At 37.3% G+C, this 72,089-nt stretch overlaps 3 protein-coding genes across 6 annotated transcripts; 2 read left to right on the forward strand and 1 right to left on the reverse strand.

The window, feature by feature from the left end:
- Window positions 1-3,201: 3,201 nt before the first annotated feature.
- Window positions 3,202-6,249, forward strand: LOC104453382 (NADH dehydrogenase [ubiquinone] 1 beta subcomplex subunit 9). The gene is made up of 6 exons (XM_010067919.3): window positions 3,202-3,439; window positions 3,574-3,615; window positions 4,098-4,179; window positions 4,555-4,610; window positions 5,422-5,495; window positions 5,980-6,249. Exons 1-5 carry the CDS (start codon window positions 3,299-3,301, stop codon window positions 5,461-5,463), a joined length of 363 nt encoding a protein of 120 aa, XP_010066221.1. The 5' UTR covers window positions 3,202-3,298; the 3' UTR covers window positions 5,464-5,495; window positions 5,980-6,249.
- A 2,720-nt stretch (window positions 6,250-8,969) lies between these two features.
- Window positions 8,970-13,883, forward strand: LOC104453384 (ubiquitin recognition factor in ER-associated degradation protein 1). The gene is made up of 10 exons (XM_010067924.3): window positions 8,970-9,036; window positions 9,702-9,755; window positions 10,471-10,548; window positions 10,939-10,963; window positions 11,058-11,090; window positions 11,177-11,298; window positions 11,410-11,540; window positions 12,545-12,765; window positions 13,218-13,468; window positions 13,581-13,883. The coding sequence occupies exons 2-10, from the start codon at window positions 9,753-9,755 to the stop codon at window positions 13,671-13,673; spliced, it is 957 nt and encodes a 318-aa protein (XP_010066226.1). The 5' UTR covers window positions 8,970-9,036; window positions 9,702-9,752; the 3' UTR covers window positions 13,674-13,883.
- Window positions 13,884-14,360: 477 nt separating this feature from the next.
- LOC104453383 (epimerase family protein SDR39U1 homolog, chloroplastic) lies at window positions 14,361-21,333 on the reverse strand. 4 transcript variants are annotated; one of them, XM_010067920.3, is made up of 13 exons: window positions 21,025-21,329; window positions 20,887-20,940; window positions 20,087-20,162; window positions 19,356-19,415; window positions 18,958-19,076; window positions 18,308-18,352; window positions 18,050-18,128; window positions 17,150-17,211; window positions 15,793-15,895; window positions 15,390-15,450; window positions 15,069-15,139; window positions 14,761-14,900; window positions 14,361-14,687 (listed from the first exon to the last, which is right to left on the reverse strand). In XM_010067920.3, the coding sequence occupies exons 1-13, from the start codon at window positions 21,097-21,099 to the stop codon at window positions 14,586-14,588; spliced, it is 1,047 nt and encodes a 348-aa protein (XP_010066222.1). In that variant the 5' UTR covers window positions 21,100-21,329; the 3' UTR covers window positions 14,361-14,585. The 4 variants fall into 4 exon arrangements, with proteins under 4 accessions (XP_010066222.1, XP_039172648.1, XP_010066224.1 ...); XM_039316714.1 differs by lacking the exon at window positions 20,887-20,940 and having other exon boundaries at window positions 21,218-21,324; XM_010067922.3 differs by lacking the exons at window positions 20,887-20,940; window positions 21,025-21,329 and adding an exon at window positions 20,245-20,880.
- Window positions 21,334-72,089: the final 50,756 nt, after the last annotated feature.

Genomic DNA, 72,089 nt, shown 5'->3' on the forward strand with positions numbered 1-72,089 from the left:
TTTGGTGAGGCTGGAGATGCTTTAGGACTTTTTTTTTTTTTGGTAGAAAAACAGAAGTAATGCTTTAGGACTTTAGATTCCATAGAAAGGACGTAAGTTTGTTGTAATGCTTTATGAGTTATTTGAGATGTTTCATGATTAAGCCTCTCGTATGGGCCTTGAGACTCGCCGTTTAAATAAGATATTGCGCTTAAGAAGAATTTTCTCCTAGCACGTATATATTTCACCATTTTTATTTTCTTGTTTTAAAGAAGCAATTGAGGGACTTTTGCATTGCACTAGAACAAAATTGAGATCCGCATGTATGGTGCTGATTTTGATGAATCATTCTGCGCATAAAGGAGTTCTCGTTCTTTCATGTTGTAACATGTCTAATGCTATAAGGTTGCTGGAGATTTACCTTTCTCTGTTTTGGTATGAATTTCCTGTGCCTGGTGAGAGGGATTTGCTTTTTCAGGTTCTTTTTGGGCACGCATGCACACGTGAGAGAGAGAGAGAGAGAGAGAGAGAGAGAGAGAGAGGAGAGGACTTCGGCTTCCCGTTATCTTATCGATTTGATTAGGATACTCAGTTTACACTGTGGTTTCGTGGCATGGGACATGCATTTTCTGGTGGATTAATTTGCTGTTAATTACTCTCTTGTACTACTGTAGGTATTGATCTTAAGTGAGAAGCTTCATTCGTCAATGCACGTTTGATCGCTAAGAGCCATACCTTCCAGGATGCCATCAATACTCTCTTGTACTACTATGGGCGCTATTTAACTTCGCTGTCCCGAACTACTGGGTGTCCGACGAGAGAGGATCGCGTATCATAAGGTGAGCTTGTGTTGTCTAATATATTTATATGGGAGAGTGCTTCATTACCAAATTGATACCGTCAAGTGGCTTCTTTTGGTTGTTTAATTTCTTTTCGAAGGTTCAGCAGAGGATCTCATCAAGCAAGATCTTCAAATGTTGCCGAGGGTGTAGCTTTTGTTCTTCAATTTCTTCCTTCTAATCCCGATTTAACAGTTTATGAAGGAAATGAGTCCACTCATGAAGCATACCAGATAAAATGTGCAGCAAGAAGCCGACACCGAGGTGATTGAGCTCTTTTGTGTAAAAACAGTTTGTTTATGAGTGTAAAAACAAGTTTGTTTATTACTTCTAAAATGCTGTTTGTGTTTATGTTATATTATCTTCGATGAATGACAAGTTTGTGTATTATTGCTGCATTCATTTTCATTTTTTTAACTAAAAATTTTTAGAAAAAGAACCTCCGTTGGAACCCGGAACCGACCCTAACCCGTGACAGGGGTAGGTTCCGGGTTCTGCCTTCGACGGGTAGGTTCCCTAAGTTTCAAAAAATGAGGAACCCGTGAGGGTAGGTTCCAGTTCCAAGCGGAACTGTAAGGAACCGGGAACCGCTCACCCCTAGTGTCCAAGGTGGTAACACCTGAAATGAATCAACATTTGATGAGTAGGGTAACAGAGGAGGAGATTTACCAGGCTACCTTTCAGTTGGGGGCTTCGAAGGCTCCTGGACCTTATGGCCTTAATGGCCTCTTCTATCAGCAACACTGGAATATCATAAAAAAAAAAATTGTAATATCAAGAGAAAATACTAAAAGATCTTATAAGAATATACTTAATAGAAAGAGTTACTAGAAAATGTGAAAATTCTCAATGAATTACTAATTTTTCAACATCAAAACTAATTCTATTTTGTTGTTGTTGTCGTCGAACAAATTTCGTAGTGTCGAATGAGGTGACCACAAATGCTATTTTAGAAGCAAATGGAGCGAAGATTGCAATTAATGCAACGAGAATGAACAATCCCTTTTAAATTTCTCCGTAATTACTTTTTTTTTTTGCAAGTTGGTCCTGCTACCAAGCTTGAGAGGCCCAAAATTATTCAAAATTTAAAAATACGTAAAAGACTAAAAATCTCTAAAATTTAGGAAATAAAACAAACCGCAGTAAAGCGATAAACAAGCTCAAACTAGCAAAGTAGACAAGAAATGCCACGCAAAAAAAGGGACATTTGAGGCCAAATCATAAGTGATGCGCTTGAAGGTTCGCTTTCTTATTAGTTACATATTTCAGTTTTACAAACTTTGACAATTCATAAATACTATCTATAAAATTAATTTTAAGGTCCATTTGTTTCATGACAAATTAATGATTAGATAAATATTTTTCTAAAATAGTTACTTGTATTGCCTATAAAAATAAATTACCAAAAAATATTTTTATGATTTACAAAAATGTGTAAACATAAATTTTTGTGGATAATTATGATTTTTTATGCCGACTAATTATTTCAAGTAATACTGTAGTGTTTAAGAAAAATATTTTTAAAATCAGTCATTTTTGCCATAAAACGGAGACTTGGAAAAGTCAGATTTGTCCCGAACCGGCTTGGACCAATCTAACTCAATTTTGATTTGGGCCAATATTCTCACTTTGAAAAGCCAAGCCCGGTCCTTTCAGGCCTACCTAGAAAATACCTTCAAGCCCGGTCTATATACACCCCTAGACGTAAGTCCCATAACTTCATTAATACGTTTTTTTTAATCGAACATTAATACGTTGAACAATGGTCTTTTTTCTTGTTCAAGAATTATACAGAAAAAACAACCTTTGAAGAACAAAGCTAGCTCTAATGTCATTTTATAAGAGCCGATCTAGTTCTCATCAATGTGCAGTTTTCTATGTCTCGTTAGGCTTCTTCAAACATCTAAAGGATTGGACCCAATTGCATAATATAAAGAAAAAGAAACAAAAAACCTCTCGGGCTTGGCCGAGGAAAAGATCTCAAGAATTTTTCTCAAAGGCAATCCAAGATTCCAAACATCATATAAGCGAGTACTCGAATTTCTGGCAAAAAAAGAAAAGAAACAACAAAACCGCAATTAAAAATGACAAGGGAAGATGGCGAAAAATGTTAATTATGTGAGGAATTAATGTTTTCTTCCCCTCATAAAGTTTAAAAAATGGATTTTTACTCTAAATTTATTAGCAAATTATTTTCTTTAATTGTTTCGCGCATCACATGGACTATAAAGTATAAAGCTTGTTTAGGGAAAAGGAAAAAAATCTATTATTTCATAAAAGTAGATTGAATGTAAATGAAAAAAAAAATAGCCGGTTAAGTTTTTTTTTGTTGGGTCGAAATAGCCAGCTAAGTTAGCTCTAAAATCGCAAGGAAAAAAACCAGCTGATGCGTAATTTCACAAGTCAAATCGTCACATTGAACTCCTCATCACCGGAGAGCGAGGGAGAGAGAGAGAGAGAGAGCATCTCGAAGGAGAAGAATGAGCGCGGCGTCGGCGGTGACGACGGCGGGGTACCTGGCCCGGAGGGCGGCGCAGAAGGAGAGGGTCCGTATTCTCTACCGCCGCGCCCTCAAGGACACTCTCAACTGGGCCGTGCACCGCCACCTCTTTTACCAAGACGTACTCCCTCTCTCTCTATCTCTCTCTCTTAGGGTTTCGCATTTCTCAATCGCTCGATCTCAACATTGGGCTGCTGATCGTCATGCTCGGATTGTTCTTTTCTTTTATTTGTTTTCTTTTTTCTGTGTTTTCAGGCGTCAGATTTGCGCGAGAGGTTCGAAGCCAACAAGCGCGTGGTACGGTCCGCTTCGATGTGCTCAGTCTGGTGCTATCTAGAGAACTTTGATTTTGTGATTGGATGATTATGATTGTGATCCCAGTTTACTGATCGAGGAGATTACGTTCGATTCAAGTAGAAAACTGGAATTTGTAATGATAAGGCGTAGGGGGCAAAGGGAGGCACTTTACCTGTTTACCATTTAGGCTGATTGTCCCGCTCATCTTGTTCTGTATTGCATCGTCAGGGATAATAGTTTTGTCCGTCCACAAATGCCGAGTGTGTATAATTTGTGGAGCTCAAGATGTTAATTTTACTTGCTTTCCATTTGCTAATTAGTAGCCTGGGCAGTTAATTTATGGCTTTGATTTCGGTGTAAGGGGTTTTCCCTGGGCCAGTCGTCGTTTCGCTTTCAAGCTAATATTGCGATTGGATAATGTGCTTTATGGATGTAATGACAGAAAAGTGAAAATGCTTGCTTGCAATTATTTGAACACGCAGGAGGATCTCGATACGATTGACAGATTGATTGCTGATGCGGAAGCTAGCTACAATAAGTGGCGGCACCCTGATCCTTATATCGGTAAGTACTGGTTAGATGTGCGGCTAGATTCTATACCAGACTGTTACTTTTGAACGAGCTGAAGCCCTGTTGTTTAGCTGCTCGGAAGGTGTCATTGCTGGACACATGGAATGTTGTAATCTATGAGATGAAGATTGCTTGTATTATTTGGAATAGATTAGATCAGTGTGTAGACATTCTGTCATTTATATTCTCTGATCAAATTTTCTGCCTAGCATACCGTTGGGCTCTTAAACTTGGCTGTGTTTCATCAGTGGAATGATGTGAAATCTTTATACTTTCTCCGTTCTTCTGTTGTTCTTTTGCCTTTCAAGAAATGAGTATTCCCCTGATTCCTACACGTGGCTTGCAACTCACTTTTGCATCTTTTTGCAGTGCCTTGGGCTCCTGGTGGTAGCAAGTTTACTCGAAACCCAACACCACCTTCGGGGGTAAGCTTTCTTGATAATCACAGTGATTGATGCGTGGCTCTCCGTATATATATGAATCCACTAATGATTTTATCTTCACAAGAGAATGTTCATTTCATCTTTAGTTGGCATTCTGCTCAATGATGTTGGCCATGCTTACTAATCTCAGTGAAAATCTATTTGTTCGCTCTATATGGGCTATGAATCATAGGTTGACAGTATGAGCAGTGAGGGCATACAAGGGTTGATCTCAATTTGTGTACAAGTCTGTCTGCAATTTTCTGGATGTATTTGCACTCTCATTGATACTCTTTCCTTTTATTGACATATCATTGTCGTGATTTGAGCTGTGGAAGAACTTTGTCAATAAATCTTGATGGGTATGCAAATAGTATATAGAATTTATTTTTCTGATCTATATGCTCTTTAGTGCATTCGATGGTGATTTTAAAGCACAGATTGGTCAGTTAATCTTATTTTAGTGCACATATTGTGCTCAATTGCTGGACTCTTTATCTTCCCTGTGGCACCATCTTGTCTCTGCCAGCTCGAATTCTACAATGCATGCTTTCTGTTGCTTGTCAGTTCTGAAGAAGTTCCTATAGTCTGATTTTCCTTCTTGGTTATGCTTTTCGACCCTTCTTTTGCTTCTTCCTCTTTTTTACTGAGTGACTTTATTGGCAATTTTGCTTTGTGCTCACTGCATGTTTGGTGCTTTGCAGATCATAAGTAATGATGTGAGCACTGTATTTTGTCAACATTGTAGTGGACTGTCATACAAAAATCTTATGCTTCCTGATCAACTATTTTCTTATCCATCCTCTTTTTGCAGATTGAGATAATTTATGATTATGGTCGTGAAGATAATGATTGAAAATGCTCAGTGCTCCCTGTTGATTAATAAAGGTTAGTACGCGTCTTTTTTTTAGTATTATGTTCTTTTAATTGTCATTAAGCAGTTCATAAATTTTACTTAGAAGTTTGATTTAGTAGGGTATAACTTGTTGGCTGTTATTCCCCTTTGAGTGGTGATTGTGTCTCAATTTTGTTTTCACTAGCCATTCACTAGAGTGCTTGCTTTTTCTGAATCCTTCCATTTCTTGGCTAGTCATTCTTTTTGTTGGTACGAGTTGCCACAGATCTATGTTCTAAGTTTGTCCATATAAGGAAAACTCTCTCTCTCTCTCTCTCTCTCCCCCTGTGCGTGCGCCCACCACTGCTGGCATCAAACCCCCTGCCCTCTGTACAGATCAAAACATGGAATATGCACACTCGCATGCACCCTCTGTTCTCATGCACCTAAGATACTCTGTGTGTTGACCTAGATTGAGATAGAAACGTTGTGATTGATTGAATCCCTGAGAAGGTCCTGTAACTTTTTGTTTTGCAGGCTGAGAGAGTCCATGAAAATGGGGTTGAGAGATGGTTCTGGCAGCCAATATCTTGTTTATTTTATAACAATGAAGCTCAATGTTGGCTTTGATGTTCAGTTACTCCCTATTGCTGTTGTCTATTTGGGTGCTTTCCCTAACTTTGATGTTGATGAGAGATTTGAGTTGCTGATTAACCTGCCTCATTAACCGCTCTGTTCTAGTTTCTTTCGCATATTATGCCCATTGTGCATGTTGACATTTGGATATAATGTCACCTTTTCTATCAATTTGGCATCAACATGACAGTAGTGTAGATAAGCTTGCCATGGCACGCTGTGATTTCTGGTTCAGCACTCGGAGTAATTGCCCAAGTTCAAGCATGAGTCAAGTATTCAATTTCCATCTGCTTGTTTTAGAACTTCCCCCGGGATTGAAGATAGTCTTTTGAGTATTCATAATCATTTGAAGTATGTTAAACCCCGTAGTTTGCCTTTCGAAGTTTAGCAACACCATCAGTTTTATGTGTCCAATGTCGAAAGGGATGTCCTGTGCTCAATGCCCACCAAGTGTGGAGCAAGAATCGTTCTTTCGGAGGTGTTAGTAGCCGTAAGATCATCAAATCATATATTTCAACCCTAGACCATCATTCGACCAAAAAAAGAAAAACCCTAGACCATCATGGATTGAAAGCTTTTCGAGCTTTTGCTTCTTGAGACAAATTGCGACAGTGTACATAAGAAGATTTGTTGCTCAGGACTACAGAATTGGCCTTAGTCTTCAAGTATGTCCTTAGTTGTCCATTTTTTTTTTTTTTATTCTTTTGCCTTGTTCTCTAGGTTTTGCATGAGAAGCCAATGAAAAGGACTCATGCAGAAACATAGGTTCCCATCCATCTTGCCTGTTTTAGATCGAGAAGGTATTTGACCTCAAGAAGAAATGTAATTGATTTTACATTCACATTTGTATTTTTTAGATGCTTCACAATTCACATGTTCAACGATACTGGACTGAAAATACAAATGCTAAAAAAAATTGGCAAAAGAATGGAAAATGGAAATCATTTTTGAAGCAACCATAATGTTCTTGAAAATTAAAAAGTATATTCATCACATTATTTGTATGAAATCGATTCGGTTAATGCTTAAGCGCGTTTGTTAATTAGAACATCATGTCCGGTTTAAAAAATTAGTGAGATACAAAAAAAATAAAAAAAAGAGGAACAAAGGGCCTTTAGGTTATGGATGGGCTAAATTTAGAGTCAAGTGATGAACAATGCGAACGTGGCAGATCATCCTATACTTGAGCTGTGCATTGGTCCTAGTCCAATCCCGGCTCCAAATTAGACCGGACCAAACTGGTTGATCTTAGGTGTTTTTAGCTGAAATCGGGGTTCCGAGTTTCATATTTGTGGAGCCATAAAAAGCCAATACGTTTTTCAGTTTTATGGGGATTGATCGGACTGATGGAGTTGACCCATAGTTTGTTATTTTTACCTTTTTATTCAGTAAGGGCAAAAATTACAGATTATTTGTAGGAGTAATTTGTTCTTTTACTAGTAATTTTCATGTGATTAATAATTTAATCCTACATTAAAGTAACTTTCAATATATTTTAAACTTTTGAGAAAGAAAATAAAATAAATTTTAGAAAAAAAAATTGCCGGTTCTCAAGAGGATAGGATCGATTTCTGGTTCCATATCTTGGGAATATACCATATCTAGGGAATATACCATATCTAGCCTATTCCAATATAGGAATCGACGCACCATGGAACCATTCACTTCTATCCTATACTATGCAAGTGACAAGCTTTGGGGCCACGAGATAATCCATTGTACAGGCAAAATTTTAATGTACAAAGATACTATTTTCGTGTATACCGGAATATTTCGTCATCCAGTTCAAGTGTCATTCATTTCAATTAAAATTTTCATGTACAAAGATAATTCATTGTACTGTCAAAATTAAGATTGTAGTTACCTTTTTTTTTTTCTTGGTATGATACTATTTTTCTTTTTCAAACAAGGATAATTAAAATTTATTCAAGTGTCATCTTCTATCATATTGGGTATAATTAATGAGTGTCTTGAATATTGGTTAAAGTAATGTCTGTTTGTTTTAAATTGAAAAAGTATTTGACACCAGGAAGAAAATATATTGAACTTTAAAAGGATATTCAATATAATTGATTTTACATATTTAGATTTGTGTTCTATAGATGGTACGTATGTGCGACGTTAAATTATACTCAAAATGCAAATGCTAAGAAAAGAATTGGCAGAAGATAGGGAAATGCAAATTATTTAGACACGCCCTTAATGGTCTTGAAAATACATACATACTTATCATATGTTTGTAATTTTTTGATTCAGTTAATGCTTTGTTAACTCGAACATCAATACATATCTTGTTAGCTGCAAGTTTGATGGGAAATTGCACCTACATTGAAGCTAATCCGTATTTGCTAAGTACGTTTTTTTATCGGATCAGAATGAAGATACATTTTTATTTTAATCTGGTATATAAGAACTCCGAAAACTTATTAAGAACCAAGAAAATAACGGTTTTCGATTTTGTCAGTTCGCGAACCAATATATATATTTTTGGTCAGTGCACCGATATATCATTAGCTTCTTTTTTTCTCGAGGATCCATACCCTGAGGAATTATATTTCCTTTTTCTTTGATAAAATCATGAAGGAAATATTTTGGTTAATTAATACTTGGTAGTTCTATTCTGAATGCATAAGGGCGCCGTTATCTTCTTAGGATCGTTGACTCTCGGCCCAATTACGACTAGGCTCGGCCCTAAAGCTCAAGCCCAAGTCCAACACCGACAGCGACGTGGCGTCCGCAATACGCAGAAGGCACCGTCGGGTCCTCCACTGCCCCGTTTCAACTTTCCCCATCCGGTTCTCTACCCGACCCGAACAGCGGGTCCGTTTTCTCTCTCTCTCTCTTCCCTGCTGCTTTCCCAATCCTATTTATTCTCTCTCTTCTCCACTTGAACAAGCAACAGATCCTCCGTCGGAGCTCCAGTCCCTCCCTCCGTCCCTCCGACCGTCCGTCCGTCCGGTACGCGCGATCTATTGGTTTTCTGAAAATCGGCGCGCTGAATATGATTTGTTGCCTTGAACGACCGCAATTGTCTGAATTTTCGATTTCCTCGCTGTTCCTCGTTTGTCGTGCTGATTGGATTGATGATAGGATGAGATGACTTCCGTGGCTCGAGTAATCCCGCTTGCTTTGCTTGATTTCTTTGTCCCCCTTTTCTTTTTGTGGATTGGATTCTCTCCTTTACTGGTTTGGAGTGGAAGATGAAGGCGGTCGCCGAGTTTCGTGGGGTTGAGGTGTGTGGCGCGAGATTGCGGAATGCGGACGCTGATTATTGTTGTGCTTGGGAGATTGAATCGAGGGATTGAAATTTTAGTATGAGTGGATTTGGAGAATTACGTCTTTGGGTCCTTGGGTAGGTCAATTTTGTGATTTGTTGGGCTTTAACTAGTTTTGAGGTACAGATGCTGTCTCTCTCCACATGGCTGCTCACATAGAAGAAAGAAATTTTCTGGGATAGGAATTCTAGTAAAATCTTCAATGTCGTTAGTAAATAATGATGCCTCAGAATACGTGGTTGATTTGCAGTTTCCTGATTTTTTTTTTTTTCCGGCACAATTCAGCTTCCCGATGTGCTTCCCAGTTTTTTGGCTATTATTTGAGCTTTGTAGTGTTTTATCTTGTAGGTGTGCTTGAAGGTTCACTACTTTGTGCAACAGTCTTAAAAGCTACACAAGATGGTGAGTTTCATTGGCTCTTATATTCGTGGTTGGTGAGTTGGCTGGGGTAGCAATTTAATTTGCTTTAGATATGTGTATTGTCCCTGTTGTAAACGTGCAAAATTATTGAATTCATTCTTTTGGGGTAATCCGGGAATAAAGTACTCATGAGCTATGAAAACAAAAGGTATATAAAGTGGAAAAAGGAACTGATTCATTGTCCTAAAGGCTGATGACAGAGATAATAGTCTTTGCTATGTAGGATCATGTTGAATCTGTAAATTCTCTGATACTAATCTCTTTGTACTAATCTCTTTGTACTTAAACAAAAAGAATTTAATTCTTAAATTTAGTTGAAGTTGTCGAACTCCAACAGTGAATTAACTAATGCTAAATGCACTCTATGGTGAACACCAAAAGATCTCTCTCTCTCTCTCTCTCTCTCTCTATCTATCAGCTTTTGCTGGAATCTTATTGTTGTTGCAGATGATTACACGTACTTGAATGTAGCTTATAACTTTTGTATTGATAACCATTTAATCTTCACCACTAAGCTAATTATGGAAGCAAAATATTGATGCATAGCAATCTGATAGCTTGCTCCTTCAACATTCTGTGTTCAGATGGTGGGATTGTATGTTATGGTTTCTGGTTTTTGATGAGTAAATGGTTCTGTTTATGCACTTTGCTGAGATCTGGATATGACATTACGATTTTCTTCTGATTGTATAACTAGTATTTCGGTGGATATGGATATCACGGGACATCATTTGAGCAGACATATCGCTGTTACCCTGCATCCTTCATTGAAAAGGTCAGGACTACCTTCTATTTGTTGCAAACAATACGGTGATAAAATTTTCGTTATATTCAATATATAGAATATAATGTATGTAAATGATTTCAAAGGATTAGATTATGTGATTTTTATTGATAGATAAATAGGGAAGAGAGAAGTAGGAAACTGAACTTAGCGTGATCATTGTCTGGATGAGCTGATTCCATTGTCGTAACCTGGAACTTACCATGTCGGAGTCAGTTCTTGATTTCTTGGTATCAGAGTGACAATCTATCCTGCTGATTTAAATTTTCACTCCCAAGTAGATACTGGAACTTTTTATCTTTCTTGCTGACCTTTTTTTCCCCCTCCTTTTAAAGTTATATGTTTGTGAGAGTTAATTTTTGATTTTTCTTTGATGTGCAGCCACAAATTGAAAGTGGTGACAAAAGTGAGTTTTTACATTCACCTCCTGTGAGACGAAAGTTGTTTCTCTTTTCTTGCTCATCCTTCTGACGACACCTTTCCTTCTTCTGCTTTCACAGTTATAATGCCTCCATCTGCCCTTGATCGCCTAGGTGTGCCGACTTACTAATTGTTTGTATTCTTCTCTTGGTTTTGGCCGTATCATATCATGGGAAGCTCATTTAACACATTGTTACAGCGTCCCTGCATATTGATTATCCAATGTTGTTTGAGCTGAGAAATAATGCTGCTGAACGGGTCTCTCATTGTGGTGTACTTGAGTTTATTGCTGAAGAAGGGATGATATACATGCCATACTGGGTAGAATTCTCTCTCTCTCTCTCTCTCTTTTTAATTCACTGGTGTAATTTGCTTACAATCTTCCATTATCTTCTTAATCTTTCTTTTTTCTGGTTCATGTATTTGATCTAGATGATGGAGAACCTGCTCTTGCAAGAAGGAGATTTTGTCCAAGTGAAAAATGTAACTCTTCCAAAGGGAACATATGTTAAACTGCAACCCCACACAAAGGACTTTTTGGATATTTCCAACCCAAAAGCAATGTTAGTTAACATGTCTTACTTCCAGTTTATTCTTACATGATTGCCACTGCTCCCTTTTTGGTAATAGACTGGATATGGATTTTTTTTTTTTTTTTTTTTCAGTCTCTTCTTTCTATTGTATGAATGTTCTTGCTGACTGAACTTTTTACTGGAGGATGCCTGGTGTATCAGGCTAACTGCCATTGACTTGGTATGCTCGCTGCTGCTGTGTTTGAAAAATGAAGGGAGAGTTGGAAACAGAGTATTTGAAGTTGTTTATTGGATATTCACTAGAAAAAAAGATGAAAAAACTTCTATGCATTATGGTTTAGTGGAACTGAAGAGAACCCAAAAATCTCAAAAGGTTGTAAAGTTCTGTGATTGAAGGATATGAAATGATTATCAGGTATTTTGACCAAAAACATGATTACTTAAAGTTTCTGTCTGAGTTACACCATCTTTTTGTGGAGTTCAAAATTTTTAGGAGAAGCTACAATGATCAAGCTTTCTTTTTTTTTCCTTCTCTCCCGTTTGAGGAACGTTATGGCTTACTTTGGCAATCTTCGTTCAGACTGCTTTCTTATCCTTGAGCATTCTCTATTGTGCAATTGACATAGTCCAACTGCCTTCCAGCGAGGCACTCTATTGGAAGTTTCCTCATTATTTTTTTAATGCAATATATGATATATCTTATGATGCAGGAAGTGCACATTTAATCTTTTGATGATTAAGTTGATACTTGGTCTGTTCTACATGAAGTTGTGTTTCTACTTATCCACATGGGGTGAGATAAGTAGTTTAGACAGTTTGGATCATGTATACATGCTCACTGAGAAGAATACTTATGTAAGATTTGGTTAGTTGCTAGAAGAATGGTCTTGATGGTGCACTTACCATTTTCTTAATTCCTTGTGACTCAAGAGAATGTACTATCTCAGTCCTTAGATATATATTTCATTTAACATGTGATATTGTTATGTTTTGGAAATCTTTTAGTGGTTACATTCTTGTTTTGCAATGTGTAGCCTGGAGACTACTCTGAGGAATTATTCCTGCTTAACCACTGGGGATAGTATTATGGTGGCATATAACAACAAAAAGTACTATATTGATATCGTAGAGACAAAGCCTTCTCATGCCATAAGTATAATTGAGACAGACTGTGAGGTTGATTTTGCTCCTCCGTTGGATTACAAAGAACCTGAAAGGCCCGTAGCACCTGCTCCAAGCAAGGGACTGGCACAGGGTATGTCTTTTCTTGTACACTCTATCTTCATTCTTCCTTTTAGTGTCGGGACATGGGTCAGCCTTTCTGGTATCTTTCTTGTGGTAGTTGGTATTGGATCAACTATTTTTAATCTTTGAGATTAATGTAATGGCATAGACACTAGTGAGAGGGTTAAAATGTCTTAGAGATATCTCCTTAGGTGAAATAGCTATCTTTTCCCTTTGCAAAAAGGAATTTGCCACATGCTGTTGTATAAAATACCCATTGCCAATCCCTTAGTTGGCTTCTAATACGGAAGAGTATAAAATCCTTGGATCATCTGTCTTCATAGTTTTCTAGAGCAAGTCTTCGACAAGTTTGCATAGTTGTTCCCTCACCAGTTTCTATTTAGATCAAATAGAAGGAAATGCCAGCATTTTATTCAACTAACATCTACCATAACTAAGATCATTTTCCCTCCATGCTTTCAGCTGAAGAGGGTCCTGCTGTGGATGAACCAAAGTTTAACCCGTTCAGTGGAGTAGGTAGACGCTTGGATGGAAAGCCATCGAAGGATCCACTCATGCCTGCTTCCACAAATGTTCCCATAGGCAAGCGATCTGCTGTTGCTAATGGTAAAGGAATCCCATCTGCAGCATCTACTTCACAATCGGCAGGCCAAACTCAAGGAAAGCTTGTTTTTGGATCAAATGCAAACCGTACTCCAAAAGAGAAGCAAAAGGTATTGCTTCTCACCATTTATACATATGCTCTTGTTCTGAGGGAGAGGGGGAAAGAGAGAGACCATGATGATGATGTCTACTCACGTTAGTCTTTTGTTCTCAAATCTGCAGGAAGCTCCAAAAGATGCTAAACAGGAGCAACCTCCAAAGGAAGAGCCAAAGTTCCAGGCTTTCACAGGGAAGAAGTATTCACTGCGGGGTTGAGTTATTCTCAATGACTTGTTCTGCTGAAAACATTCATGTATGATATTGAGAATACAGCACACCTTTGCATATTTACTATGTTATTGTGGAAGGGTTACTCCTTGCAAGATTAGGTGTTGTGGATAATTTAATTGACATGTAATTATGACCCGATTGGATCTCTCTCTCTCTCTTCCTCTGTTAAATCTATTTACTGCCACTTCTCAAGTATATCTAGCTCTGCCGCGTATCTCTGCCAGCTTACATCCACGGTTTAAGTGGCATGTCCTCTCACCCATGTCTGTGTTCTGTTTCCCCTGTTTCGGCCAATAATGCTCAGACTTGTGTTAGCATCAAGGGCATGCAGTAAAACACTTTGGTTGCTTAGCATTGGCAGGCCAAAAATTTTACACGATCGAGATTCCTTCAAGATGCAGCCACTCTATGACACTGGTTCTACTTGATATACTCGGAAAGTTGGGGAAAATAAGTCCTATAAATTATTCTCGTTAGTGGACAATTCGTGGTCTAGGGAAATATGCTCTTGCCATCTAGGCAGCCTAAGCAGGTGAATGTGGCCAACTGTCACCGCTCTAGGGAGATAGCATTCTGGTTTTGCTCATGAATCCGTTAAACGCGATCCTATCTCCTGATTCCGGGCCTTGTCCTTTTGTTCCGCGTTCTACGTGGGGAGAGAGAGTACATCAATTTGATCTGAAATTGGGGACTGAAGGAACGTGTTGATTGCGGAGTCCCAAAATGCCATCGCTAACAGATGTAAAGCTACTTAATATCCAGGTCACATCCAGTGCCTCAATGTCATCCTAGGATAAGCGAACTTGGTCTATTCCTAAACCATTACTGAGACCAGTGTAGTTCAAAGAATAAAGAATAATGCGAATGTTGCTCCATTCCTCATCATGCTTTCCTCCATCATAGAAGGATGGCTTTTAGTGCATCTTTCACATAGGGGTACTTGAACGGGAACCCCAGTTCCCTGGCTTTAGCAGGGACCACCTTTTGTCCATCCAAAACCTGCGACGAAAATCGGCCTCAATAAACTGCGAAGAGAGAAAAATGCAATGTAATGCAGGGGAGAAGTCCTCACCACACATGCACCTTCTCCTAGCACTGCTTTGAGGGCAAAATCTGGTACAGGCAACCAAGAGGGCCGGCCTAATACCTCCCCCAGCTGTTGACACAATTCTGCCAAGCGTACCGGATTCGGCGCAGTTCCATTGATAACTCCTGTTAAAATTTTGCTATTTTAGCAAAAATAGAGAAAAAAGTGTTCCCCTTTTAAGTTTTAAATGAGATCAAGGGTCATCCCTACGAACTGTCTGCTAACTGAACTAACAATACTAAAACATCGGTAGTTACAGTAATTAGTTGGCAGTTCAAACTTCAAAGCTTCACCTTTGTAAGAAGGATTGATTAGAGCTTCATATATCAGGTTTACTAAGTCATCCACGTGAATCCATGAAAACCTACACAAGGATTAAACAATCAAGTAAGCCACATTTCAATTACATTAAACCACAAAGATACAACAAAACAGTAATTAGTTAAAGGAACAACAAAGCTAAGGTATACATGGTAAAACCATTGGAATTAATCAGATGATACTATTTCTCCATGCTTCTTGCTTTACAGAGTGGAACAGGAGCAATGATCCTAGACGAAAACTATGTCTATAAGCAGGAAGTAATATAGGGTAAAATATTCAGAAATCAGTACCATTGTTGACCAGAGCCCAATGGTCCACCAGCGAACATCATGAAGAGAGGGACCATTTTAGCTGCAGGGGTATCACAAACAGCAGCAAGCAACTGAACAATTGTTCCACAAAAAACAAACGGACCTCACGGAAGTCCTTAAATGCATAAAGTGTATACATTTTGGAACTTAAATGCCCAAAAACAAATTTTAGAACTAGAGTGCTGAACTAACACAAGTTTTAGTCTTTTGCTGTTATTGTCCCTATCTCATTGAATAAGCCCAATTGATGGGTGGTTTTAAAATATAGTCAATTAAAGACCAAGGAACAAATCTCCTCACCATTTAAGAATGAAACTATCAAAAGGAAAATCATGAGGCAGATAGCTGGCAAGTGAGAAAACAGATAGATATCACATTATACCTAAAGCACCGCCATCTTTACCAAGAACAACACCTATACGGATAAGGGCAACCCTGACATCCTTGTTCACTGTGAGGGCTGTTGCCTCCCATTCTCTACAGACCTGCACAAAAATGTTTCAGCTGATAAAGCACTTGCTAGACTTGATTGTAGTATAGCAGCAAGAGACTAACATGAACTTCTCTTGGCATATCTTCTCCAAAAGACAAATATTAATTGAAAATTTAACATCTTCACTAACAAAAGAAGAACAGCAACAATCTACATTTAAGAGAGTTAGAAGCTGGGAAAGAAAGCATAATGGTCACGGAAGACTTCTAACCCTTTCATCAGATTTTTTCTTTATTTTGACTTTCTTAGATTACTCTTTCTCAAAAGTGCGAAAGTCAAAAAGAAATAAATAACTAAATTCATGCCATGTGTTATCACAAGAATGGACATGTGTCAAACCTCTTTAAGCCTATAGTTGAACTTGAAGCAGCAAATAGTCTGTGTAAGTATTTACTGCCTGCAAAGGCCAATGTGACAAGGTCTGAATATGTCATGACTTGCCAAGTGCGGCCTTTTTGTACTTCCCAAGAACAGCACATAGCAATATGGCAGTTCAGGATACAGGACATGCCGAACACATAATGGGGCATTCCAATGCACGAGGCATTAAACACATATTATTGACATAGAAAATATCAGGATTGATGGTTTGAGAGACTGCCCTGACAAGAACGCCTCAATTGTTTCATTTCACTAGTACTACAATCAAACAGGAGTGTCCCTTTCATATTAACACTGACTCTTACCAGAGGAAGGTTGCAAATCTATGGAAGTAAATATTAGTTTCATCTACAAAAGCTCATCGGGGTAAAAGCTATATCTTAATTCCCTGAATTCCTGATAAATCAAACGGGAACGATGGTAACAAGGCAGGGACATCATCTTTCTAGAAGTTATCACTGAATTCCTGATAAATCAAAATTTTAAACTAAATAAATGGACAGAAGCAGGGTAGGGATGACGAAGATGTTTGAAAAAGGGAAGGTATAATGCAAAGATGCTACCATCTGAGTCCCAGATGTAAGCACTGCGAAAAACTTTCAAGGCCTCACATCATTAATTTTTCTTGTTTCTTTTGAGTAGTCAGAGAATATGCTTGCTGTAGCATAGGACTATGGCTAATTAGAAGCTATTTGTATTTTGCAATTAAAAATTGTAAGTCTGAAGCAAGAACTTAAGGCAATAATGTCACAATTTACCTGATGAAGAGTAGAATTATGAAGTTTGTACATGTTCCCCACTAAAAATTCTTAATTTCATTCGACTCAAAATGAGAATAGGAACATAATATGATTGAATGATTAACCTCAGCCAAGTAATCATTTCCGGATGGACTACGCTCATCAAACACTCGTGTTTCACTGCTGCCTGAAGATTTGGAAGGAAAAAAACAAACAGATGATCAGGTTCATGTGAAGGTCAAGAGCATCCATTTGTAACCAGAGAAGTGCAATTTAAACAACAGAGTAAAGGCAAATAAGAAGTAGTGAGTAGATTATTGGAAATTTCATGTGTACGTCTCTACCACAATAGCTAAAGTTATAGGATTCTTTCAGTGGTTAAAGGATTCACTCATTTTCATTCAATAGCAGAAAACTCGAACAATAGAAACATATGACTCGAACATTTTCAATGCATTGAACTTTGCTACTTTATTAGATTTTCATTTGCAAAAATTGAAACCATTATGTAAGTATACCAATCGTGAAGCGTATAGAAGTATAATCCCTGCAAACATAATCACAAGGCTGTGACAAAATGCATGTCTAGGGATGCATGGTCCCAGGCTACAATGATATTTCATGCAGATGATAAACTTCTGCAACAAAAGTATCTCAGACGATTGCCTTGTTGATTTTACAACAAGACCTCCAGTTGTCCAGCAACAACAACATGATTAATGTTTAGATTTCTCAGCAGTCCAAAACAAAAATAAATTACACTGCACAGGCTAATTCCATAACACCCCCTCCCCTGAAAAAAAAAAAAACACCAAGCCCAAAAGGAAAAGGGAAAAAGCCAAAAGGCAATACAATGGCACACTCATTTGATTTTGCTTTGGAACCTCCATATGGTATTGTGTGATAACCTGTTAGGCAAGCACCTCATACAGCTTTTTGACAAAACAAATGCACATGAGCGCTATCATGCTATGTTTAGCATAGCTGTCCCCAGAAGAACAGTAGAAATGGGATTAGAAAGAGACCGTAGTAACCAACAGCAGTTGCGCTGACCAAAACAGTAGGCCGATTTTCTCCTGGGGATGCATTTATGTAATCTACAACCTTGAATCATTGAAACAACTACGTGAATAAACTAGAAACATAATTTGATAATGTTATGCCCCTTTGGATTAGTAAGTTCATTCTAAGTGAAATATGAATCATGACTTCATGTCATGATGTTATAACTCAAAAAGAGTCTACAGAATATATTGATGGAAAGAGGGGAAATGTTTTCTGACCTTTGAGGTAACCCTAATTCTGCTGTCTTTTATCTCTTTTTTGATCTGCAAAAAATCTCCAAAATTACAACATGCCTGACATGCAGATACACTGTTTCATGTAGTGGCATGACTAACTGAAGGAAGACGGGTGTCAAAAACCGTGACTATGCTTCGAGTACCATCCCTTTTCTTATATTCTCTACAAATAGGTAAATCCTTGTCTTCATCCATGTTCCCCTTTTGCAAATTTGTTTGTGGTGAGGTTTATAACAACTTAGATGCACAGAAATAACACATTTAGCAGATCATATGAGCTAAAACTAGAAAGATCATTCACATTGTATCCGAAACATAATAGTTAAGTATGTTTGTTTCTTGCAAAATGAAACATTTTCCTAAAAGTATTCACTTTAATCGCTTATAAAAGTGAATAAACCAAAAATGTTTTCATCGTCCACGAAAATGTTTAAACATAAAATTGGTGTCGACAATGAAAATATTTTTCATTGACTAATTTTTTCAAGAGATACAAGCTATCAGTTCTAGGGAAAAGTTTTCCAAACTATTCATTTTCCACAAAACAAAATGTAATTCACTTTCTTGCATCAACACAGCTTATTTGCAAGGTGATATTTGACAAGAATTATAAATTCCAATATGGTACTGACCTCAGATGACCACCTTGTACTAATTGGCATTCCGGCAAGATTGACAACAGCATTTGACTTTTGGATGCAGTCTCTCCACTTTGGCTCCTCCGCGATTACTAGTCCGGGATAATCTTTCACTATGTTTGCCGGGAAGTGATGAAGGTCAGACTAGACATATTTAGCATTTCATGTCGCAAGAACTATAATATACATGAAGAAATTATGCACAGGTAAATATAGACTAAAAAAACAATATCTGCAATTCAGGAGGAGTAAATCTGTGTATATGTGAACGAATACTAATAAGCAATGCAATATGGTTATACAATTCCAGCAGATCCTATGGAAATTCTTATGTGCGTTCTAGAAATAATGAAACTTGTAAATGTATCTAAAAGTAGTCATTACCTTCTTACCCGGAAATATTAACTCTGCTCTTGATCTAGAACGAGTCAAAACATGCACATCATGATTGTCTGCAAGACAGGACACATTCAAATCCCTGTTTAACATTTCTACCCAAAACAGCAATTATTCATGTATTCAATGTCCCTAATAAGATGGGAGAGACAGAATGTGCTCGTTCAATATACTTCGCTAACAAATAAATCAATTATTCTACAATAATCTAGGAGAAAGTATTTAAAAGCAAATGCCACAATTTATTCTTGAACATGTGCTTGTTGGTGGGAGCATATGAAGAATATGAACCAAACAATACTTCATTAAGTCCATAAGGCTCCACATCGCTATGTGCTCGATGATGGACATGAAGGCATGGATAAACTCAAATTTATGGTGGCAAGCATTGCAAGGAGGAGGTGCTGGCATGCACATTATGGTGTGTGACTGGTGAGTGGTCTGGTCTGAGCATGTCACTACAAATTGTTCATGAAGAACTCTTGGACATATATACTGCTGCAAGTAGCATTAAAGAAGATGGACAAAAACTAAGAGTGCAACTGAACTTTGGGAACAAATATCTAACAGATTGTTCAACTGTGTAATACAAAACAAATTGAAGAAGATGAAAATACACATGGATAAAGAATCAGAAACTTATTTCTGTACCAAATGTAAAGAATCAGAAACTCAGTGCATGTTAAATATCCAGTGCATCAGTATTAATAGAAGCAGTGACCATGACCTGCACGCAATCTCTGCACTAGCCTCCTACCAATAAAGCCTGTTGCTCCGGTTACTGAGACAATCATCTCATTTCCCTGCAGCACCGCAAAAGAAGATACATAAAAGATGTCACACCATAACAACATGACGTACCATTCCAACGACAATATGCAAAACCTTATAACAGGAGTGACAAATTCCAAATCTTTTCAATCCCCGTTCGCGTTTTTATGAGACCAGGCAACTACTTGAACTTCCCCAATCACATAGCACAGAAAAACTTGGACAGCCCCAAAGCCAAATGGAAAAGGGAATGAAGAATGTAAGTTCAAAAAATCAAGAAAGTATACATATGAAGCTAGAGTCATTCTCAATGACTTTCAGACTATTAAACAGTAACTGGAAACTTTTAAAAAGGAACAAGAAATACTAGGACTGCGAAGTTGAAGGAGAAAACTACACGTGCAATTACCAGCAAGTGGCAACAGACGAATCTTGCTCAAACCCATGATGGCTAAACTACTTTGACCGTAGACAAACTGCATAATGCAAACTCTAACATTTGGGAAATGGCCATTGGCAACACTAGACCACTCTTGACTGATACTTCCACATGGTTAACAAATTGAATGCACAATCGTACATCATAATTCCCAACTCACTAAGCAAAATGCACAAACACAAACCATACTCTGCAGCTCGCACAACATGGAAAGAACACCAATGCATCATCGTGGACAATTGCATTGCGACAACAGCCACATAAAACAAACAAACGACGAAAAGCTCTACTCTACACTGAAACCCGGGAACTGGGACCTTCTGCGATTGATCGGAGGCGCAAAACACCCGGAATCTCCTCGCATCGCGGACCTAACCATCCCAACAACAGTGGCATTCGGTCAAGCAATGAGCAAACGAGCTTGCACTATATTACAACTGGAGGGTATCACTCACAGAGGACTGAGGAACGTGGAGAGAGGGAGACACGGAGTGGGTCCAGGTCAAAGCAGTGGCCTTGGCGATCGCCATAGGGACTAGGGAGGGACCAACGGAGGTCTCCGGGGCTCTGTCAAGCTCCGGAGCAGAACGTCGATGGCGTGCAGAAATTGAGGATGACGATGCTGGAGGAATGGGATGATGGGTTTACCGTTTATGCGAGCGCGAGTCGTGGTCCATTTGGAGCCACTGCTTTGCCAAGAACTCCATATCCGTCGCCGTCATTGGCTTCGAGTCCTGTCCTCATTTCTTCCTCTTGAGCTGACGATGTTTTCCGTGGGAACAGAGGAATTTTTCGGGGAAAACACTTTCTTTTTTCCCCTTTTCGCTTCATTAATTTAAAAGACTAATCTCTAAAATTTCGTCCAATATGGGATATTATTATTAAAATTTTAATTTTTTAATGCGGTTTTTTGAAATCTTAGTCCAGTCTTTAAAATTTTAGTTTGTTCAAGACTTCAAATCCCTCAACTTTCCTTGAAAAGTCAAATAAGAATGTTATTAATAAGTTTTCGTAATTATGTACCTAGATTTTAGAATATTTTTCAACTTCAACCATTTCCTAAAGAAAAAAAAATGGTACATCCTTGTCACTCTTTTGACTTTTTTGGTCTTCACACATATTACAATAGTTTTATTATATATATATATATATAATATATATATATATATATTAACTTATAATATCTATAATAGAAAAAAGAACAGCCTCATTTAATCATAGGCTAAAGACCACAAAAGATATAGCAAAATTGATTGGAATGAAAAGATATTCTAATATCATGAAAAATTCTAAACTGGTATACATGTAGCAATTTTACCTAAAACAATTTTTTTGACTATAGAAAATCTCAAGCTAGTACGGTTGTGACAAATTTAACTCAAACTAATTCTTTTGACTGCAAAAACCTCAAACTAATACATTTATGATAAATATACCATTTATTAAATTCAATTAATACTACAAAAAACAATAAAACTAATTTAATTGTGACAAACGCATAGTAAAATCTCAATTTGATATATTAGTCACCCGTCACATGTCATCCAACTAGGCAATTTAACAGTAAAATTTAATGAAAACTAATAAAGGATAAATTTATCACAAATATATTATTTTGGGCTAAATTTGTCAAATGTATTCCAATTTATGGTTTTTGATGGTAAAAATATTACTTTGGAGTAAATTTGTCAAATATGTATTAATCTGAAGTATTTCGTGATATTAACTCTATTCTAAAATCTATAAAATAATATAATTATGAAAACTTGTGTATAAAATTGAAAGACCAATCCAATTTTGTGAGAGACTATATTGAACAAATTGAAAATTTAGAGACTTCATTAAACATTTAAAAACATTTTATGAAGTACATTGAACAAATTAAAAATTCAAAAATGACAATGCACATTGAGCTTCATTTTCCCTTTTGAAGATTTCATACATTGAATAGGGAAAATTGGGTTTATGTAATTCAACACCTATATTGATGCCACATCACATAATGAGCTGATTTAGTTGTTTATTTTGTGATAATTAATATCTATTTTATTACGTAATGGAACATTTTGGTTGAAAAATAGGACATATACGCAATTAAATATTCTTCAAAGGAAATCAAGTATTTTATTCTCCTACTTTTTAAGTCTCACTCGATTACTCTTCTAAAGTATTCTTTAGTTGTGATGGATTTTATATGTGGTTCCCAGCCCATAACCTACACAATAACCTGCAGAAGCAACTATCGAAAGCATTTACTTGTTTTTCAACGTGATAAAACTGCCCTTGGCAGTTACGTTCTTAAAGTAGAGCTGTTTCTTTTATTTTTCTGATCCTTAAAAAAGGTTTGGAACATAAATTCGTTTGATAAAATAATTTTATTTTTTTATTTTTAGAATAAATTTTTATTCAAGAAATAGATTTGGAACAAAAATCAAAACTAGAATTTGTCTTTTTTTATTTTTGGAATAAAAGTGAGAAATGAAAACTTTTCTCATCATTCACTTTCTCTCATTTCTCACTTTCATCATCGCCTGCTGCCCTCTACTGCCCGTGGGACGTTGGATGCTTGTTGTTGATCGCCAGTCGCTTGTCGGACGCGGTGGCCGCCCACCACTGGATGTCGGTTGCTGCTCCCTAGAAATAGAAATTTTATTTTATTATTAAATGAATTTATGTTCTAGAAATATAAATTTTGAATCGTTATAAACACATTTTTTTGCTTTGAAATTCGTTTAGGTAATAGAAATTGAAAAATCAATTTCTGACTAGAAATTGATTTCTATTTCAGAAATGTTGTCATGTGTACCATTCTTCTCTCCCATATACTACTTCTCTCCCTACCAAAGAAGAACTTTTTCTCTTAAAGCTGCGATCAAGACATTAATCTGTGGAAATGAGTTATGTTTTAAAGTGTAATATACCTAGTTCGATTAGTAATTCAAGAATTTTTATGTTTCTAGTGTGTCGGTATATGGAATTTGTTTCATACATTGATATCAGAGCATTTCATACTCGTTTCCTGATCATAAAGATATATGTAAACGAACTAGGAACTTTTCTTTAGAGAATTAAATGTGTTCGGGTAACCATCTTTGAAGCCTTACGTTTAATTATCTATTGTGTTTTAGGCTATAGGGGTTACAAGTACAGAAACTAGGCATTATAGGCTTTAAATTGGTATATCGAACGAATAATTATGTTGGCCGTTTTCGTCAAATCTTGGACCAATATGGTCACGCCAGAGGGTTCTCCAAAAGCCACCATTTATTTTGTTCTAAGATTGCGGTGGTGTACTACTTGAAGATCTTCCCGATAAGATTGCATGCGCATGGTTACTTAATCAGTGCCGGCGTGAAGCAGATGGTGATTATAGGGTTGTCGATGACGTAGGAACTTCATGGATGTCCTCTAATTTTTCATCAAAAAAGGAACTTCATGAATTACATGGATGTCTTTTGATATGCAACTTAATTCTATTAACAAAAAAATGATAATGATTAATTGGTTATATCTTAGTTATTGCACTCTTTTTGTCCATTTTTATTATTGATAAAAATGAAAAAAAAGAAGAATAAAAGAAAAGCAATTGCATGTGTATTGATAGTGTATGGCACGTGTATTGCACCCACCAAATGTCATAATGCACTAAATGAAAAAAGAAAAATAAACAAAAGAAAAGCAATTACATGTGTATGGCATGTGTACTACATAGGTGTTACTTAATTTCGGATATCATTAACTTTTATTCCTTTTCTCAGCCAAGCAAGTCGCAAATAGATTTTTAGAACACCAATCAGGACATCGACGTATGATGGGATATCTTCCACCCGCTTTGGTGCATCTGCCACAAACTTGTGTGTCGATGTGATCCAGTTTATCCAATGGGCATGTAAATTTGACACCCTAATGCTCTTTAGCCCTTGCATTTTTGAGAAGATTCACATTACCACATCCTACCAAAAATTCCTTGTGAGCATGATAGTTGACTTGGTGAAAATATTATTTGTCCTCTTTGCCACCTTCCTTGTTGATCAGGTTGGGCTGCAACAGCTACTGCTAAGTAGCATTGGTGGGGTGGTCTTCTCGCTGGCCTCCTTTGGAGCATGCATCATGTTCTTCGAGCCTAGTCATGTGAAGCCCTTGTGGGTGGTGGTCATGTACTTCATCTTGGGGATTTGTTATGTGATCTTTTTCTTCATCGGGCTGGGCCCGATGCGGCGGTGTACTACTCGAAGATCTTCCCAACAAGGTTGTATGCGCATGGCTACGCAATCAGCGTTGGCGTGAAGCACAGGGTGAGTATAAGGTCGTTGCTGATGTGGGAACTTAATGGATGTCCTTTGATTTTTCATCAAAAAGGAACTTCATGAATTACATGGACGTCCTCTAGTTTTCATATAATGAATCAATATCTTGCAACTTAATTCTATTGCTAAAAAAATAATAGTGACAAATAGGGTATATCTTAGTCATTGCACTCTTTTTGTCTAGCTTTATTATTGATAAAAACAATAGATCAATCACCATAGGTCATCTTCTAATGCATTAAATAAAAAAGGAAAAAAAAGAAAAGAAAAGTAATTGTGTGTGTATTGCACATGTATGTCAAATGTTTTGCACCCACCATAGGTCATTTTTTAATACATTAAATGAGAAAAAAAATAAAGAAAGGAAAATCAATTGCATGTGTATAGCGCATGTATTACTTAATTTCGGATATCATTCACTTTTCTTCCTTTTCTTAGCCAAGCATGCTGAAATTAGATTTTTTTAAACACAATTCAGAACACTGGCGTATGACACCAGCGGATATACTGAGGTAGTATATGGCACACTCTATCCCATCATTTGGTCCTTTTTGTGCCAACAAACCCCCTAAAAACTCATCATGGATGGTGATATACAAGATTAGAGGTACGCCTTGAATGGGCGATACCAATATAGGGGATTGCGAAAGATATCGCTTAAGTTCTTCGAAGGATTTCTGGTACTCTTCATCCTAGTTGATCTTAGTGTTCTTCTTCAATAGCTTGTAGAACGGCTTTACGGTTTCTGATAGTTGGGAGATGAATCTCGATACATAGTTCAATCTTCCCAATAGACTTCGGACTTTCTTGACGGTAGAGGGAGGTTTTAGATCGCATATGGCCTTCACCTTAAAGGGATCTATCTCGATGCCCTTGTTACTAACCATAAATCTAAGAAACTTCCTAGACTTTGCCCTAAATAAGCATTTTGTAGGGTTAAGCCTTAGCTTAAACTAGCTCATTCGATCAAATAGTTTTCTCAAGATTTCAACATAGTCCTTACCATATCTTAACTTTGCAATCATATCATCAATGTAGACTTCAATCTCCTTATGCATCATATCGTGGAATAATGCCACCATAACTCTTTGATAGGTTGCCCTAGCGTTCTTCAAACCAAATGACATAACTTTGTAGCAAAATGTTCTCCATGGAGTGATAAAAGACATTTTAGTCTTGTCTTCCTCTTTCATTCGGATTTGGTTATAGCTAGAGAATTTGTCCATGAAGGAGAGTAGCTCAAGCCAGCTATACTATCAACCAAGATGTTGTCGATATGTGGCAAAGGAAAGTCATCCTTAGGACTTGCCTTATTTAGGTCACCGTAATCAACACACACTCTGACCCGTCCATCCTTTTTCATAATTGGGATTATGTTGGAAATCCAATTAGCGTAATGAGTGACCTTGATGAAATCCATTTTCAAGAGTTTCATGACTTCTTCATCTTTCTTAGACAACTCAAGTTTAGTCCTTTGAGCTTCTATTTTTTGGGCGAAATATTAGAATCGAGTGGTAACCCATGTTCCACAATCTTGGGATCTAAACCCGACATGTCAACATAAGACCAAGCGAAGATATCTTGGTATTCTTTCAAAAGCTCAATTAATCTATCAGCATCCGTTTGAGAAAGACCTGCCCTAATCTTGGTTTCTTTAGGGTTTTCTGAATCTCCTAAATTTATAGTGATTGGTTGTTCGGTAGTAGGAGGTTTGGACTCTTCATGTCTGAGTCATTCCATTTCAATAACTCGAGGGTCATCTTCATTCTTTGAATCGGAATAATCGAGTTCGCCTCTCTTGAATATGAATTTTAGCCATGCAAATGACTATCATGATGTGAAATGTTATGCCTGAGATGTAATAAAAATGGTTAGTATGTAAACATAAATGAATGCAATGCATGCAAATGCCATGGAAAACTTGTTTTCAAAATCCGGATTTTCGAAAAGTTTATTGGGAACTCATCCTCATATCATTAAACAACCTTGTTCCACTAAAACTTGTTGAAACTATAGATCATGTGGAGGCCCAGGCCTCAAAGCATCATCATAAGACTAGTTTGAGATACCTCACACGTCTATTAACAAAGTGCAAATTTTATTGATATGCAAAAATTGCATTACAATGTATATTGTCTTGGATTAATAGAGTTCATGATCCAATAGTATAAACAAATGAAATGAATGGAATTCCCTCATAGGATAGAAATGAATGGAATACAATTGAAATAAAATGCAGAAGAAACATCCCTTACATAGCAGGATTAGCAGTCTCTTTGTCCTCACCAATGGCAGCAATCAAACCATCTTCAAACTGGTCAGCGAATTAATGAATTGTGGCTTCCTCTTCTTCTAAGAGCTTTGGTGGGCTAGAGAAGAAATCCTTCAACAGTGGAGGTAGAAGGTGTTGGTAACTCTTGCTCTTAATATTTGGGCCCTTTCGATTACCTTGACTCTTTCGATTGCCTTGGTAACTCAGGCCTTTGTGCTTTTCCTTTTGACCACCTTAATGGGATTTGGCACACCTTAGGCAAGTTTGCCCAAGCCTTTTCCAATAGCGAATCCGTTCTTGAGAAACTCTTTGCTTGACATTAGGGCAGCCTTTGAGAATTGAGGCTTCCTAATGATTGACCCAACGGGCATGTGAGTAACAAACATGAGCTCAAATGAGTGGTAGCTCGATTCCCTTTGATTTTAGGCTCAATGTAGGATACGATAGTGTTATGGAAAGTCTCCACATCTCTTTGGAATTGAATGGTCACGATCTTTCCACTGACACAAGTTTCATCATCTGATGAAGACTTGAGGGAATAATCCATGTGGCATGGATCCGAGGACGTCCCAACAATAGGCTAAAGTTGCTTGGAATATATGGGTAATTAACAGGGCCGACTGTTAGGGATAAGTTAATTTCCCCTAATGATTCCTTTTTCATTCCATCAAAAGCGCAACGGGGAATTTTCAAAGGGTGGACGTTTTCCATGTCAATGCCCAATTGACAAAGGGTGGATAGAGGGCAAATGTTCAATACGGAACCATTATCAACCGGTACTCTCAAAATCTTGATAAAAATTTTTGAGCGGACATGTATAGTGCTTTAATGTGCGCGTGGCCTTCAGGAGGAAGATCCTTTTTGGAGAAGGCTATTTGATTTCTAAGGAGTATAGCCCCCACAAACTCCTCCAATTACACCTCTCTAATGGTTTTGGGCACATGGACTTCATTCAAGATTTTGAGGAGTGCATTCTTGTGTTTCTTTGAAGACTTGAAAAATTCCAATAAAGAGATTTGTGTAGGCATCTTTTGTAATTGCTCAATCACTTCGGCCCACTTGTCTCAAGTGTTTTCAGGAGTTGTTCGGCTTCCTCGTTGGTTACAACTTTTGTTTCCACACCCTCACGTGATGGGTAAACTCGACCTAATTAGGAGACGGTGTCGATTTCATTAGCCTTGTAGTTCCACGGGACTGCCTTGGTTTTATAAGTAGGTGACACCTTGGTCTTGGAATATTCACCAACTTGTGGTGGTAATTCGATAACAATAGGTCTACAACCCATGCTTGAGATCTTCATGTACTCGAAGTTATCAATCAATGAGCCAACTTCAATGGTATTCTTGTTGGTTGCACTAGTTCCACAACGTATACTCTCCTTGGTCAAATCAATTACAATGAGCTCGATCATAGCCGAAGTCATCCTCAAATTCATCTCCCCATCCACTAGGGACGATGTCTTTGGGGTTTTAGAAATAACTTGGAGGAAGAGAGTATACTTAACCATAAAGTCATACTCTTGCCTAGTTGCCCGAGGGTATCCACTACCTCATCCTTCTCACGGGTCCCGATCCCTATGAGAGGTCTTGTATTCATCTTCGTCACCGAAGTATGCTTCTTCATTCCTTGAACAAAGTTAAAGTGAAGTCTTCTTCATCTTCCCATCTAGTTGGGACAATGTCTTTCACATCAATAAAGAAACTCGATAGTGGTGTGAACTTTACCTTGAAGTCGTATTTTCCACTTGATTAACCAATGATATCAACTACTTCACCACTTTTGTGAGCCTTTTTAATGAACTCACGATCCATGCGGGAAGCTTGATGTTCATCCTCGCTTTCAATGTTAGAGTCCTGGTACATAGGGGCTTTCCCTTTCAAGGTTTGATGATTCTACTTTCGAGTGTCATCTTGACTTGGATTCTCAACCTCCTTTATGACTTTTGAAATTATGTCTTCACCAGACAAATCAACTTCAACTAATGACATCTGTCCTGGAGTGGGTTCACCATTTTCATATTGAAGGACTCATAGCTTGGCTAGCTTAGCCAAACAAGTTATCTTCTCATCATGAGTAATGTCGCTTTTCAGCTGGCGATTAGCAAAGGGCATGACTTGCTTCAACTTTTGCATATCCATTAGGAGTTAACCTATCATCATCCCCAAAAATTACATCGACATCGACATTCTATGGCACCCCTTGACAGCCCCCGATCCGTTAGGGTCACCACAGTTCACTTACCTTTCCTTGTACTCTAATAACATGTCACTCTGATACATTTAAATTAGAGTGAGTCCATAAATCCTGGGGGTTTGTATCATTTAAATCGGTCCCAACGTAGTTCATATAACGAAAGCATATTTGACATCTCCCTAATCCATACTCAAACAAAATAATGCAATGCTATGCACACCAATTACACTTTTCATATATATATATATATATACATGTTAGAGCCGAAACACTTTTATTTACATAACTTGATCGGATATCAAGAGTTAGAATATCAAAAGGCCAAAGCTTTACTAAGCTTGGCTATAACCCAAAAGTACCCGACCCCACATCAGTCATGTACACCGATCCATCATCCAGTGTCGGCTATCCAAAAAGTGTCATCTACTACCAGTCACTCGCATAATCACACCCAGCCCGGTGCATCGGCTGGTGGTGGCGGCGGCAACATCCCCATCATGATCCCGTTACGATGAACATGCACGGACAGGAACTCTTGGACTATAGGGCCATCAGGTAGACCCACATCATACATAACTAACACTCGAACACAGATGAACACTAGTCCACGAACACCAACACAGGAATGCTCCGAACACTCAACCTCAACGTCGGACGGTAAGCCATAGAAAGTACCATGTGTGACCGGTAATAGAGGCATCTCTTAATCTGAAATGTTAGTCCCCAAAGGGCTGAGTACAATCACTCAGTAGTAAAAGATTCCTCAAGCTATATCAAGCATTACTATTAATATCCAGATTCAAGTATGGTGGACAAAACATGAAATTTAACAATAGGTATGTATCAAAATCATGAAAACCTTCAATGTAATAACAATGTAGTCCTAATGTGTAGTGCAACATATCCAAGGTAGACAAATCTCAATCATAAGGTCAAATTGAAACATCATGTTTCATTCCATGCCATACGCTTAGTCTTATATCTAGACCCACACACACTTATAATGGAATCATTCATTTTATTTTTCAAAAGGTTTCATCCCCCGAGGACCAATGTTTGCATCCCTCAGGCATTTGCACCCCTCCAGGCATCGCGAAAGCCTCCGGCATTCAGCCATTTAAGGCCATCGGGCATCTGGAGCGAATCACGCCTCTAGGCATCTCGTACCCCACCTACCATCACGAGGAACCTCGAGGGCCTCCCATGAAAATGATTACCCTGGCCATCTGGAATTATGTATCGACTAGCATACCACTGGGCATCTCGAAACTCCCGAGGAAAAAATCTCCGGCATTCATCCATTTAAGGCCACCGGGCATCCACAAGGTATCGACTCACTCAATCCTTTGGGCATCCCGACTCCCGGGTATCGTTGACCCGAGGGTTCAATGGTAACATTTAGCATTTTAATTCACCAAAACATTTTCAAATGCTAAAACAAGACGTCTCATGGACCCTCTAACACATCTCAATATTGCACAAATATCCACAAACAATACCATCATATCACATAGCCATTTGAAACACCTTCACCTTCGGACACTTTTGTGAAAATTCAAAAATAGAGCACTCGATTCTACCTTGCACAGTTTTGGTAAATATTTCGAAATAAATACTAAATGAGCTCGAAAAATTGTGAAATTTTGACATGTTATCAATGATACCTAAAGGAAATTTTTTTATTAACAACACCAAGTCAAATTCCATACATATCGAGAGTAAAACTTCGGTATTTCTTGCTACAGTTTCTGTAAAATTTCCAGATTTAGCATTTCCGTACAAAAATCATTTCGTCTACCAAACTTGTCCATTTATGCTAAATTTTTGATATGTTACTCCTACAGATATTCTCTCCAACTTTCATCAAGAAAGTGAAGTCAAATTATGGCTGGAAAATTACAGAAAAATCAAAAAGTCACCAAGGGTCACACTGTCCTTTACAAAACAGTCCACTGATCTAACTAGAATTTTTCCAACTCCTTGAATTTCGACCTCCAACATCCACAATCAAATGTATACAGGTGTATTATCCTATAACACAGCCTTATCACTTCCAAAAATTCTCCATAATCAAATCTTTAAATTCTTGTTCCATCACAAAATTCGAAATCCACAATGCATGCCCTGTTTTCACCTAGTTTTCTTGGTCTAGCTTCATCTTTCATGTCCAAATCCAACATGCAGCTCTAAAATTTCACCTTTCTCACATCCACCAACTCTTAGCTAGATAAAACAGCAAGTAAAATATAGATTGAAGAACTTCTACTTGCCTCAAGTTCAAAGCAACCACAACAAGCAAGTCGGCAACTTGGGGCTCCGGACGTGGCTCGATCGATGGCAGAACTAGGTGGCGTTGATGGTAGCAGCTGGGACACGGCATAAGACGGCCTTCCTCTTCCCCCTCGCAGTCCACACTTGTGCACTCTCTCTCTCCCGCTCGAACTCTCCTCCTTTCTCTCTCGCTCGCTCGCCCGCTCGTCTCACTCTCTCTCTCTCTCTCTCTCTCTCTCTCTCAGCGGTTCCTTCGAGCAATCCGCCTCCCCCTCTCTCTCTCTTAATCTTTCTTTCACTCTCATGATTAGCTAGTAATCATTTGTTTTTGCATGCAAAGGGGCACTTGGCTCCAAGGGAAAGACATGTGGCTTCATCAAGAGGACAAATGGAGAGGTGGCGTGGGGCTGCTCCATCCGGTTCCTCTCCCTCCTTGGGTTGACAACCTTATGGGCTTCTTGGGCCGGGCCTTGGTCGAACGAATAGGGGAATGGTGGGCTGTATTTTGGGTGGTTTTGGGCCTTAAGAAATCAGCCCACACCTTCTCCTAATATCTCACTTTAATCTCTTCTTATAATTACATAATCACAAATATTCACATGGCCATAAAATATTGCAACATTAGTCAAGGGAAATACAATTCATAGGGTACACGGCCAAGTATAACAAATTTCTTATCAATTTATCCTTTAGTACAATCCTTGATCACACATGGACATATGATACATTTCCAACAAAACAATTGTCCATTAAATGCTCGGCCTTGTTTAATTGTAATCCGTTGGTCTAATGACTATAATATAGTCCGATGACGCTTCCATCACCTATTCATGGATCGCAGTGCATCTAGAGATTGCTATGAAATTTTAGGATGCCACACATTCTCAGCATGTTTCAGAGTGGATTCTATTGGACATTTGGCATCAAATCCTTAAAGGTGAGCTCTTGTCCAACAAGTTCTAAATCTTGAAACGAAGTATGAAGCAGTTATCTACATGGTGACCCTTCTCTCCTATGTGGTACTCGCAATTCTTCTTAGGGTTGAAGCCAGGGAACTTTGATGGATTATGTGACGTCCTAGGGCACGTACTAAGCACAAGCAGAATTATAATTATTATTATCATCTTGCCTAACTTGTAACCTCCTTTAGATAATTTATAGTGTTTACCATTGAAGGTTAGCATGTATAACATGGATTATTTAAAATCTCAAGTTTATATTATGAGGTTATCCTGCAATCACTCTACCTTCAATTTAAGTTTGGCCAATTCATTCATGCACATAAACAAGATCACGAGAAGCTTCATTTCTTCTTGTTATCATTAGGGCTTACAAAATTTATCAACCTGGACTCTTTCCATGTTCATCGCCTATATATACAACATATACATAACAAAAGTAAGGCATAACAAAAGCCGGGGATAAAGGGTGAGGGTGTCTACTCCATGAGTTCCCACACAAGCTCGCGTCTAACAAAAAACAAAAGACGATCCTCCATCTTCTACACGACCATTGGCGTCTAGGCGCCATTCATCCCAGCTCCAAGTCCTCCTGCACCAAAGGGTAAAGGGCTGAATATCTCACCTTCATGGTTGATAAACCATGCAACGAACTTCATCGGTATCAACTTAACTCTACCATCATCCATCCATAAAGTAGAATCATACTGGAAGAAAGTCATGTCAATGTCGGGATCATACACGTCATTAAGAGAAACATCAAGGCGTACTATCGCCCCGTATTGAGCTACTGGTGGCACATCCATGCTATCAATTTGAAAAATGTAAGGTATGAGCAACAACTTTGCCCAGTAAAGAATGATACAACTCTAATTTAAACAATCCACATCCATCAATATTACAAGGGAATCATGACCAAACAATTTAAGATACTAAGGTAGGATTGTCACAAGCATAAACAATTGGATATTAACACATCATGTATGTAATCACCTTATGTGCATCCATTTCTATGCTTACATTTCTCGAGCTCAATCTCATATCAAGATGCAATGCAACAATTGTGGCACCTCTCGACAGCCCCCGATTCGTTAGGGTCGCCACAGTTCACTTACCTTTCACTTTTCTTAATAACTTGTTACTCTATACCATTTCAATTGAAGCGGGTCCATACAACTGGGGGTTTACATTTTTTTTTTGATCGGTCCCTTGCACAATTCATAGAATGGAAGCATATCCAACAACTCTCTTCCCTATATTTAGAAAACGATGCACACACACTAAACATTTATAGATAAAAGCCAAACACTTGTATTTACTTAAACCAAATGGACATCATTCATCGGTACATCAAAATGCCATGGCTTTCTATACTTGGCTATACTTCAAAAGATGACCGACATTTCCTCCAACAGTCGTATACTTAAAGTCTATCGATCAGTGTCGGCGTCCAAAAGTTCATTCCTTTGCTATCATCCTCCTTGCGGTCATATCCAACCACTTGATCCATCGATTGGTGGTAGTGGCAACATGGGTATCTTATCTATTCTGAAATGTTAATCCCCAAAAGGGGTGAGTACAACCACTCAGCAATAAAGATCCACCAAACTACTCATTGCGTCACACAGAACAATCAAGGCATCATAACAAAGCACATATCATTCATGCATTCAAGCATAACTTACCTTGCAGCCATGCATATGTCATCATACCATATGTACATACATTCTCATGTACTTATCACCATTATGTCATACATATACCATCATGCCATAGGTGCACATACAACCATGCACTCATCATCATCATGTCATACATATACCATTATGCCATAGGTGCACATACAACCATGCACTCATCATCATCATGTCATACATATACCATCATGCCATAGGTGCACATACAACCATGCACTCATCATCATCATATTTGTCATGATGTGCATGATTCAATTTCCACTTTTTATCTTTCAATTTGATCATTACATCTTTCTTTTCCAGGATCAGTAATTGTATCCCACATTTTATCACTCACACCCAATCTAGGCATCGCGAGAAACCTCCAGCACACACCATCGGGCATCCGGCACCCCCACATTTTGGGCACCTCGTATCCTAACTGGCATCACGAGGCATCTCCCTGGGCACAAACCTCCGAGGCTTCCGGCACCCAACCATTCCGGGCATCTCGAAACTCCCGAGGACATCCGAGCATGTATCATAATACAACCGGGCATCCAGCACCCCCCATCCCGGGCATCCTGACACTCCTAGGGCATTATCGGCTCACCTCCAACAGTCTTCTCATTTATCAAAATTCATATTCACCAATTTATGTCTCAAAATCAACATGGCACATGATGTAATGGAAACAAAGTCAAATTCAACATTTGATTCTATATGCAATGCCAATTATCATCACATATGTAGCAAGATTTGATCACTTAAATTAATATAATTCATGGGACTCATCCAAAACAACATAATCATAAATTACAGCATTTGAAATTCGCTCTATCCAACTTGCACAGTTTTAGAAAATAATTCCATTTAATACCCAAATGACCTTTAAAAATTATGAAATTCGAACATGTGATAGTCAAGACATAAAGGCAGACATTTCGTGAAGAACACTGCACCAAAAGACCCTCATATCATGCAGTATAGACCGAACATCACAGCACCATTATCATAACCACTTAACTTGCACAGTTTTTGAAACATTTTCAGTTAAATAGGCGAATGAACTTCAAAAATTATGAAATTTGAATATGTTGCAGTAAAGACATAAATAAAGATACTTCATGAAGGATATTTGCCCTTCATGAATTCCATGCATTGAAACTGACTAAGTCCGAACGCGTCAGATTACACGGTTTTAAAAATATTTTCGATTAAATACCATAATGACCTTCAAAATTTATGAAATTAGAATATGTTGTAGTAAAGATCATAAGGTAGGTTTTTAATGAAGAAATAAAATTCAAATTCGTTCTAGGTGATTTAATATAGACGACTAAAGCTTCTGTTTCAATACCGAAATTTCCAGATCTGACTACTTCCGAAAAAAATATGATTTTACCTATCTATTCTTGTTAGTTTCCTCTAAATTTTTGATAGTTAAACCTCAGAATTTACTTTACATATTTTGTTAAGAAATAAAAGTGAAATTTCTACAAAAAGATAGCCTCACAGTCCATGCATTCATCAAAGGTAGTTACCGAAATCTCCAGATTCAGTCTCTCCAAAAAATAAATATTTCACCCACTTATACTTGTTCGTTTTGTCCCAAATTTGAGTATGTTATATTTCAAGAAGTCATTAACAACTTTCATTTAGAAGTTAAAGCCAAAATTTGAATCGAACATCACATGCAAGCCACTACAACATTCAAGGTCAAACTGTTTTCTCAAGAACAGTTTACTAGTATCAAACATCCCTCTTAAAACTTCAACTTTTAACACCCTAAACATCCGAAATATATCTCCATTCAAGAACATATACTCGGCACAACATGCAAGAGCAGATTAAGGATCCCAACTTGCCTCTAAACCGAGCAAACAGCGACCAACGACTGGACATGGCAACGAACAACGGACGCACGGCGGACGGTCAATGGCAGCTCTCCTCCTTTCCTCTCTTCTTCCTTTCTCTCTCCATTTCTCTCTTTCTCTCGGTAACTCTCTCTCTCTCTTTCTCTTCGGACGAACCCCTCTCTCTCCCCCTCTTTCTTGCTTAAGCCAGCCATCATTTCCCTTAATTTTTATTCCCCTCAATGATGAGCAATCATTAGATGTGCATGGGGAACACTTGGCAGCTAGGAGGGACAAATGGCCTTCTTCATGCAAGATGGGCCTCCATCTTCGGCTGGGCTTAGGCCAGCTTGGCCGACAACTCCTCCCCTCCTTTGGGCTTCGTGGCTAGGCCCAAATGGTCGAAGGGTGGGGCTTCTTGTGGGCTGGTCTTGAGCTAGAATTTTGGCCCACACCTCATCCTAATAATCCTCCTTAAAAACATTAATTTTATAAACACCTAATTGCAATTTATAATTCACAAAACTTTGCGACCTAATTTAATAAGTTCCAATTCATAATCCACATGGCCAAAATAGAATTTTTCTATCAAATAATTACCCACTAAAAGCTTGGCCAAAGTTTTAATGTAAGACATAAATTAGAGTACCCCTAAAGATTGGCAAGAAATTCCAGGATGCCACAACAATAATGAATGGACTCACTCGCCAAGTCAAATTATATTTAGTGTGCATATGATCCACCCTCAATCAATTACTAATCGGAACTCTACGGCCTGATCGAGTCACTTTCGGAAGTTACCTTATCCAGACTTCCACAATATTTCTATTATGGGCATCTCACTCCGAGGCATCCCGGCATCACTCAACCGAGGTCCTCCCAAGACCACTCAGCATGGGGCATCTCAGTATCATGCAACTGAGGCATCTTTGATTACACACAAGGGCATCTCACTCCGAGGCATCCCGGTATCTCTCTACCGAGGCATCCAAGACCACTCAGCATGGACATCCCAAACTTCCAGGGGCATCATCAGTATCTCTCTACCGATGGGTTCATTCACTCTCTTAAGCACACGTTTCACACCACCACACCTTTAATTAATGCATTTATCGTATGCAAAAGAAAAGACTCCAAAGTATCTAACTATATATCTAACTCTCATGAACCTAGCACATGTGTGTGTCCAAATTATAAGATAAAACCCATTACAACATGTCCCATACCATGCCGAACAGATATTTACCCCATAATCAAGCACTATGCACCACACTCATTGCACACGCATGATACTATATGCACTTATATCTCAAATAAGATGTGAGACTTACTCTTATTTGACTAACATCTATTAGGAGGTTACGAGACTCTGTGTGTGTCATACAAGTCTAATATAAAAGACACAACATCTAGTATATGTTCTTGGGTCCAGACAGTTTACTAGCTAAATGAACAGTTTCGGTTTCGGACACAGAAGGTATATCAATTCTTGTCGAAATACTACCAAATTTTAGTATGTTATATTTGAGATATAGGTTGACATTTTCCGTGAAGAAACTTAAGTCTAATTCTCACTGAATTAAGAGTAACAATCGCCATAATCTTTACTAGCACCCTGTACTGACGTCCAGATTCTTTATCTACAAAGAAATTGTTTCACTAGCCAATTATTATCCATTAAATATCAAATTTTGACATGTTATTCCTTAAGATGTTTTCTACAATTTTCATTAAGGATTCAAGTTAAATTCTAACTAGGTAATTACATAAAATTCGTATAATCAGTAAAGGTCAAACTGTTTCTCATAAAAACAGTTTACTGGTTTTACTAAATTCACTTCTATCTCTACGTTTTTATATTCATATGGTTATAGCTAAGTATCTAGTTCAATATTATAGATGTTCTATCATGTAGAATGGTTTCTTTCTTATTTCATCAATATACCTAAAGAAAATAACACAAAACAGAAGACTCCCTAACCGTATTCTCCTAGAACAAACACGATTCCTTCACTCCTAGCCCGACCAAACCACTTATTTTTCCATAAATCTCTTCTACAACACTTCAAGACTTAATCACAACAACTAAAAGTACTTTTAGAAAGCTTTTCTTTAACAAATAGCCCATCCATAGTTCGGCTCGAAGTATAATTGCATCCGTGAGTTCACTCATCACAATATACACCACATCTATCCACTCAGCAACCATTTCATCACTTCACTCGGCAAAGACAGCATACTCACACTTGGATTTCAAAATATGCAAGACTCAAAAGTAACATGCAATGGCTTCTACCTTCAATCTAACACTTACTAAGCTTAGATTAATCACAAAACAACAACTACAAATCAAATCCTTCACTGTTTGGTTAGATCCGCAAGCTTTCTTGACGAACAATGGATAACTTCTAATTTAGAGTTATATCTTTCCTTACCTTGCTTCAGCTATTAGATTACTCAATGATTCTTAAAAAATCAGCACCAAAGCTCGCATGCAAGAAGGAGAAATCGCTGGTTTGTTGCTGGTTCCTCACTGCTTGACCGAGAGAAAAACAAGAAGAAGAAGATGGGTTTCTCGGTTTTTGAAGAGAGAGAGAGGGTTTTGAAACTTATGAGGGGAAAATAGATCTACAAGGCTAATCCCAAGGCTAGACTAATGATGAGATTTTGCTAATGATTATGTCTCTTGAGTTTGCTTGTTTCAGTTTATGGGAATCAAAGCCATGGGTGATGAAGAAAAACAAAGAGAGAAGAGAGAGAAGTGTCATGGTCTCCAAGTTTGATCTCTTTCGCCAATTGTCACTCAAAATCAATTAGTCTCTAATCCGTGTCGTTAGTCGGTTCATTAGTATCTAATGTTTTTCACTTAATTCCCTTTCGATTCCATTAGATTTCAATTCTATTATAATCATATAAAGTTATGAAATTATATGACATATTAACCACTTAGTGTTAGTCTATAGAGAATTCATCACAATAAATGCTAGAGTTAGCAATTGATATTAGCATTACAATCATTAATCAAATTATCATAACTATAATCTATAAAATAAAATTGCTTGGGCCTAAATATTCGTCTCTGGCCTAACAGGCTTAATCTATAACAATCCGGCCCACTAAACTAAATTTACCAGTCTAACAATTGTAAATCTTGGCTTGCGATAAGCTAAGCCCAAACCCATAATCTTTCATTAGACTTCTTAAGTCCAATTCGTGTGGCCCACTTACTTCTCAAGTCCACACATTTCTCACGATCCATCGGGTTCACTTTCTGGCCCAATCTAATTAATCTAAGTTCCTAATGATCTAATTACACTAATGAAGGTCGGTGAAATTTGGGATGTCATAGATTATCTCTCGGAATTCCTCTCACCACGAGATGACTTTTGATCAGCATCAAAAGTAACTAAGACATGGGTTTGGGCAATGAAGTAAATTGCCTTTGCAGGGCTTTTCCTTTGAGATCGAAATTTTAGGGAGAACTCCTGACCTCCAAAGTAGGTTTAAGAGTAGGAGGATTACACTTTCTAAGAAGCAGAATTCTGTATATAAGCAATCTCGCAGCTAACTCATTGTCCTTCTTCGGGGCATTATCTATGATTTGTGATCTCAACCAACCTTCCTTCTCGCATGATCCCCTTAATGCATTCACCAAACTCTACCAATGCAGCAAAGTTAACATAGGTATGACTATATATCTTTTCGAAAAGTCCCAAGTCATGGCTTAAAGCATAAATTACATAGCTTCCTTCTCAAACAAGGGTGGTTTCACTTGACACGCGGTGGCTCTCCACCTTTGAGCATAAGCTCTAAATGTTTCGGTCGTTCTCTTTTTGAATCCGAACTAACTCCTCTCGAGTCAGGGTGATTTTGGTGTTGAACTTGTATTGTTGCAGGAATTCATTGGCAAGGTCCTCCCAAGTACGGATCTTTTCCAAATCCAACTTGATAAATTATGTCAAAGCAGGACCGACTAGGCCATCTTGAAACAAGTTGATCAGAATTAGAGGATTGTCAGAATAACAGGCCATCTTACCTAGATAGTACTTCAAATGGGTTTTTGGGCACCTAATGTTGTCATACTTCCTTTTGAACTCCTGCTCCTTGTAGAATTCGGGGACCTTCACTTTAGCAAGGATGACAATTTGTCAAACCCTTGAAGTTGGTAGTCTTACAACATGCAAATGCGTTCCTTGATCTTTGCGAGGCGTCTTAAAATTTCTTCATCAAAGTATGGATATCCTGGTTTAGGAACATGCCAACTCTTGGGATAAATGTTGGTATCCTAGTTCTCAAAGAAGCAGAACACTGTGGCACTTTTAATGGCAGCAGCAGAATATGTTGCTCTTGGAAGTTGCTGCTTGCAAATTCTTTGGATCAGGCAACAACTAAGGGACTTTGGAATAGAAGAACATTGCACTAAAATCAGATGTGACAACACAGGTGCAATCAACCTCACTAAAAATCTTATTCTCCATTCAAGGGCAAAGTCTATTGAAATTCGCCATAATTTCATAAGAGACCATATGCAAAATAGCGAAATCAATGTTCAATTCATTGATTTGAAAAATCAACTAGCAGATATCTTCACCAAGCCATTGGAGAAAGGATTATTTGAGTTCATTCCTGACAAGCTAAATATTACTTCTGCATCTGGCTAAAGTCTATGGATGAGCAGACTCATCAGTTCCACCTATGGTAGAAACATCCTTTTGAAAGCCTTCCAGACTCAGGTAAGTTTCTTTCCTTCTTGAACAGGTATGATTATTCTTGAATTATTACTTGCTTTTTTTTTTTTATATTTTTGGAAATTGTTATATTTTTGCTGATTTTTCGGAATTAGTTTTTCAAAAATTGTTGACAGGTATATTTTTAAATTTTAAAAACAAAAGTTTTCTTTGTGCTTGTTTGGTTGCCTTGCTTCATTTTCTCTAAATAAAATCTTCAACCCCTTTTTTCTTGATAACCAACTCTCTACAAACCCTAATCTTTCTCTCACACCCTCGCTTCTCTTGATCTACTCTCACATTCTTTGCAAAATTTCTTACTTGATCACTCATGAACATATCATCCAAATCCTTCAAGTTTGTCTCGATGTCTTATCAAAGGAAATCCTCTCGCATTACTAGTCACGGGCCTTGGTTCATCCCTGAAGGTCCGGCGCATTTTGATCTCATCGAGGATGAATCACCTCGAAGCATAAATCAATAATCAGTGGAAGAAGAGGTTACTCAGGAAGTGACACCTATTTTAGTAAGAAAGCTTGTGGTACTTCTCAAACATTATGAGTTTTTGAAAAAGGGAGGAAGTCCCTTGGATTTCATAAGTTTATTCTTGAAAGAAAATGGTTATGGGAACAAAACTTTGTTCTTAAGAACTATGGAGAACTTAGGGCTAGTAGAGGCTGGAAGAGTAGAAAATGAATTTTCAAACTTTCCTATTGATCCTTGCTTTGGCACAGAAGGCCAGACAAAGAGAAAAAAAGGAAGAAGATGATGAGAGAGTGTTCAAAAATGAGATTGAAAGATCTATTTGGAACCTTGAAACTTATGAAGAAAGAATCTACTATCAAAGCTAAGTTAGAATCTGCAGCTTGAGAAGAAACGCAAAGGGAAGAGCGTTGTCTCGTAAACAACAAAGAGAAAATGACTTGTTCTTTTCTCTAAGATGAAGAAGAGGAAGATGATGAAGACGAGACTATCTTTGACATTGTGGCAAGCATTGCCTACGAGATCCTCTTGGTGGTATAGTCGATTCTTAGGAAGAAGAAGAGGATGAGAGCGAAAAAGAATTGGAAGAAGAAAGTGAAGGAGAAGAAACTGGAATCAAAGAGAGCAAGGAGGATGACTCGGATGATGAAGCAAGAGATGCCAATATGAACAAGGGATAGGAGCATTCTAACAAGGAAGGAGAAGATATGAGGCAAGTTGATGCTGGAAAAAAGGGAACTGGTAAACAAACCGGTGCTAGAAGAGAAGGAGTGCAGAAAGGAGAAAGAGTTCTTCCTTAGACTGTAGCCACTGTGCCAAGGGGAGTAGGTGAGAAAACTCATCTTAATGATCAGATTGTTGAACCAACTACTAGTAATGACATCAGTCGATCTCCTCTAGATGCTAAAGATATTTATGCCTTTCATTTCCCTGAAGTTTCTCCTAAGGGTCAGGACAAAGAAGCTAATGTTTAGGGAAAGTAACAAATTTCACATGTTCAGGTCAATGTTCCTTCACCTCTAAATACTCTACCGGTACATTTTCGTAGAAGCTAGTGCCCAAATTGAACTAGAATCAAACTATCATCGGATAGTAGAGCTCATTTTGGAGATTAAGGCACAACAATATGGGATGGAGATTGAAATTCAGAAGTTACATGTTGCTCTTGGTACTACCTTAGCATCTCTCACCAGAAAAGGAACAGTCTCTTGAGGAGACTGTGTAGACTTTGGAGGATTTCCAACTTGTTCGTGTTCCTAGGCAACCTTGATCCTTTTAGAAGTGAACTCTTTTTCTTATTTTCTGTGTTTTTTGACTTTCTCTTTTTGCTGTGGACAAAAAGGGGGAGAGTTTTGCTGATTTGAAGCTTTGGTAGGTGCTAATTGAGTTTTCTATACCAGTGTGGTTTTTTTTTTTTTATGCAAACTATTGATTTGTGTGTTTTGTGAATGCAAACTATGTGTATCTTGTGTAGACTTTTTTGTGCTTATTGTTTGTTATCTCTATCAATTATCATGTGCTACTAAAGTGTTGTCTTGTAGGATAACTTTCATATTATGCTTAAATCTGCATGAAAGTTTTGTCACCATTAAAAATAGGGAGATTGTTGAGAAAACTCCTATTAGGTTTTAAAGTTGATAAAACTTTCTTGTTCTTGTTCTTATTATGAAGAATAGTAGAATTCTGAAGTCATATCGTAGACTCTTGTTAAAGTTTATTCTTTCAAGAAGTCTTTCTCACTTTGACGTAATTTAGACTGAAACCAAGTCTCGAACGAAGATATGATCAAACTCAAAATATTCATCTTACAACAAGGATTCAATGTGAATGTTATAAAGATTTATTCTTTAATATTTGGCTTTTTGATGAAGAATCTCACTTACCTTTTATAAATACATTGATGGAATCAATCATGAATTGATGAAATTAATCGTGAAGACAAATTCCTTTTTGGGAATCATTTACTTATGAAACCTAGATTCTGATTGTATGGATGACCAGAATTAACGAATTTTCATCTCAATCTTCAAATAGCTACAATATTTCTTTAATCGATTATGTCCAATGGATTGATTGGAAGAAATTCTTTTGGAGAATGCCAACGACTAATAAGGCATAGAAGAGTATTTAAGGAGGTCATTTAGTCTATTTGAGATAGTGTGTGAAAATTGAAGTTCTAAAGTTTGAAGCCTTTCCAACCACTTGTTCTTCAACAACAGCTCTTACAAATTATAATCAAGAGAGAAAATCACAAAAAGAGTGACAAAGAAATCTTCCACTGAGTTTTTACACTCAAAATATCGTACTTCTCTGTTGATACTTTAGTGAATTTCAGCTAGAAGGCTGCCGGTATGGGAGAGTGTACATAGACTTGATCTAAGCTGAACCACTATAAATCTCATAGGCAATTTTCTCTTCCCTTAACTCTTTTCAACTTTATTTGTTGCAATATTTAAGTTTCGCAAAAATTAGTCCATCTCTTATCTTATTCTAAATTTTGCACCAAATGTTTGATAACTTGTTTAATCAGACTCTAATTCTTTTTCAGACTTTGTTTGTAACTTATTTTATTTTTATTTATTAGCAAATGTTTGTTTTCAAACACCTATTCACCCTCCTCTAGGTGTTTGTACTAGCTTCTTCATTTCACCTCAATTGAATTTAGTGTTGAATGGTTTAACAATTTCTGACAGCTGGAAAATGAATCTCACTACATAGTTCAATCTCCCTAATAAGCTTCAGATTTTCTTAACAGACAAAAGAGGTTTTAGGTCACATATAGCCTTCACCTTAGAAGGATCTATCTCGAAGCCTTTGTTACTAACCATAAATCCGAGGAGCTTCCCAAAATTCACTCCAAATATACACTTGGCGAGGTAAGCCTCATCTTGAACTTTCTCAATCGGTCAAATAGTTTTCTTTAGACTTCAACATGGTTTTCACATTGTCTTGACTTTGCAATTATGTCATCAATTGTTTCGATGTCAATCTCCTCATGCATCATGTCGTGGAACAATGCCACCATAGCTCTTTGATATGTTGCCTTGGCATTTTCAAATCAAATGGCATAACTTTATAGCAAAATGTTCCCCATGGAATGATAAAAGATGTTTTAGTCTTATCTTCCTCTTTCATCTAGATTTGGTTGTAATAAGAGAATACGTCCATGAAGGATAGCAACTCGAAGCCAGATGTACTGTCCACCAAGGCATTGATATTTGACAAAGGAAAGTCATCTTTAGGACTTGCCTTATTTAGGTCACGATAATCAATGCATACTCAGACCCGTCCATCTTTCTTCATGATTGGGACTATATTGGCAATCCAATTAACATAATGGATGACTTTGATGAAACTCACATTCAATAGCTTCATGACTTCCTCTTCAATTTTCTTAGATAATTCAGGTTTTGTCATTATGAGTTTTTGCTTCTTGGGCGGAATATTAGGATTGAGCGGTAAATCATGTTCCACGATTTCGGGATATAAAGTCGGCATATCAACATAAGATCAAGCGAAGACATCTTAGCGTTCTTTAAAAAGTCCAATTAATCTATTGGCATCTATTTGAGAAAAGACTTGCCCAATCTTAGTTTCTTTAGGGTTTTTTAAATCTCCTAAATTCATGGTGATTGGTTGCTTAGTAGTAGCAAGTTTGGATTCTTCATGTTTGAGCCATTCTCTTTCAATAACCCGATGGTCATCTTCATTTTTTGAGTTGGAATAATCGGGTTCGCCAAAATCTCTCAAATGCAAATTCAAGCCATGCAAAATGACTCATGATGTGAAATGTCATGCTTGAGATGCAATAATAAATGATTAGTATGTAAATATAAATAAATGTAATGCATGCATATGTCATGAAAAATTTATTTTTGAATTTCGAGTTTTCAAAAGATTTATTAGGAACTCGCCCTTCATGTCATCAAACATTCTTGTTCCACTAAAATGTTTTGAAACTATAGATCATGTGGAGGCCTAAGTCTCAAAGCATCATCATAGGACTAGTTTGGGATACCTCACGCGTCTACAAATAAAAAGTGAATTTTATTGATATGCAAAAATTGCACTACAATGCATATTGTCTTGGATCAATAAAGTTCGTGATCTAGACTATTACAAGGTATAAACAAATGAAACAAATGGAATTCCCTCACAGGGGAGAAATGAATGGAATATAATGAAAAGACAGAAACATCCCTTACACAACGAGATTAGTAGATTCTTCATCTTCACCAATGGCACCAATTATGCCATCATCAAATAGATTGGCGAAATGATGAACGGTGGTTTCCTCTTCTTGTAGGAGCTTTGGTAGGTAAAAGTTATCAATAACTCTTTCCTTCAATGTTCAGGCATTTTTTATTACCTTGACCCTTTCGGTCACCTTGATAACCCAGGCATTTACGCTTCTTCCTCTGGATAGCCTTAATAGGGCTAAAAACCACTTAGGCAAGCTTGCCCAAATCCTTACCAACAATGAATCCGTTCTTGAGTAATTCTTTGCTTGACATTAGGCATGCCTTTGAGAATTAAGGCTCCGTGATGATTGATCTAGCAAGCACATGGATGATAGATGCGACTCTCCCCTGATTGAATGTCCTAATGACTTCATCTTTCCTATGATTGCATTTAAAAGGTCTAGATGTGCTTTACGACTTCCTAGAAGGATATGAGTTCAATTGAAATCAACTTGGTACTAATTAAGATTCATTGTGTGCGTCAATCAAATAACAAAACATAACACAATATGCATTAACAAGTTCTAAAGTCACCTAAGCAATGCAGAAATGGCATGAAATTCACAAGCAACAAAGGATTTGATGGGACAAATAATTCGGGTAAACATCAAATCCTAAGTCAGCATGCAAAAGAATCATACAAGTCATTGACAATGCAAAAATAACTTTGAACTAAAATGACATATTTGGCGTTTTTGCAATGCGACTATTTCAATTGAGGTATTATGTTCACATACTAAATGACGTTCGATCATGACGTAGCACATATGAACACAAACCTTGTTATGCACACTTTAAAAGTCGAGAAGGCAATAACATGAGATTTGGTCTCTAAGAGGCCCCAAACAAGCACGATAAAGTGCATACATGATAAGGCTTTAACCTAACCTCAACGTCGCAGAACATCCTTGAGTTTGGTCACCTAAGGACATGTAAAAATCTAACAAACATTTGACATGTAGAAGGAGCAACGACAATCATTTTCCATTAAGACATCAAAGCCTAATTAAGATCACACAAACCTTGACGAAAATAAAAAAAACAAATGCATGTTGTGGAGTACTCTAATTGTAGCAGAGCCTTAACATGCTTACACATACAATCGATATGCCTAATGATGAGCAAAACATGCAAATCATGCATCACTGAGAAGCACCTAACGTGTATTTCAAGTTCAATGAATATTCTAAGACTAAATGGACTCATCTATGTGCTCATTTTCACCAAAATGCATCTCGGAATAGTGCAGGGCAGACTGACCTATACTCAGATTTGAGTGGTTTTGACCTACCAAAGCTTGTTCAAAAACTCTGAAAAAATATAGAGAACGTTCTCAAGAAAATTTGGAAAAAATCATGTGAAGACGACCTTGTGAAAAATCAATGACAGAAGTCGGCACAAAAAATGCAAAAGCGGACAAAGAACAAAACCTAAAAATCGCTAAAAGATCTGCAGAATCAAGCAAATTGCGAGGTGTTTTTTGGGGGTCAAATGATGCCCGTTCGGGATGTGTGACCTATCATATTGAAGCTCGGGATGTCTATTTTCTAAGCTTAGAAGGGATAGAAGTTAAAAAAGTTTATCTATTACCTTGTTTAAGCCAAAACAGAAAGTCACATCTAGGTGTCAAAAATGTGCAGAAATAAGGACGATTTTTTAAAGATTGATATCCAAACGATTTTCAAAAATTCTGGAAAAAAATGTATGTTGTAGAGAAACATATTTTTAACGATTTTCATGAGGGCGTCGATTTCATATTCAAAGCATAGATAGAAATCCACAGAAAATTGACAAGCATCCAGGGTTGATCAGTACATAATAGTGAACCAAAACAAGTCAGTTTTCCATAATCATTCCCTGAATTTCGAAGCAGATTTCAGATAGCAAACGGCGTCATATCAGGACATGCTACAGCTCATTGGAAAGGTAATCAAGTCACCTTCGACTCTTGCAAAGACAGAGCACAAAAAAAAGAAGAAGAACATCTACTAACTCATTTCCAGGCATATGCACAGAGTGGTCCATAATGGATCCGAAATTGCAGAACAATAATCATCCAAGGAGTCAAACATATCATCATCATCATAGCCTATCTACTTCCATCCCAATACATCCTAAACATCGTCAAGTCATCATAAATCTCATAAAACAATCCCTAAGATGAGCTCTAGCCCTAATCTCCTATCGAAACCTTGCTTCATCGAGCTCGAGGCGAAAGAGCTTACCTGTTTTTGCATGAAATGAACTCCCGCGAACTATCACCAAGCTGCCGTGACATCTACGAATGTCAAGGACCATTCGAGAAGGACTAAGATTGTTAGAGATGCTGAAGACAATGCCGAATTTGCTTTGGTTTGCTGCTGTACAGAAGATCAGGTGCCGGTTTGACACTGACGAAAGGATTGGCTAGACATAAGCCTTCTGGTGATCGTTTAGTAAATTTCCCGCCACCTGAAACTTCTGCACAAGTCAAAGACCGTTGCTGAATGGCTAGGGAACATCAGGAAGTCACCAGATCATCAATTGGGGCGAAGAAAAAGGCAGACTCGTCACCGGCGTGGAGAAAGGTCTTCGGATCTGAGGTGAACACTGGCTGGACGGGAGGCTCCAGCGTCTCTCCAGTCATTGAGTGAAAACAACGGGAAAGGATGAAGGTTGGTGAGATTCGTCGGGGTGGTGCAACAATGATCGGAGCTCCGACAAGCGATAAACGGCGCAACAGCGTGAGGCGGTTGGGGGGAGAAGAGCGACGCGGGAATGGGAAAGAGAGAGAGAGATTTTGAGAGATTTTTCTCTCTTCAGATCTGTATTTTTGCAGATTATCAGGCCCCCATTTTTCTGAAAAAAATCATATTTTATATGAGCTTAAGGGATGGAATCCTAGCCCTTGGATTGATCTAAGGGCTAGGATGTCATTTTATCTTTAATAAACCCTAGATAACATCCTAATTAGGCACATGTTAATTTCAATGGTCATGATGGATTCTCAATGGATGGTGATAATCTAATCTTGAGGTAAGGGATTAGTTGGGCTCCTTTTATAATTTCACCAAACTTTTGGGGCACATTTGCAAATTTTGTACAATTCAAGGAAAAATTTGAAATTTGAAAATTAAGGGTATAAACACATTAGCCATGAAGTGGGTTAGCTGAGGGTGGTTTCCGGCCAAAAAAAATGACCGGAAAAATTCACTAGTCAACACCGCTCAAATCTGGTTAACTCAGGTCAACGTCGGGTTGACCGGGTTGAATTTTTGTCTGAATTTTGTTCCAATTTTTTTTTTACCCGATTTAAATGAAATCAAATATTTCTATATGAATCGGATCAAATGAGATGCAATTGGACTATCTCAAGTCGACTAATTGTGCATAAAAATTGTTTAAATTCATTGAATTCTATTAAAATGAGACCACAAGCTAAACTCATATTTTCAATTGAACTTTAATTGGCCAAATTGAAGTTCAATTACTGCAGTTACACTCTAGTCCAAAATGGGCCAAGTCAAATTACATCAATTGAAGCACCTTAGTTGTTTTATTTATTTATTTATTTATTTTTGAATAAGCCAAATCAACTAGATTAGAATGTACCTAAGTGAATCTCTCAAATTGACCTCGGATTTGGAATGTCACTAAGAAAATGAGTTGAATGGAAATGTCGATATGTAAATGATGAAGAATTGATCCGGACTCCTAATCTAGGACAAAAACAACAATTTACGCTTGAAATGCCCGATCTCAAAATTGGTTGAACAAGTGAATAGGTAATTACCTCCGGATCAAATATAAAAAAAGGAACTAGACCTAATTAAGATTGGAATGAAAGTAATTTTATTTTTGGCCGATTTTGAACCAAATCGAAAAATTCAGAATGCAAGGTTCTTAATCAATGTTTGGAAAATTTTCGACATTAAAGTCAAGTTGGCACTAAAATGAAGTATTTAGTGGATTTTTGATTTTTTTATTTTTTTAGTCAAAGGTTTGACCTCCTAAAAGGTTAATTTTTGTATCAAATCTTTGAAATTTTCGAGAATTAACTTGGCTAAGATAAAATTAAGACTATTTGACATCTTTTTGTGTAAAAAAAGAAATCAACTTTTGACTTAGGATTGACTTTTTGGTTAATCTTTGATAAAAATGTCAACTAAAAAGTCAATCATTTGACTTTTTAGGTTTCCGATGGAAATGAATGACAAATTACCTATTAAAAATGACAAAGCAAAAAGAAGAAATGAGAAACAGCATTTTTTGGTCAAGAAATAGGTTCCATTGCAATTGGAAACCCTAATCTCGATTTTTTACCTTTTAATGACATGTCAACTAAAAATAAGATGTCAACGGGTTTTGATGCCTAGAGTGAGGATTCTAAAGGCTCAAGGTCCCCATTCTAAAAGATAAAAATAGTTTACTGCTACTGTCGTCGATTGATGCTACTTTTATTAATTGGGACCAGCGGATTTATGGAATAATGGATCATCACAAGTGTTCATTTGCAGATTCCACCCATAAACCCTCTTCAGGTGATTTAGGGGTACTTGACTATAAGAATTCCTTTGTGGTTCCTGTTCCAAAAGCTGTCATCACCTCGCCTTTTGGATTGAACCTCTTGTGAGTTCCTTCTACAAGGTTACGAGTTCTCCCAAATTCATACCTCGTGTGATAGCGTAATGTCGCGACACATACCCATATAAGTGACATACCTCAAGAGAGGAGGTCGGGTGTGGATATAGGATTTAAGGGTATCTTTACCACCAATAGCCCTCTCGATGAGAAGCTTCGCTCATAAGGATGACATCACTTTATTTTTTTGGGGTACTACTAATATGAAGTATGTTAAATCGTGATGAGCCTTAACAAGACCTGTTTCCCTCACGATGGGTTCATTTATAAGATCTAGCTGTTTAAAACAATATAAAATAAGACAGGAGTCACCACTAGCCTTGTTCTTGAGGGTCAACTAAAAAACCCAATCGATGGTGGGGAGTATTCCCTCGATTTCTACGAAATCGGATATTTAAGTTCGGAGACTTGATGCTAACATTTCTATTAGCGTCCTTTCGGTACCTAATAGTATGTTATGTTTACCTAAAATGTCCATATGTTTCTCTTTACTTTTTCAGGATCGTTGCCCTAAACTAGGCGATTATGCGTGGTTGATCATTTTCGTGTCATTTTATTTATAATAAAAACGAAAAGAAAGCAATCAATTGAATTTGAAAATGGAGACAGTAATTAATCAACTAAGGAAAGTCATAAACCTATCATGCAATCCTAAAGAATACGAGAATTGAAAAGGTAATCGAAAAGCAAAAAGGAAAAACCTGCAACTCATCATGTATTTATACAAACAAGAGGAACCCAAGACATATGTTGGGGAAAAACGATACAAAAGGATGGTTAGAATGGATATTGACCTTTCACCATCTTCGTGTCATCTTCTTCTTTAGGGTCATAGTCTAAACCTAGTCTAAGAATTGTAACTAAGTACATACAATGGAAAGAAACAAACATATATGTCAAAACAATCAAAAGCACAACATAAAGCCAAGATTGATCAATCAAAAGAAACAAGGTTCAAAATTAGGCAAGTTTGGGCCTCGGGGTTGGCTTTTGCAATTTATGCATAGATCTCTTTAGACACCTACCCAATTCATTTTAAGACTTACAGCCATTATTGACCAATTGTATTTTCGCATGGCTAATAACACTCGTAAGTCCTTCATAAGGCATTCTATGTGATTCCCAGGATATACCCTTGATATCATGCATCACTTCTAACATACATCTAGAAGTCACATACATGAGCAAGAATTAAACACATAGGCAGGTCTTTTGGATCTTATTTTTTAATCGATTAGATAAGGAAGTGAACCGTCGATGGGTCACTTATTACCAAGGGTATATGCTAATTACAAACACAGGTGTTTCTAATGAATGACGTGATTATATGCATGATGGTACATATGATATTTCAAAGATAGATTTAAAATCACCAATAAAGTTTTAGAGATAAAGTAATGTCTCAATTATAAAAGGCATTCAATTTTCAAGACTAGCCCATAACTCATATAAATGCACTCACAAGTATTGCAAACATTTTGAATACAATCCAAATCATGACTTTCACAATGCCAAATCAAGATTTAAAGGGATTTGAGAATATTTTAGATTAAGGAATATCTAGACCATGGAACACATTCAATTACCAAGGCTAGATTGAAGCTCGCATAAATGCAATCACAGGTATTGCAGACATTTTGAATATGATCCAAACCCTAATTTTTCCTAACAAATGAAGCTTTTTTTTTTTTTTTTTTTTTTAAAAAAAGAATTTCTAAAATGTTGCTTTTGGAAACATCACATGTACCAAAGTGATTTCAAGATGAAATTTGAAAGGCTAATTCATTGAAAATTGTTTAGCAATGAAGCTTAAAAGATTTGAAACAACTCTCATGAACGTGACATGTTCTAAAAAATTCTAAGTAAGCAACCACAACCAAAGGTTCATAACAGGGATTTTTAGACCAAGCATAACAAATCGGCAAACTTGGGTAATACCATTGACAATCTATCTATAATAATTTTTTTTTGACATGCATGACATGATAACAAACAACTTCCGTGTAGAAAATTTTCCTAAACGAGTTAAGTATGATTTTATAAAAATCAAACAATAAGCTGTGCATCAGGAAATTGTCAAGACAGCAGGACACTTAGTCAGTACTATCAAAATTTAACTTACTAGATGAGGTCTAAAAATCACAAAAATTTCACACAACATAGCCAACATGATGAAAAAAAACTTCATTAAGTGACTAAGTGAGGGATTTTTACAGAAAATTGTGGTACAAAAATGACAAAGGTCTATCTAAACTGGGGTAAAAAATAGGGGTCCGAATTTGACCCCAAATCCAAATTTACCCTATCTTAGGAGAAATGGAAAATGGACTTGATAACAGGCAATTGACATGAGATCAACAGCATTGAAAAGCTCTAGGTGAGCTTTATAACTTTCTAGAAAGGCTTGGGTCTAAACAAGGTCAATTTGATACTCTAAGATTGGGGTTTTTAAAAGTGCGCGTATCAACCATTAAAAAGACAGAACATAAGCATGCATTAATAAGCCTCAAAATCACTCAAGTAATGCTCAAATGACATGAAAAATCACAAACGACTTAGAATGGATATTACAAATGGATAGGAGAATCATTTAACCCTAAGTCAATATGCAAAAATATTATGCGATTTAATGTCACTACAAGATGGTTAAGCTCTTATAATGGCATACTCAAATGTTTCTAACTACAACAAGCATACAAGTGAAATGGCATTCAAATATGATGAACTAAATATGAACACGAAGCTTGTAACATGTAGTTCCAATATCAAGAAGGCGTTGATGAACTATATATGTTTAAGAGGCCCAAACATGCACACGAATGTATGCACATGGTAAGGTTGTAATGATTCTATAATGAGGATTGAGAACATGCCAAGTTTTGATCACTAAGAAAGTGCATAAATTCTACCAAAAAGAAGTCATATAGAATGAATAACAATGAACATTTTTCATTAAGACTCGAAACCAAATTGTCATCATACGAGTTATGCCAAAAATAGCAAAACAAACATGCATTGTTAAAACCACTGGGATTCGCCCAGTGGCCACCCTTTCAACATGGAAGGGGGAGGTGAGGGGTTTAAATCTCCACCTTCTCAGGGGGGATGGAGTGGGGACGCATAAGTTTCAGGAGTGGGTTTCGACTCCCACGCCCTGCAAGAGGCAGTGCAAAAGTCTGAGAGTGAGTGTAGAGTGGGAATAGAGTAGGACTGACAAAAAAAAAAAAAAACATGCATTGTTAAGTTTCTTATTGCAGCAACACCCCTGCACCTTTGTACATGCAATTGACGCATCAAATGACATCAAAATTTTACAAATCTTGCATCAATGGAAAGCATACGACATGCAGTTCATTCTTCATGAAAGCCTTAAGATTGTACAAAGTTGATTTCATGTTCAAATCTACCTAAGTTCATCTCGGACCAAAACAGGGCAGACTGACCAATGCTTAGATCTAAGCAGTTTTGACCTAGCTAAACATGTCCAAAAATTTCGGAAAAATTATAAGACATTCTCAATACAATGATAAAATACTTTCATGAAGACAAGTTTGTCCAAAAATCATCACAAAAATCAGAGAAAAAATGACAAAGCTCAGAGGCGGACTAAGGTCGAAACCCCAAGAGCAACAAAAACCTACACGGATAGAACAGATTCGGAGGTATTTTTCAGGGGTCAAATGTGGTCCGATCGGGGCATGGAACATATCAATTTGAAGCTCATAGAGTATACTTCCTCTGTCTAGAAGAGCTCGAACCGAAATAAGCCCATCTAAGGCCACAATTTAGCCACAACAGAAAACGCACAGCAAAGCATCCGAAATTGCAAGTTTCGCATTCCAGTAAATCATTCGACCAAAACTTGCATCCAATCAAACATTCAATCCACAGCAAACCATTGATAAACATGTTAACAACATATCTAAGCATCCCACGAAACCCTAAGTATGAATCTTAGCCCCAACCGATTAATCCAATCTTGCTTCATGAAATTCAAGATCTAGAGTTTACCTTTTTGTGATTTTTGGCGATTTCAATTGCAATTGAGCTAATAGATTTTCGTCAGAGTTCAATCGTAGACTTGAGGGTCACGTCCAGATGTCCTATGAACCAGATCAGGACTAGCTGAGGGAGCGGTCGAACTGTTAGTCCGCCTAGGGCAGAACCAGTCCCGCCTGGACCAGCTTGGGATCGCTGGAAGGACTCGAGGTCGATCCTCCAATCTCTAACCACCACTTGGTCAGGGATGGTCTTAGGGAGCGATCAGACCCGGTCCAGCAGTGGTTGGATTACCGTTGGTCGCCGGCTTCGTCAAAAAGACAACCAGTCCAAAACTAGATCGGTCCTTTAATGCCTGGAGCAAATCAAGCCACCATAACTGTTCCGGTAGCTAATCTGAAGATCTCCGACCACCAGGGGATCGGGGATGGAGCTAGGGGTAGGTCAGGCTTTGTTCGACACGAGCTAAGTCGCCGCAAGTCGTTGGTCCAGGTGGCCAAAGCTATTGCTTCGAATAGGATCGGTTTAGGTGTCACGGAGGCTTGGCTTGATCAAAACAGCTCCGATCAAGTCTAATTCGATTTGCGACCAGAGGAATCAATCGCCGAGGGGGTTGGTCATAGGCCGGATGGTAGCTGGCGCGATTCTGGCAGAGTTAGACCAACGGACACCAGTTCGGCTAGAGAGAGAAGAGAGGGAGAGCCAAGGGTTTTGGCATTTAAAATGGAGAGGAGAGTGAGAAAGGATCAGTTTAGAGAGAGAGAGATCTGCAAAAAATCCCTTCAAAATTAGAAGGAAAAATATATTTATACCACCTCCAAATCGATTGATCTTCGCCATCGATTCGATCCGACGGTCAAAATCTTAATCCAATAGGAAAAAAATTACTACAAAGTTTCAATTATGATTTAGAGAAGTTGGGTAATCGATCTAATGGGTTTAATTCACAAAAACCCGAGCCAAAATCGAGAATTGCATTAAAATGTCTAATTATTGGTCAAAATGCAATTTTGCTAAATCCGTGGATCAATATGCAAAATTATAGGAAATTGAGGGTGCAAAAGTGAAATTGGGACAATGAGGATCTGGGAACCGGCTGCCGGAGGTCTAGAACTAGTCGATAAGAGGCCAAACCGACTTGCCTCATCGGCGGTTGATTGGACTGGTCACACTGGTTCACACCGGTGTGACCGGTTCTTGATCAATCTTTGTTCGGTTCTAGCTAGTTCACTCACTTATGGTCATTATGGGTTCAAAATTTATGCAATTTGGTTCCTCAAGGACTAAATTGAAAGGAAAACTTACTCAATTTGAGGAGAAATTGCCTGATCGTGATTCAGTTAAGCCAATTAAACTTTATAAATGTGATATAGTAGTCTTTTATTGACTTAATTGAATGATCGTTACAAAAAACAACATACCAAGATCATGGGTACTTTGAATTGAACTTACATGGCTAAAATGAACAATTTTGCAATTCATTAGGTAAAATCGCAAATTGATTGAAATTGAGTTCAATTATTGTTGCAATTGCCCCCATCTAATTAATTACCAATGTGTAAGATCACTTAATGCATTCAAATTGGCCTTGAATCGAAGTGCTTGAGCTTAGATCACATTTGAACCTAAGCCTAATATTAAAATTGAACCTAAATCTATGAAATTGAATCATAACCTTGAATGGGTCAATTTGCATTTCTCCAATTTAAGCTTAATTGCTTAACTTTTTATGCTTGAAAGAGCAAAATTCCTCAAATTGAGAAGTTTTGATGTGAATTTTTCAAAATTAACCTTGGATTTGGACTTATCTTAAGAAGATGAGCGGAAAACAATCGTTCGTTTGTAAATCAAGAATAATCGATTTTGGTCCCTTTAATTAAGGCTTAAAATGACAATTTACGTTTTGACTTGGCAATTCGTGAAATTGAATGCACGAGAGGATTTAAAATAGTCCCTAAACCAATTGTCAAATAAAGAACTTCACCTAATTATGAGTGAAATGAAAGTACTTTTATTTTTAGTCGATTAGAACCTAAAACCAAAAATTCGGAAAACAAGGTTCTTAAACAAATTTTATGAAATTTTCACGAACAAATTAAATTAACTTTAAAAGAGGATGTTTTGAAGATTTTTTTTTTTTTCAAATTTTTTGGTCAAAAGTTTGATCAAAAGTCAATCATTTAGTTGACTTTTTCTAAAATGTTGATTTATTGGTTAAATACTTGAATTTTTGAAAAAATAGTTTAATAAAAATGAAATTAAAGCTAATTGACATCTTTTTAGGTGAAAAGCTAATTTTTGACCTAGGGTTGATTTTGGGTCAAAAGGTTAACAAAAAAGTCAACCAAAGTCAACCTGAAAGTCAATAGTTTGACTTTTCAACTTTTTCTTGAAAATGAATTGGAATTTGCTTAAAAGTGACAATGTAACAAAAATATATAAATAACGACACTTTTTGGCCGAGAAACGGACTTTGTTGCAATTAGAAACCCAAATCTTGATTTTTCATCTTTTTCGATGCGTTGACTAAAAATCAAGTGTCACTAGTGTTATTAAACACATTCCTTTTGTAGTCTCCCTTAAAAAAAAACTAAAACAAAGCTGCATAGTCTAAAATATCCTTATCTTTAATTTGAAAGTCAAAACTCAACAAATCTCCACCTTGACTTCGAATCTCTAATAGAGCATTATGTCAAACACCACAAGTCTCTACCTCGCCACCAAAAGTGACCACATAAGGCCACTCTCAAAATGTCAAAATCGACGACATACACCTGTAAGCCTATGTAAGTGTACTCGATGTTAGAAACAAGGGATAAAATGCCACAAATTCTGCCTAGGCAACTCAAATGTGGAAAATGCCAATATGCTTGAACTTGGTCAAAGGAACTAGTTTGGTTAACATATTTGTTGGATTATCCACCATAGGTATTTTCTTCATCATAACTGTACTCTTAGTAACCTCATAATGCATAAAGTGATAGCATATGTTGATAAATTTTTTCCTCTCATGATACATCGCGATCTTGGTTAGTTGGGTCACACTTTGGTTATTGCAAAAGATAATAGAGGCTCATTCCTACTTTACACTAAGTTTTGTAACCAAACATTTCAACCAAAAAGCTTCATTTAGTGCTTCCGTTGTTGCCATGTATTTTGCTTCGATGATAGACAAAGCAATTGTGTTCTCTAAAATTGCTCTCCAACTAATCGTGGAACCACCAAGTATAAAAACTTAACTAGTTAAAGATCTACTTTTGTCAAGATTGCCTGCATACTTAGAATCAATGAAGCCAACAATTGAATGTTCTATATCACAACCTCTATCAAAGACCAAACCCACATATGAGGTACCCTAGATGTACCAAAGAATCTATTTCACAGCTTGCTAGTGAGCTTTACTTGGATATGTTATATACCTACTTACAACACTAACTGTGACAACATGGAAATTTCAGTCCTGTTTTCAATTTAATAAATCGGGCATTTTATTGATGCGCTTATAGTACTATTCTCAGAGCTAATCACTCCTGAGATAACTATACTATCTGGGGAAGTCATTAAGGGATTTTAATGCAATAGATTAGGGAATTTGACCAAGAATCGACTACTCGACCGTGCTCATTTGCAGAGATCATTGCGGCACAATTAAAAATCGATTAAAGATCCGAGATAGGTCGGTTCGACTGAGGTGTGGTTAAACGTGGGTGATTCCACTAAATTACAAAATTTTTGTCAATCGACACTAGATTGATTTTTATGTCATTTTGGTATTCTGTATCCGTATTTGAAATCTCGAGATTTTCACGACTACCGAAAGTTGCCAAAGTGTCGAAGAGGTTCATTGTGGCTTGAAGAAGATTGACCATGGGTCATTTGCACTAAATTTTTTTGAAAGCTACTTGGTAGGCTAGGTCACGCTAAAATCACGCTAGATTGAAATTAACCGCAAATTTGAATCCGATTTCAGAAATTGAAAGTTTCGTTTGTCACAAGTCATTTTAGGAATGTCGACTCGTCTTTTGAAGATTTTTTTGCAAACAAAGATTTTGGCAGAAAAAGTCGAGATAAGGCCATTTTCGACCGGAAAATTCAGAGGACCGTTTTGATTGTGAAACTGGGATGCAAATTGGTTATATTGGTGAGGAAAAATACCAATTTGATTAAGGGCATGATAATGGAATTTATGAGAGCTGAATTGAGTTGATTCAAGATGGAATTATAGAGGAATTGAGGGAAAATTGTACAAAATTCGTATGCCCCTTGGTCCATGACTTTTGGACCATCTCCAAAGCTTCTAAGGCAAGCTTGGGGCTAGAAATTTGGCTAAGCAAACCAGCTAGCTTGATGGACCTCACCAAGGGGACAAGAAGATAGAGAGAAGACCAAGGTGGCCTCCTCACAGCAGCCAGTCCCCTTCCCCTCCATTGTGGTCGACTTCCTCTCCATTTGTAGACCAAAGAAGCTCCATCAAACCTAGAAAATCGAGTAGCCATCCTGCCCTCACCGTTTGACCACCCTAGCCGCCGTCCGAGCAATCGAAGCCACGCCCGCTCACCTGCATGCCGCGGCTTGTCCCGTTCGCGTCCAGCCTCTTCCCGTCATCGTGCCGCCCAGTTCGAAGCCCCTCAGGCCTTGTCGAGCTCAGCTGGAGCTTGTCTAGCCCGCCTCCACCGCCGTGAAGCTCCACCGTAGCCCGCCTAACCCCGTTGCATCGTTGTCGTCCATCTTGCTGCCCTTGGCCACCCATTCAGTTTGTTCGCCAAGAGCAAAAGCTGAAGCTAGTGGGTCTGCGCCCACTGTTTGGCTCGTTTTGTGTCCTTCCGGTCCTTGAAAGGTGTACCCGCTTTGGAGTTTGTCGATCCTCTCCGCCTCGCTGTCGTCGTGGTTCAGTTGGATCGCAAATCTTGTGAGTTTACTCACTAATCCTTGCTTAGAAAATTTAATTATGCTTAAGGGTTAATTAGTTTAGACTAAGTATGGTTTAGGTGGTTATGGATTCGTGATTTAATTGTTCGATATTGCATGTTAGGTGGTTAGAGTAGTGCAATTAGCAAGTAGATAACCTGTAGTATTTATCTAGACAGGTTCAAAAAATTTTAGGCTTGTCTCGGCTTTTAATTAGGCTTTTCCGGCCTAAGTGTGCATTATTAGTATTTATTAATTATTTTATCTAATTATTTAATTAATTATTATTTTCCGAAAATTAGACTGGGATAGCCGGTGACCGGAATATCGCGCTGATTGCAATGGTGTGATTGATTTATTTATTTGACTATTATTTTGTGCAAATTGAGTGTGATTTGCAATTTTGGGGTATTTATCCCAAAATTTATTAATTTCAGTAATTAATTAGAAAATTATCGGCGTTGGTTTACAACGCCAAAAATATGTTTTTGGACTGTTGGAATTAATGGGATTTTCAAAAGGGAAAATATTGTGTTTTCGGTTTACACACGCTTATTTTTATCAGGAAGGATAAAAATGGTGGCATTCTCAGATGGTGAGAACAATATGTTATATCAGCTTACGGGTCATGATAGGTTAGCTTAGTGCGAGCAATATACTTTATCAGCTTAGGTGAGTATCATGGATATACTATATCAGCCCGATGGTTTGATAAGTCAGCTTAGCGAAAACAGTATACTAGTATATTATATTAGCCTGATAGTTTGATATGTTAGCTTAGCAAGAGCAGTATACCTTAGTAGCTCCTCGTGAGCATTATTAGTATACTATATCAGCCTAATGGTTTGATATGTCAGTTTAGCGAGAGCAGTATGCTATTTATCAACTTAGTGCGAGCTACACTATCTATTTTCGGCTTAAAGTGAGCAGTCCTTGATATGATTAGACTTTATAGATAATATTGAATGAATTGACCGAGTGATGGTCTTGATGACATGGAATTGACTGAGTCGATTAATCGATGGTTCGATCTAATTTAATGATTTGATTTGTTGAGGTGATTCGATGATTATATGGATCGTATTGTCTTGCAAGAAGGAACCGAGGTAAAGGCAAGTCCTTTGGTTTGTGTTTGTGCTTAGGTAGCCTTGGGGTGTATTTTCTTCCTAGTCGGGTCTTAAGGGGTGAACTTGCTGAGACCTCGTCTCACCCCGTTGTGGGATAACATTTTCAGGTTCCTAGATGGCAGCTCCTCTTGAGCATTTTGGTGAACCGAAGAAGGTCACTGAGTAGAGGTGTTACATTCCGCTTCATGGGAGCCTTAGGGGATGGGGTACGAACTTGTGAGGTCCGTGATTTGGGTCGATGCGGGTCTACCCCATAAGGTACCCCATCGATACAGATCATGGTACCGTCAGGATTGGAATGGTCAGAGAGAGGGCCCCATACCAAAATCGGAGATACCTCTGTATATACTGTAGGTTGCTTTTGGGAAATGCACAGCAGATCCCCCTAGTGGTTCGGTGGTAGACCCGGATCTTTTAGATCTAGGGACTCCAGTGTATTTAGCTGAAGGCTCCAATAAGGATGATGAGGAGGAAGAGGATATGTAGTTTTATGAAACCCGCCCTGTTTTGCAGACCTTGTTTTTATAAACTGGTATTGTATATGACATGGCTTGATATATGTATATATAAGCGTGTTGTGGTTTGAAAAAAATTGTGGCCCTGCTTTTCTATCCCATCTTGTTGTTGTCTGGGGAAATTATTTATTTGCTTCCGCATGCGCATTTAAAATGATAGGGTCGGCGATGCGTCTTAGGACGTCGCTATTTAATCGACCATGGAGGGATGGGCACGTGCTCAGAGGATCGAGTCGTGACACTAAAATACTATGAATATATGATTGAGTGCAAACCATAGCATACATGAGACTACACAAAACACTGAAATATGGAACTCGAGACATCTCATCATCCTCTTCATTAGTTTTAGGTGACAAAGAAATCGAAAGCCTAAAATGGGACACCAAAGGAGTACTTACCAATTTGGCATTCTTCATATTCTTCATACCAAAGAGCTCAAGCACTTTCTCAATATACTTATTTTGTAAGAGGTATAACTTCTCAATCTATTTGTCTATATGAATCTCTATACCTAGAATTTTCTTGGTAGCTCCAAGATCTATCTCTAATATTTTTTTGCTGCAATAAGCATGTCATCTACATATAATAGCAAATAAATAAAAGAACTACCATGCAATCTCTTATAGTACACACAACTATCATGCGTACTTCGCAAGTAGTCCTGACTCAACATAAAACTATCAAACCTCTTGTACCATTGTTGCGTAGATTGCTTGAGACCATACAAAAAGCGTTTCAACCTACAAACATGATATTTTTTACTCTTAACAACGAATCCCTCGGGTCGAGACATTAGATTGTCTCCTCAAGCTCGCCATGTAAAGAAGTGATCTTGACATCAAGTTGCTCAAGTTCTAGATTATAAAAGGCCAATAATGCAAGCAACACATGAATGGAGTTATGTTCACAACTGGAGAGAACATTTCATTAAAGTTGATCCCCTCCTTATGACTAAAACCCTTCGCTACCAAACGTGCCTTGAATCTTTCATCTTTGAATCCTTGGAATTCCTTCTTTTCTTTTAAAGATCCATTTGAGCCTAACAGCTCATTTACCCTCAAGTAATTTCACAAGATCCCAAGTTTGGTTCTTATGAATGGACTCCATCTCTTCATTCATGGAAAAAAAGCCACTTCTCAGATTTAGAATAAATAGTAGCTTCATGGAATTTGATGATCCTCCCCATTGGAAATTTGATGGTGCAAAAATGGTAAAATAATTTCGTAAAAAAAAAAAAAAAAAAAAATCTGATAGAATTGATAAAAACTTCAATGAATTTTGGAGTGTGCATTCCAGAATAGCCTTAATTGTTTATTCATTTGGTGAATGCATGTATTTTTGTTCTAATCACGTCTAACAGTAATGTTTCCTTGAAACCCAAGGGCTCTAAACATTCAGGTTGCTTTCAGAAGCCTCATGATACATCCAAAATTTCTTTTTACCAAGAGGTGAGAAACCTTCATGAATATCTAAGGTATGTTTGAAATATTCCAAAATTTCTTTTTACTAAGAGGTAGAGCTACTAAACAAGCGGGTTGGGTGTGGGTTGGGTCGGGTTTGAGTCGGGTCATAAATGGTCTGACCCAAATTGATCCATTAACCCGTTTATGACCCATTTATGTGTAATGTACATTTTTTGACCCATAGCCGACCCAACCCAACCCATACTCGACTCATATTGATTAAACATTTCCATATTTAACCCAATTTAGAAAAACTTATTCTTATGATTTTTTTAAAGATTATATTGCTAAAATACTTCCAAGCAATACAAATCTAATCAATAATATTTTTAATTTCTTATAATTTTTCATAATTTTTCATATTTTTATTTTTTTTTTATATTTCTTTCTTTCTTTTCCTTTTTTTCTTCTACTTCTAGAGAGGGTCGCCGCAAACCCATTTAAAACCCCTTAAACTTTTTTTTTTAAATAGATATGGCAAAATGTGTGTGAAACCTACATTTGATGATACACAACTCATGAAATGGATTTGAGATTAGATTATTGCTACAAGAGGCCTTGACATAAAGAATATGGAACCCCTGCAATGACTAAGAAATATCTCATTTAATAAGAGGAAACTTCTTTGATGCTGATATCTTCTCAAAAGTTGACATAACCAATGAGAAAAAGGGCAATAAGTTGGATGTTGATATCTTCCCAGAGATTAGATTATTGCTACAAGAGGCCTTGACATAAAGAATATGGAACCCCTGCATCTTATCTCAAATAGTTGACATAACTCAAAAGTGAGAAAAAAGGGCAATAAGTTGATGTTGATATCTTCCCAAAACTGACTTAACCAATGAGGAAAGGACCTAACACCAGTCTAGAACCTGAAAAGGAAAAAGCATCAACTTTGATTGTAAGTCATAGCATTACAAAGTACACCAATAATACATCATTATGAAGACAAGTGTGTTAAATCATATGAGCAAACCAAAATAATGAGATGAAAAAAGCACCTAATGCAAATAGTCTTGAAAGTCAATGATGAGAGACTCCTCATCCAAATCTTCCTCAGGTAGAACTCCAAATAACCAATTTCTAGTGCACAGCTCGGCCTCTACGCTTTCAGGTGAAAGAGAACTATGATATTTATTTAAAATGCGTCTTGCAATACTGAAAGCTGATTTTGGGGCAACAATAGTGATAGGAATGCTCAATATATCACATGCCATGAGGGACAACTCAATACCGATGAGAATGAGTCTTCTGATAATCAAGGACATTGAGATCTAGGAACTTCTTTCTATCAAGCCTATTCTCCTCCAAATATAAACCCAATTGTGACTTAGTAGATTGTGACCCAAAGTGTTTTCTCTCAAATGTATCATACTCATCAATGTCATCTCCAATGTTACCTTGACTAGTTGAAGAAGTAAAGCGATCATCTTTAGACATAGAGGTCACATATTTATCGAAAAGTGCATAGAGCTTTTCTCGAATGCCTTGTACAAATTCCACATGATCATCCATGTCCAATTTTGAATAGTAAAACTCCAACAAGTGTAGTTTATAGTGAGAATATAATATAACAGCAAAATATAAGACAACACTATAGCACTTCCAATATTTTTCAAACTTTTTGAGCATTGCCTTAGCCATAGAACTAATAGCCTCATCCTTAGTATCCCTTGCCTATATGAAATGAAGTTGAATCTTCCATACTCCATAAAAATATAAATTTGTAGTGGGATATTTAACTCCAGAGAATAGAGTAGAAATATGATAAAAGGGTTTCAACAAGAAAGCAATTTTCTTTCCTCTGACCTAATCTTCAGAAGATGGACATGTGACAAAGTTATGGTTAATTAACTTCAAATGTGAAAATGCACATTCAAAGAAAATTACACCCTCAAGCATTAGGTATGTAGAATTCCATCTAGTAGCCACATCTTTGCGTACCTTTTTACCGGTCTTTAAGCATGATTGCGATATACATTTGGCAAATTTTACTCTCCTCCCTTGTGTAGCCCTCACATACTTGACAGCTTCTCTAATATTATGTAATGATCCACCTATAACCTTTAGACCTTCATGTACAAGGAGATTCAAAACATGTGCACCACAACACACATGAAAAAATTGTCCATCACATAACAAAGAGGATCTCACAAAAGGTGCATTTCTCCAAATATCAACCATACTGTCATTGTATGATGCATTATCTAAAGTAATGCTGAAAATCTTTCTCTCAATGCCCCATTCTCTTAACAAAGTCAGCAATTTTTCTAAAAGTATGGCACCACTATATGAAGGTGGCACATAGGAGAAGCACAAGACTTTTGAATGCAATTCCCAAACCTCATCGATATAATGGGTGGTGACAGTCATATAATTATCCGTAGTAACAGAAGTCCATAGGTCAGAAGTCAAACATATTCAGCTCGAAAGAGACAATAATTTAGATTTCATAATTCCTTTCTCTTTTTCATAAACTTTTATCACATCACTTCTTGCTATATGCCTTGAAATGTGCTTCACATTAGGGTTGAGGTAGCTAAACAACTCTCTAGTAGCCTCATTCTCCACAAAAGAGTTGTATAATTGTGTTTGATTATCGCTCTTGCTAGCATATCTCTAAACACACCTTGTTCAAATTGTACTATGGAACCATCAACATTAACCTCTCGGTTGTGACAAGTATCTAAATGACATAACAAATTTTTGTCCCATGGCTAGCCATGTAAGTTACTTCGCATCACTTACATTTAGCCTTCTTCATGCCATCACCATTTGTGAACTTTTCAAATTCAGAGCATACAATCGAAGTGCATTTTCTTGAACGCTTAGAGCAAGTGGAGTTATCTTCCTCGTCCTCACGAACTAAGGATGCAACTCTATGTCTCTCAAATTGTTCCGTAGTTGAATATTCTTCTCGATCCCCGTTATCTCTTGACATGTCAACTAATTAGTTGGAGAAAACATAAATTAGAACAGGTTCAGGATTGCATGTTATGAATTTAACATAAAGGGTAAAGAATGAGTTCATACATGAAAAACCCAAGTCTCTAGCATCTATCAAACCAGCTGACCGAAGAAAAAAACAAGCCAAGAAGCCATTTCATCCATATAGATTTTTGCCTATGTAGCTAATTTTTTTAGGATCCTACAATGTCTTTAGGTATCACCATCTGACCATGAAAATAGCAGCAAAGTTTTCTCTTTAGATTCTTTATTGGAGAAGCACTAATCAAAGTATTTTAGCTGATCAATTTGGTCATGGTTGGGAGTGGGGACTAGACCATTACTAAGAAACAAAATAAGTTTGACCTTATTTTATTTACATTATTTTGTAAGCCTTGGTGGATATCTTGGGTTTGGTCCCATAAGATCAAGAGTTCCAATTATTGAAGCTAGAATTGCAGTCATTTAGCAACTTTGGTCTTTGTGGTTTCCTTGTATTATTTGTCGCCATTATTGTTGGATAGATTGGGCTGTCGTTGGCCTTTCTTTCCCTTCAGTTCATTTCTTCGCTCTTTTCTCTTTTTGGTGAATCATCTGAATGGAGCTAAATTGTTTGATCTAGTGCCTATTTCTTTGGTAGTCAAGATAATGTAGCTCATATTCTGTTTGTTTCGAATAAGCAAACTCATAAAAAATGTAGGGGGAAGACTCCTGTTACAAACCTCATGAATCCATTAAATCCCTCAAATTATGTTCCAATTTCCACAAACATCCAAATGCATGGAAGTGTTTCTGGGAAACAAGTTGACGCTGCATAAACTACCAAAAACAACACTCCATTCTACAGAACAGTTCATCTTGAGTGTTCATGTAGCTTTGAATTTCTAGCACATATTGATTGTGCCATTCCGAGCATGAGCATAGTTTATGAATATCCCAAAGACTGAATTTGCCTTTACGTGTTGACATCCCAGCAGTTCCTAAAGCCAGTAGCTAAGAGGCCTTTTAAATATTAACTTAACCCAGATTGAAAATGATCGAATACCCCTAGATATAGACCAACCAAAGAACAGAAGTCTCATCGACCAAACAACTGCCACATATGCTCTAGAATGGTTTTATTTTCACTTGATCACCCTCAAGCACGGAGTGTTGGAGGAGGGAGACCAAAAGCTGATGACATCCCCCACACCAACAAAAATTCATAAAACAAAATCAAAGCTCACTAACGCCAACACTTAAGACACTGTCGTCACTAGAAGTCTTAGAACATTGAAAAATCGCAGCAGTCATCAAATTCATCCTTACCTTCTCTTTAGAACTTTTTGGGCCTAAGCTTGAGGAATCGCAACAACTCTTTATTTGGAAGACACCACCTGCTACGACTCCACTGGAGCCGGTTCTCCCTCCTTGGCACTGAGCCCGCTCGCCAGAGTCTTGTCCTTGGGCAAGTAACTCACAAAGCAGTCACCACCAGCGGTAGAGCCAATTGCCCGTTAGGAAAATGAAAAATGAAGATCAACTGCAGTACATGGCTGTCAATGGTAGGAGCAGCACATAGGTAACGCTACATCTTACCAGCAACAACTGATTTGCCTCAATACACAAGGTGTCTTAACATGGTGGACTCACAACCAATGTATTTTACAAGTCAGCATCAGAAAACCAAATGTTCCAACCTAACTCTCAAATAAAAAGGTCCAAGACAAATCATCCACATGGAACAAGATTCACAATAACAAAATATAAATGGGCATTAGCAACACTATGAGATCAATGGAACCATGAGTTACGCAGTGTAGTCCAACCAAATTAAGCAAAGACAACTATAAATAAAGGTTTACGGCTGTTATTTACAAGTAACCAGCTCCTAAGAAATAAAACACCACTCAATGCATAACCCACATTAAAATTTTGTCATGACACTGCCTAATAATTATATTCACCAAAGTCACTTTCTAGATTTCAAACCCATGTTTTGCTGTAATGTTTTCTCCTGAAAGGAGTACGTCATCTGACAATTCAAATGTTCTTCCAATTCACTCGTTTCTGAGTCAACAAAGGGCATTGAACACCTCAATTTAGCTAAAATAAAATGCACAAACCACGTTCTAGTTCCAAATAGACTAATTCCTCAATCAAGACAACTTACCTCCTGCAATAGAGTGCCATCAACCGCATTAAAGACCCTAATGAGAGTCCCTTTCGTGCTCGCCGTAGCCAGGAACTTGCCGTCCTAAGAGGGCGCAAAGCATGCAATCCGCAAATCGTGTGCCATGATGAATTTCATCCTCTTCGATGCATAATGCTCAATCCTCACCTGCCCCTTCTAGAGCCCGGGGTAGACCAGCACGAGCGACCTTGCAGTCTGCGACACGACGCAGAGCCCCTTGGGGTTGGCGATCATCTCAATCTGGTGTAGACCAGCATGAGCGACCCTCCTCCATCCTCGCCGAGCCGGACCCTACCATTGGTGGTGACTGCTGATCGGAGAGATTTATTTGTGAGGAGTGCAAGACGAGCGACATCGCGACGATTAAGTTGTTGGACAACCTCAGCCACTAGAGATGGAAGGCGGCAAGGCCACGATAGGTGGCGGCAAGCAGCGATGGGCAATGGAGTTGGCGGTGAATCAGATTCGTGGAAGCGAAGGGGTAGGGTAGAGTACATCGTGGCGTTTTTGTCTTTGTGATGGCTGCCGACTTGGGTTCAATTTAATGGGTTGGTGAATGGGTCTTAAATGGATACAGATTAGACTAATTTAAGACCCATATATTTTAGTTCTTTTATTTTTAAACCCATTATAGGTGCATTGGAAATAATGCCTGACCCATTAACGACCCATTTAAGCAAACACGGGTCCACAAATGGGTTGTGTACCCATTTTAACACCTCTACCAAGAGGTAAAAAACCTTCACGGATATTCGAGGTGTGCCCTCAATATTCTAATTTATTTCTACCAAGTGATGAGAGACCTTCACGGGATATCTAAGGTATGTCCTAGATTTCAAATTTTTTTTTACCAAGAGGTGAAAGACCTTCATGGGATATCTGAGGCGTGCCTCGATATTCAAATTTCTTTTTAAGATGAGACTTTCACAGATATCAGAAGTGCATCCTCGATATTCCAACTTCTTTCTATTAGGAGGTGAGAGACTTTCATGTATATCTTAAGTACATTTTAGATATTCCAAAATTTCTTTTTATTTGGAGGTCACCTTCACGAATTCATAGGTGTGTCCTTGATATTCAAACTTCTTTTTATCAAGAGGTGAGAGACCTTCATGAATATTTAAGATACGTCATAGATGTTGAGGCTAACAATACAACTTAACCTAAAATCAAGAATTGCATTGCAATTTGATGAAATTCGAGGATCATTATGTAAAATTTTGAGAAATTGAAGGTGCAAAAGTGAAATTGACATCGAAAGGATCTTGGAATCAGTCGCTAGAGGTTAGGAACTAGCTAGTAAGGGGCTGAATCGGCCATCACTATCGGCGGCCAATCAAATCCATCATTGATCGATTTGGTCCGATTCTTGTTATTTCGCTACTTGGGACCCATGTAAGTTCAAAATTTATGCAATTTGGTCCCTATGATTAAATTGAAAAGAAAATTTATCCTATTTAAAAAGAAATTGGCCAATTAAGATTCAATTAAGCCAATCAAACCTTATGAATATGATCTAGGGGTCTTTTATTGACTTAATTGAATGATTATCATGAAAGACAACGAGTCAAAACCATGGGTGTTTTGAATTGAGCCCAAATGGCTAAAATGATCAAATTTGCAATCAATAGGCAAAATTACAAATTAATTAAAATTGAGTTCAATTAGTGTCAAAATTATCTTATCTAATTAACCAATTATGTTTAAGATCACTTATCGTGTTTGAATTGGCCTCGAACTGAAGTACCCAAGCTTATGCCAAAAATGAATATAGATTTATGAAATTAAACCATAACCATGAATGGGTCAATTCAAATTTTGTCAATTGAAGCTGAATTGCTTGATTTTCTTATGTTTAGGAGGATAAAATCCTTTAAATTGATAAGTTTTGATATGAATTTCTCAAAATTAATTTTGGATTTGGACTTATCTTAAGAAAACAAATGAAAGACAATCGTTCATTTGCAAGTCATGAAGAACTGATTTTAGTCCCCTTAATTAGGTGCAAAACAGCAATTCGTACTTTGACTTAGTAATTCGCGAAATTGAATGCATGAGGGGATTCAAAATAATCTCTAAACCAAATGTCGAAGAAGGAACTACACCTGATATGACTAAAATAAAAGTAATTTTATTTTTGGTTGATTTAGAACCTAAAAATAAAAAAAAATTTGGAAATCAAGGTTCTTCAAATTTTGTGAAATTTTCAACACGAAAGTCAAATTGACATTAAAAGAAATGCATTTGTGTATTTTTTACTTTTTCAATTTTTTTGGTCCAAAGTTTGACCAAAAGTTAGCCATTTAGTTGATTTCCCCTAAAAGGTTGTTTTCTTGGTCAAATCTTTGAATTATTGAGAAATTGATTTGATAAAAGTTAAATTAAAACTAGAAGGAATATTTTTGGGTAAAAAGTCAATTTTTTTTTTTTTTTCAAAGGGTTGATCAAAAGTCTACCATTTGATTTTTCGAGAAAATGACTATGGTATTGTTTAAAAGCAATGGCGCAATAAAAAAATCAAATCTCGATTTTTTTTTATCTTTTTCAATGCATCGACTAAAAGTCGGGTATCAACAACTATCTTTTTTTTTAGTGGCAGTTCGAAAAGGTTCTACTTAAAGACAAAATTGATACCTGCAATTTTTAGTTGACTCTACTTTGTAAATGGAAAATAACAAAGGAAATGACTTTTGGTTAGGGACATATTTGACACTTACCTCTACTCATTGGGGTATTTGAACTCATGTTAGGGTTTCTTCTCTCGTCTTTCTCAAGGAATGGAATGAAGGATTGAAGTTGTTAAAAGAAAACAAAAATGATTTAAGGATGACCACTAATTAAGGGCAAGGTTTATAAGAATAACCTAGAACCTAATGTCAAGGTTTATGAGAATAACCTATAACCTAAAATCAAGGTTTATGAGGATAGACTAAAACCTAAAGTCAAGGTTTAAGGCTTAGAAGAAACCTAAGAGACGGGGTTTAAGGTTGACCAAGAACCTAAGGGATGAGATTTTAGGTTGACCAGGAGCCTAAAATAAGGGTTATGGTTTAGGATGATCAAAACCATAAAACAAGGGTTATGGTTTAGAATGACTGAAAACCGAAAACAAGGGGTATGGTTTAGGATGACCAAAAATAAAAAACAAGGGGTATGGTTTAAAATGACCAAAAATCGAAAATAAGGATTATGGTTTAGGATGACCAAAAACTAGAAACAAGAGTATAGTTTAGGATTACCAAAAACCGGAAACAAGGGGTTATGGTTTAGGATTACCAAAAACCAAAAAGAATGGTATGATTTAGGATTACCAAAAACTAGAAATAAGGGGTTATGGTTTAGGATTACCAAAAATTGGTTCACTAGGGAGCACATATTTTGAAAAGGGGTTTCGAGATTGCTCGAGAGCCAATCTTACAAAATCATTCAAACATATATTGGTAAACAATACCAATTGTCAAATCCATTTGGAGAGGATTTTAACAAAATGAAATTTGATTAACCACCTAAGGGTTAAATTGAATATGTCAAGTGGAAAGAGCCTAATCAAAGAGGTCTTTCATACTAGCTCTCAAAAAGGGTTTTTATTTTCAACCATTGATGTGGGAAAACTGCTTAAATCTCACTAAAGAGGTCTCGCTTAACCTGTGTCTAAGATTTTCGGAAACGTTCATAGTGAATATAATCCATTGATCAATTGAAAGTACTATAATGATGGCTTGGTCACGGGCTTACACAAATGATATGCACTTTGAAGCCAAGAAATGAATATTCAATTAGTATCTTTATCGAGTTTACAAGTCAAGAATCTTGAAGATAAGATAAGATAGGATTGCTTTTACTCCTTCTAATGATAGCTCCTATGTGAGATTCTCATTTTAACTCGAACCATCTCAATCAGAAGAGATTTTGAATAAAAGTTGTAATGTTGGTTCAGATGAAGCTTAAAAAGGCTTGAAATTTTTTCAGATATCAATAAGTTAAAAATGAGTGATTATCTTGGCATCGTTACCATCACACAACTTGTCAGAAATCTGACTCTTGAAATTTAACCTATCTTGAGCGTCCTTTTGACTATTTGTCTTGAGACATGAGAGCTTCGCTCTCTTTTCTAATGACATTGCTCATAATACATGCCTTTATAATCTCAAACCATGTATTCACTATAAATGAATCTTATGCCCCAGGATATGATTCTTTTCACTCAATTATCTCAAAGAGTGTATAAGGATGTGTTTGGCAAAAGGGCTGGCTCTCATCATTTTAGGCACTACCACTTAGCATTAACAATCCTTTTTGGGTTTTCCAAAACACATTTTGGCTAAATTCCACTCCTCGGGGAATGATAATATATCGATTTTTTGTTGTTGAAAAAAACACACTCTTTTGACCCATACCTTTCAGAAATAAGGTTGAACAAAATTTGTGGACAAAACAGGCTTTGTTCAACATAGGGATTCACTTCTAGAGTTTTGATTGACTCTTTCAACGTTCTAAGGGATTGGGCCACTTCTAAATTTTAAAGAAAATGGTCACTTTTTGGAGGTTTTGCACTCTTGAGATCAATCTCTTGTGGATAGATAGAATTTTTTTCAAAGATCCTGCAAAATGAACAAACATGTCAATGTGATATGTATGCATGAAATGTATGATGCAAATATCCTAAAGTGGCTCGAATTCAATCCAAAAGTAGCTCAAATGTCTTTCACTTTATTCATGGATAATACTTCTTGACAACATCAACATTTACAGTCCTTGGCAATTTTTGGCCATCCATT

Source organism: Eucalyptus grandis, chromosome 7 (assembly GCF_016545825.1).
Source record: "Eucalyptus grandis isolate ANBG69807.140 chromosome 7, ASM1654582v1, whole genome shotgun sequence".
Classification (NCBI taxonomy): domain Eukaryota; kingdom Viridiplantae; phylum Streptophyta; class Magnoliopsida; order Myrtales; family Myrtaceae; genus Eucalyptus; species Eucalyptus grandis.

Coding starts and splice junctions, on each gene's coding strand:
- LOC104453382 (XM_010067919.3), top strand. CDS start 3,299: ATGAGCGCGGCGTCGGCGGTGACGACGGCGGGGTACCTGGCCCGGAGG. Junction 3,440..3,573: donor GCCACCTCTTTTACCAAGAC/GTACTCCCTCTC, acceptor CTGTGTTTTCAG/GCGTCAGATTTGCGCGAGAG. Junction 3,616..4,097: donor TCGAAGCCAACAAGCGCGTG/GTACGGTCCGCT, acceptor TTGAACACGCAG/GAGGATCTCGATACGATTGA.
- LOC104453384 (XM_010067924.3), top strand. Junction 11,091..11,176: donor ATCTGCCCTTGATCGCCTAG/GTGTGCCGACTT, acceptor ACATTGTTACAG/CGTCCCTGCATATTGATTAT. Junction 13,469..13,580: donor CTCCAAAAGAGAAGCAAAAG/GTATTGCTTCTC, acceptor TCAAATCTGCAG/GAAGCTCCAAAAGATGCTAA.
- LOC104453383 (XM_010067920.3), bottom strand. CDS start 21,099: ATGGCGATCGCCAAGGCCACTGCTTTGACCTGGACCCACTCCGTGTCT. Junction 18,129..18,307: donor GAATTAGGGTTACCTCAAAG/GTCAGAAAACAT, acceptor CAATGATTCAAG/GTTGTAGATTACATAAATGC. Junction 17,212..18,049: donor AACTGCTGTTGGTTACTACG/GTCTCTTTCTAA, acceptor CCAAATCTTCAG/GCAGCAGTGAAACACGAGTG.